The 55,654-nt window shown below is 47.7% G+C and overlaps 1 protein-coding gene across 1 annotated transcript; it reads left to right on the top strand.

Annotated features, from left to right (window-relative positions):
• Positions 1-30,545: 30,545 nt before the first annotated feature.
• ZNF541 (zinc finger protein 541) lies at positions 30,546-55,225 on the top strand. Its single transcript, XM_012761560.3, has 15 exons — positions 30,546-30,852; positions 34,545-34,788; positions 36,464-38,312; positions 41,147-41,205; positions 41,478-41,637; positions 41,926-42,099; positions 42,953-43,277; positions 49,866-49,929; positions 50,497-50,639; positions 50,977-51,080; positions 51,539-51,614; positions 52,166-52,254; positions 53,893-54,033; positions 54,231-54,412; positions 54,512-55,225. The coding sequence occupies exons 1-15, from the start codon at positions 30,546-30,548 to the stop codon at positions 54,678-54,680; spliced, it is 4,086 nt and encodes a 1,361-aa protein (XP_012617014.2). The 3' UTR covers positions 54,681-55,225.
• The last annotated feature ends 429 nt before the right edge of the window (positions 55,226-55,654 follow it).

Here is a 55,654-nt window from a genome sequence, read left to right as displayed (position 1 = left end):
GCAGGAGGATCGCTTGAGCCCAGGAGTTTGAGGTTGCTGTGAGCTAGGCTGACGCCACGGCACTCATTCTAGCCTGGGCAACAAAGCGAGACTCTGTCTCAAAAAAAAAAAGAAAAACTTAGCATGGTGGTGGTTGTTGATTGTCGAAGCAAGTACCACCTAATCCTCTTTTTAGTGCAATTGGCTGGCAGCCCCCTCTCCACCCATCCTGTCCAACTCACACAATCATCCAGATCCCTCCATGCGCAAACCCTAGGGGACAGGGAAAGCCCAGGGCTGGGAGTCAGGAGAGTTGACTCTGGCCCTGCTTTTGCCAGTGACTTGCTGTGTGACTTTGGGCAAGTCGCTTGACCTCTCTGGGCCTCGATTTCCCAATCTGCACACATGGAAAGGGTTGGGTCACATGAGGTCTCTAGTCCTTTGCTGTTCTAGCATTCTGTTCTATTTTCCTATATTGAGGTGAGTTTTCTCTGAGGGATTTGGGAGCTTCTGAGACATCGGGACATGCCTTCAGTGTAGGCGCTGACCCCCTCGGTGTCTGCGGCCCCATCGGAGCAAGCAGGACTACTAGAGGAGTGTCCTGCCCTGTGGCCACCAAGTCACAGCACATCGACCAAGAGCCAAGCCAGAACGCTCCCCGAGGCTTCCAGGATTCAGGGCACAAACACACCACACTGTCCCTGTCCCCCACAGTAACACCCAGCACAGCCACGCACGCCTCAGGGCCTTTGCCCAAGCAGTTCTGCCGGCCAGGACTGTTGGCCGTCCTCCCTCCCAGCTGTTTAATCATTAGCTTATGATCTGCACTTCACTCTTCAGCCAGGGCTTTCTTAAAAGTCTTCCCATTGTCTCTTTTTTTTCTGAGACAGAGTCTCACTCTGTCACCTGGGCTAGAGTGCTGTGGCGTCAGCCTAGCTCACAGCAACCTCAAACTCCTGGGCTCAAGCGATCCTCCTGCCTCAGCCTCCTGAGTAGCTGGGACTACAGGCATGCGCCACCATGCCCGGCTAATTTTTTCTATATATATATTAGTTGGCCAATTAATTTCTTTCTATTTCTAGTAGAGACAGGGTCTCGCTCTTGCTCAGGCTGGTTTCGAACTCCTGACTTTGAGTGATGCTCCCGCCTCGGCCTCCCAGAGTGCTAGGGTTACAAGCAGGTGTGAGCCACCTCGCCTGGCCCCCATTGTCTCTTTGTGGCCACCCAGGCAGATGGGTCATTGTCCCCAATCTGTAGAAATGGAGATTTGGAAGAAATTGACTGACTCACTCAGGGTGAGGCTGTGAAGCTAATGAGTTGGGAGCCAGGATTCAAATCTAGGCCTTGGGGTCCTGCCTCCTCCATTTACTAGCTTAGTCTCCCTGTGCCTAAGTCTGCTCATCTGGGAAATGGGAGTGATAGTGGTATCTGCCTCATAGGGGGCTTGCAAATATAAACTTCCCAAAGCAGCGCCTGGCATGGAGGAGGGGTGACGGTGAGGCTGCTACTGGTGAAGTCTGACTTCAGATCTCGGGTCCCTCCTTCCATGGCAAGCTCTGGGCTCTGGCACGAGGCTGGTCGTCCCTCACGCTGTAAGGCTGGTGAGCCCAGGTCCTACGTCGTGACTCGCCCATCCGGGTACCTCCCGTATGCCAGGCACTGTGTGTGCTACTTTCACAAACATGTTGCATGAATCCCTCTAATCATACAATTATAACTGTAGAACATAATCTGCAGAAGGAAGTTTAATTTAATGGATACATTTTACTTTAATTTTAATCAATACATTTAAATTAATATATCTTAATTTTAATCAACACATTTTAATTTAATTTTAATCACTAAGTTTTCATTTAATTAAAAAAAAATTTGGTAGGCTGGGCAAGGTGGCTCACGCTTGTAATCCTAGCACTCTGGGAGGCCCAGGTGGGAGGATCATTTGAGCTCAGGAGTTTGAGACCAGCCTGAGCAAGAGCGAGACCCCCGTCTCTACTATAAATAGAAAGAAATTAATTGGCCAACTAATATATATAGAAAAAATAAGCCGGGCATGGTGGTGCACGCCTGTAGTCCCAGCTACTCGGGAGGCTGAGGCAGGAGGATTGCTTGAGCCCAGGAGTTGGAGGTTGCTGTGAGCTAGGCTGACAGTATGGCACTCACTCTAGCCCAGGCAACAGAGTGAGACTTTGTCTCAAAAAAAAGAAAAATTTGCTTGTGCATGTGGAGTCAGCTAGAGGTGGGCCAGGCAGCCCTCTGATCTTGGTGGGACTCACTCCCATGGTGGCCGTCACTGGCTGTCGAGTGACCTAGGCTAGCCTAGGTGACCAGAGCAACTAGACTCTGCTCCACGTGTGTCTCTCTCATGCTCTAGGCCAGCCCGGGCATGTCCTGGTGGTGTCGGCAGGAACCCAGGAGTGAGTAAACCCAATTGCACAAGCCCCATTGAGGCGTCCGCTCGTGCCCCACGCGCTAACATCCCATTGGCCAAGGCAGGTCGTGTGGCTAAGCCCAGAGTCTGAGTGGGAGGCCACAGCAGAGTCATAAAGCAAAAGCTGTGGACGTAGGGCGGGCCGAAAAAAAGGGAGCCTTTTGCATTCTGCCACAGAAAGCTTTTGCTTTCCTGTTTGCCTACTTAGAACAATGGAGCAAACACGTGATCCTTGGAACGGCAGCAGCAGAGCAGGATAAGAAAAGCCACCACGACGATGTGGCTACGCTGCAGAACCCGCCCTGGCCGCTCTTAGCTGGGTGTTCTTTTTTATTTTTACTTTTTTTGAGACACAGTCTCACTCTGTCGCCCAGGCTAGCGTGAGTGTCGTGGCCTCAGCCTAGCTCACAGCAACCTCAAACTCCTGGGCTCAAGCGATCCCCCTGCCTCAGCCTCCTGAGTAACTGGGACTACAGGCATGCGCCACCATGCCCGGCTAATTTTTCTATTTTTCAGTAGAGCCGGGGTCTCATTCTTGCCCAGGCTGGTTTCGAACTCCTGACCTAGAGCAATCCACCTGCCTCAGCCTCCCAGAGTGCTAGGATTATAGGGGTGAGCCACCACGCCCGGCCCTGAGGGCTAGCTTCTAGATTCCGCTTTATAATCCCTCAGAAGGAATGAACCCAGCTGGCATCTTCATGGAGTTCTAACCTGCAGAACTGTGAGACAATAAATTTCTTTATTGTGAGAAAATAAAGTACCCAATTGTTGTAATTTGTTACGCCAGGCCTAGGAAAAGAATCCATGACTCTATGTGACTTTTGAAGCAAGGTCATAAAAAAGCATTATAGTTTCTGTTTTGCTCTCTTGGGACACTCACCTTTGGATCCCTGAGCTCCTGGGCAAGAAGTCACAGTGCCCCGAGGCTGCTGTGTTGGGAGCAAGCCCGGGCCATGCAGAAATGCCACCTGTTGGTGTCGTGGCCAACAGCTCCTGGCTGACAACCCGCATCAACCGCTGGATGCGGAGTGAAGGAGCCTTTGGGTGACCCCAGCACAGCCACCAGCTGACGACTGCCCGAGAGGCCCTGAGTCTAGCGAACCCCCAGATTTGTGACAACGTAAATGACTGTTATTGTTAAAGCCACCGTTTTCTGGCAGTTTGTTATGTAGCAGTAGATGCCCAGAGCGCTGGCCTGTGCCTGCTCAGCCTTCGAGTCTCAACTCGAGAGTCCCTGGCTAAACAAACCTTTCCTGACCCTCCAGGCCCGACCGCATTCCCATGCCATACTGTCTCACTGGCCCTCAACTTCCCCTCTGTGGCTCTTGTCATCACCCTCATCAGTCGCATGGTTAGTTGTTTAATGCCTGTCTCCCTGCTTTGGTCTGAACGTGTCCCCCCAAATTCACGTGCTGCAAACTGAATCCCCTGTGCGACTGGGTCAGAAGGTGGGGTCTTGGGGGAGGTGTTTAGGCCACAAGGGCTTCACCCTCATCGATGCCATTATAAAAGGGTTTGATGGTGGGACTTTATCCTTTTATGTCCTTCTGCCTTCTGCCACGTGGGACATAGCGTCTGTCCCCTTTAGAGGATACCAGGCTCGAGGGACCATCTTGGAAGCAGACAGCAGCTCTCATTAGACACCGAACCTGTTGGTGCCTTGATCTTGGACTTCCCTGCCTCTAGGACTATGAAAAATAAATTTCTGCTCCTTGTAAATTACCCACTCTTGGGTATTTTGTTGTAGTATCGCAAACAGACCAAGACCCTGTGGCCTATGTGGAAGGGGCCCGGCATACCAGTTATATATACCTCTAGGACCTGGTTCATTGGGTCCCAACGTATCTAAAACTGAGCTCGTGACGGTCCCCCACTATGTCATCTGCGCCCCATGTCCCACCAGGGTTCCCATCTCTGTGGAGGGCACCAACACTCATTCACTGGGTTGTTCTGCTCAAAAATCCTTTTTTTTTTTTTGAGACAGAGTCTTGCTTTGTTGCCCAGGCTAGAGTGAGTGCCATGGCGTCGGCCTAGCTCACAGCAACCTCAAACTCCTGGGCTCAAGCAATCCTCTTGCCTCAGCCTCCCAAGTGGCTGGAACTATAGGCATGCGCCACCATGCCCGGCTAATTTTTCCTATATATATTAGTTGGCCAATTAATTTTTTCCTATTTATAGTAGAGACGGGGTCTCGCTCTTGCTCAGGCTGATTTTGAACTCCTGACCTCAAGCAATCCGCCCACCTCGGCCTCCCAGAGTGCTAGGATTACAGGCGTGAGCCACCTCGCCCAGCCTGCTCAAAAATTCATGAATCATCTTTGACTCATCTCATTCTCTCTTCTCAGCAAAGCTTCTACCTTCAAAATCAAGTCTCCTTAACAAGATGAACACAATTACCACGACCACATGATCCAGCAATTCCGCTCCCGGGTGTATGCCCAAAAGAATGAATGCAGATATTCAAACAAAAACCTGTACAAGAATGTTCTTCGAGGCATTATTGATCGTAGGTAAAAGGTGAAAACAGCCCAGTTTTATTTATTTATTTTTTTTTTTTTATTTTTTTTTTTTTGAGACAGAGTCTCACTTTGTTGCCCAGGCTAGAGTGAGTGCCGTGGCGTCAGCCTAGCTCACAGCAACCTCAAACTCCTGGGCTCGAGTGATCCTTCTGCCTCAGCCTCCCAGGTAGCTGGGACTACAGGCATGCGCCACCATGCCCGGCTAATTTTTTATATATATATCAGTTGGCCAATTAATTTCTTTCTATTTATAGTAGAGACGGGGTCTCACTCTTGCTCAGGCTGGTTTTGAACTCCTGACCTTGAGCAATCCGCCCGCCTCGGCCTCCCAAGAGCTAGGATTACAGGCGTGAGCCACAGCGCCCGGCCGACAGCCCAGTTTTAAATAGGTGAGAGTAACATAGTCAGGTTCATGTTCACAGATAACAGGAGATGATGATCTTGGAAGAGTTTTTGGGGACAGGTACCATGTCTTGCTCATTTTTAAACTCTAGGTGCTAGCACAGTGCCTCGTGATCAGCGGACACTCAGTGTGTGATGGCTAAGTGAACAAAAGTCCAAAGAAGGATGCACAAGGCTACAAATGAATGAAAAGCCTAGAATCTTCACTTACCTGAACTCTTCTGAGGGCCGGGCATGTCACCTGCTGCCTTGGGAGTCTAGAATTCATCTGGTGCCACTACAGCTGTCCAGGATGCTGGAAAAGGAATGGCAGATTGAGTTGTAGGTGTGGATTCAAATTCTACTTCTGCAATTACTCATATTCATGAAGAGGGGAGAGAGCCTGATTTAGAAGACTGGAGACCTAGGTTCTCACTCCTACACAGCACACGTGATTAAATCAACTCGTCTGAGCTGTCCCCGCCCTGTATGTGCCAAAGCGAGGTTTGGTGGCAGCCCTGGCTCCTAGAAGACAACAACCTTTGAGCCCTTCCCCAAAGATGGGGAAAAAAAAATCGGAAAAGTGATTTGTACCCAGGAGCCAACACTGGTTCTTATTTTAAAAGCAGCTGGCATGGCGGCGGGGGGGGGGGGACGGAGTGTTGAGCAAGTGACACATGGAAGGGGGGCAACAGGGTTCTAAACTCCCAGTGTGCAGGGTCCCATTTCACACCTGCCTTTCTGGGTTCCCAGAGAAATTACTCCACCCCAGGTACGTATTGCATCTCTCCACTGTTCAAAAATCACAAGCATGCTGGTTCTCAATTTCCCTTCAAAGACACTTGGCACTGTCTGGGGACATTTAGTTTGTCACACTGAGGGGGAGGGGTGCAACTGGCATCTCGTGGGTAGAGCCCTGGGATGCTGCGAGACACGCCACCGTCAGTGCATAGGACAGTGCCCTACCACGGAGAACTATTTGGGCCCAAATGTCAATAGTGCCGACCTTGCTCTGGGGCGTCCCCATGACCTACTGAGCAAAGTCTAAAATATCCTCCCCCTAAAAAATCCTCCCCCACATTCTGTTAAAAGTGTCCTCTTTCCTAAAATGACATGAGCAGCAGTCCCTCTGTTGGGGCATTGTTGTGAGGATTGACATGACACACATGGCATGGGCATTTATTTTTTTATTTTATTTTATTTTATTTTTTTTTGAGACAGAGTGTCACTCTGTTGTCAGGCTAGAGTGAGTGCCGTGGCATCAGCCTAGCTCACAGCAACCTCAAACTCCTGGGCTCAAGCAATCCTTCTGCCTCAGCCTCCCGAGTAGCTGGGACTACAGGCATGCACCACCATGCCTGGCTAATTTTTTCTATATTAGTTGGCCAATTGATTCCTTTCTACTTATAGTAGAGACAGGGTCTCGCTCAGGCTGGTTTTGAACTCCTGACCTCGAGCAATCCGCCCACCTCGGCCTCCCAGAGTGCCAGACCAGCCAGGTGTGGTGGCTCACGCCTGTAATCCTAGCACTCTGGGAGGCCGAGGCGGGCAGATTGCTCAAGGTCAGGAGTTCGAAACCAGCCTGAGCAAGAGCGAGATCCCGTCTCTACTATTAATAGAAAGAAATTAATTGGCCAACAAATATATATAGGAAAAATTAGCTGGGCATGGTGGCACATGCCTATAGTTCCAGCCACTTGGGAGGCTGAGGCAGGAGGATCGCTTGAGCCCAGGAGTTTGAGGTTGCTGTGAGCTAGGCTGACGTCACGGCACTCACTATAGCCTGGGCACAAAGTGAAACGCTGTCTCAAAAATAAATAAATAAATAATCTGCAGTTCCCTTAACCCTCTCCCCTCTCCCACTGCCTGTGGAAGCTAAACTCCTCCTTTGGTGGTTAATCAAGGGCTGCTGCTACTGTTCATTGGACATTTGGGGCTGTGTCATTTGACAACATTGACTTACTCTGTTGCAGACTCTGCTAGAGGGCTAGGACACAAAGGTAAAAGGGTAGCTTAGCTTCTCAGCCGCACCGTGTGGTCAGATACTAAGGTACAAAGGATTCTGAATCCACTCATTCAATCAGCAAGTATTTACTGAACACCAACCTGGCCAGGAGAGACGATTTAAGTCAGTGGTCTAAAGCAGGCGTCCTCAAACTCTGGCCCTCGGGCCACACGCAGGTGTTTTTGCCCTTGTTTTTTTTACTTCAAAATAAGATCTGTGCAGTGTGCGTAGGAATTTGTTCATAGTTTTTTTTTAACTATAGTCCGGCCCTCCAACAATCTGAGGGACAGTGAACTGGCCACCTGTTTAAAAAGTTTGAGGACCCCTGGTCTAAAGAATGGGCTCGGCTAGGCGCGTGGCTCACGCCTGTAATCCTAGCTCTCTGGGAGGCCAAGGTGGGCGGATTGCTCGAGGTCAGGAGTTCGAAACCAGCCTGAGCAAGAGCAAGACCCCGTCTCTACTATAAATAGAAAGAAATTAATTGGCCAACTAATATATATAGAAAAAATTAGCCGGGCATGGTGGCGCATGCCTGTAGTCCCAGCTACTTGGGAGGCTGAGGCAGGAGGGTCACTTGAGCCCAGGAGTTTGAGGCTGTGGTGAGCTCTGATCACACCACTGCACTCTAGCCTGGGTGAGAGTGAGACCCTGTCTCAAAAACAAAAAAAAAAAGTATGTATTATTATCATAGATGATGTCTTACTAAGTGCCATGGGGGATGCAATGCCAAATGAGAACACACCAAACCTTCAAGGAGCACGTACTCTGGTAGGAGAAGCAAAAGAATTACAAAAATAACTCCAAATAGAAAATAGATCAGACTCTATAGGAACATGTAAGGGTAAATTAAAAATATAAGTAAATTTAATTTTAAAAAATAAAAATAAAAAAAGAAAATAAAATGTATGAAACATTTTATTTTTTTATTTTAATTTTTATTTTTTTTGAAACAGAGTCTCACTTTGTTGCGCAGGCTAGAGTGAGTGCCGTGGCATCAGCCTAGCTCACAGCAACCTCAAACTCCTGGGCTCAAGCAATCCTCCTGCCTCAGCCTCCCGAGTAGCTGGGACTACAGGCATGCGCCACCATGCCCGGCTAATTTTTTGTATATAGATTTTTAGTTGGTCAATTAATTTCTTTCTATTTTTAGTAGAGACAGGGTCTCACTCAGGCTGGTTTCGAACTCCTGACCTTGAGCAGTCCACCCGCCTCGGCCTCCCAGAGAGCTAGGATTACAGGCGTGAGCCTCGCGCCTAGCCGAGCTGAAACATATTTTATAACATTTAAAATTGTTAGAACGTTTACTCTAAATGTAAATACATACACAGGGACAGAGCGCTGTTACTCTCGCACACTGCCTCCCAATAGCCTTTTGTTCACAGCAGACAGTCAAAAGGCATTTGGTGAATGACTTGCGACGTGATAAAGCACAAGCGAAACAGAGCCGTAGGAGGGCCCAGTGTTTATCCAGTCAGAGATACTGTTCCGTTTCCTTCTTGCCTCCACATTCGCCACGGGTTACTGTTTGTTTACTGAGCCGGGGAAATGGTATTCCACTTCTGTCGGCTTGGCACGTTCATGGCCAAATATTAAGAAGCAGAACTGCTGGCTTTATTTTTCCCTTTTTTAATTCTTGGCATCGAAATTGCACAAGTCCTAATTTCCACTAAAAAACATCCAGACAATTATCTCCAGAAATCAGATTTCAGGGTGAGAGGACCAGCCAGTTTTTTTTTTGTTTGTTTGTTTTTTTGTTTTTTTTTTGAGACAGAGTCTCACTTTGTTGCTGGGGCTAGAGTGAGTGCCGTGGTGTCAGCCTAGCTCACAGCAACCTCAAACTCCTGGACTCAAGCGATCCTCCTGCCTCAGCCTCCCGAGTAGCTGGGACTACAGGCATGCGCCACCATGCCCAGCTAATTTTTTCTACATATATTAGTTGGCCGATTAATTTCTTTCTATTTATAGTAGAGACGGGGTCTCGCTCTTGCTCAGGCTGGTTTCGAACTCCTGAACTCGAGCAATCCACTGGCCTAGGCCTCCCAGAGTGCTAGGATTACAGGCGTGAGCCACAGTCATTTTTATTATATGAACAGTCACCCCGTTGAGTCAGTCACTCTACAAATGGGAACGTGTGCTGTGTTCAGAGCACAGTTTGGAGTCAGGAGGGAGACTCTTCTCCCTTCTCTTGAAAGAGTCTAACAGAGTACTCCAAAACTTGATTAGATTAGTGGGACAGGCATACTTCATTTGATCGGGCTTCACTTTATTATGCTTCGCAAATAATGCGTTTATTTTTACAAACTGAAGGTCTGTGGCAACCCTGTATCTAACAAGTCGATCGGTGTCATTTTTCCAATAGCACGTGCTCACTTCGTGTCTGTCATATTTTGGTAATTGTCGCAATATTTCAAGCTTCTTCGTTATTATTATATCTGTTATGGTGATCAGTGATCAGTGATTTTTTTTTTTTTTTTTTGAGACTGAGTCTCACTTTGTTGCCCAGGCTAGAGTGCCCTGGCGTCAGCCTAGCTCACAGTAACCTCAAACTCCTGGGCTCAAGCGATCCTCCTGCCTCAGCCTCCTGAGTAGCTGGGACTACAGGCATGTGCCACCATGCCTGGCTAATTTTTTCTGTATCTATTAGTTGGCCAATTAATTTCTTTCTATTTATAGTAGAAATGGGATCTGGCTCTTGCTCAGGCTGGTTTTGAACTCCTGACCTCAAGCAATCCTCCCGCCTCAGCCTCCCAGAGTGCTAGGATTACAGGCGTGAGCCACTGCGCCCGGCCAATCAGTGATCTTTGATGTTACTATTGTAATGTTTTGGGGCACCATGACACATGAAGACTTGTCTCTAAAGAAAAAACAATTTGCTCACCGACAATGTTCCTAGTCACCCAAGAGCTCTGATGGAGATGTACAAGGAAATTATAGTTAACACAGCACAACATCCATTCTGTAGCTTCAAGGAGTAGAGGTTTGTTTGTTTGTTTGTTTGTTTTGTTTTTTTGAGACAGGGTCTCACTTTGCCACCCATGCTGGAATGCAGTGATCACGGCTCACTGTAACCTCAACCCCCTGGGCTCAAGTGATCCTCTCACCTCGGCCTCCCAAAATGCTGGGATTACAGGCATGAGCTACCTCACCTGCCTTTAAGTGGTAATTCTGAATTTCAAGTTTTACTTAAGAAATACATCTCATAAGGCTGTAGCTACCATAGATAGTGATTCCTCTGATGGATCTGGGTAAAGTAAATTGAAAACCTTTTGGAAAGGATTCACCATTCTAGACACCATTAAGAACATTTCTGATTCATGGAGGAGGTCAAAATATCAACATTAACAGTAATTTGGAAGAAATTGATTCCAACCCTCATGGATGACTGTGAGGGGTTCAAGATTCCAGTAGAGGAAGTAACTGTATACATGGTAGAAATAGCAAGAAAATTAGAATTAGAAGTGGAGCCTGAAGATGTGACAATTGTTTCAATCTGATGATAAAAACTTAAACAAATGAGGCTTGCATGGTGGCTCACGCCTGTAATCCTAGCACTCTGGGAGGCCGAGGTGGGCGGATCTTTTGAGTGCAGGAGTTGGAGACCAACCTGAGCAAGAGTGAGACCCTGTCTCTACTAAAGAAATAGAAAGAAATTAGCTGGACAACTAAATATATATATATATATATATATATATGAAAAATTAGCCGGGCATGATGGCCTGAGTCTGTAGTCCCAGGTAACAGAGTGAGACTTTGTCTAAAAAAAACCCAAAAAAACCAAAAAAACTTAAACAAATGAGGAGTTACTTCTTATTGATGAACAAAGAAAGATCTCTTGAGATGGAATCCATTCCTGGTGAAGATGGCATGTGTAAAGTTCTTCCGGTGGCGAAAGAAGCAGAGAGAGAGAGTGGAGCCAAACAACGTGGTTTTATTGAGCGTTCCCTGGCAAGGTTCGAGGGTTCCATGAGAGGGGGAGTGGCCAAGAAGTGGCGCGTGTTTGAAAGGGGTGAAGGCTTTTATACTGTTTGGGGCGGGCTAGGAACTTTTGGCGGGAAGAGCTGGGGTTTTTCCACTGTGACCTTTGGCAGTCATTGAGAAATAGGAGGAGCTGGCAGTATTTGCGGAAACCAGGAACCGAAAACTTTCTTATCTGGGTGGATATCCAGGTGTTGTTGTTTTCAGGGGGGCCTGGCAGTTGTCCTTGTCAGGTCTGGTCTCCTGAGCCTTTTCTTTTTGATCTAGGGAGGGGAGGGAGGCCCGCCACCAGCCTTACACTATGAATATTGTTGAAATTATAACAAAAGATTTAGAATATGACATCAATTTACTTGATAAAGCAGAGGCAGGGGTTGAGATGATTGACTCCAAGTTTGAAAGTAGCTCTGCTGTGGGTAAAAAGCTATCAAAGAGCATCATATGGTACAGAGAAATGGTTTGTGAAAGGAAGAGTCAATCAATGTGGCAAACTTCATTATTGTCTTATTTTAGGAAATTGCCACAGTCATGCCAGCCTTTAGCAATCACCAACCTGATAGGTCAGCGTTCATGAACGTTGAGGCAAGGCCCCCTACCAGCAAAAAGATTATGACTCCTTGAAGACTCAGATGATTGTTAGCTTTTTTTTAAGCAATAAAGCATTTTTTTTTTTTTTTGAGACAGAGTCTCGCTTTGTTGCCCAGGCTAGAGTGAGTGCCGTAGCATCAGCCTAGCTCACAGCAACCTCAATCTCCTGGGCTCAAGCAATCCTCCTGCCTCAGCCTTCCAAGTAGCTGGGACTACAGGCATGCGCCACCATGCCTGGCTAATTTTTTTCTATATATATATTAGTTGGCCAATTAATTTCTTTCTATTTATAGTAGAGACGGGGTCTTGCTCAGGCTGGTTTTGAACTCGAGCAATCCGCCTGCCTCGGCCTCCCAGAGTGCTAGGATTACAGGCGTGAGCCACCTCGCCCGGCCAGCAATAAAGTATTTTTAAAATTAAGGTAGTACTTTTATTAGGCATAATGCTATTGTACAGTTGATAGACTACTGTACAGCGTAAATATAATTTTTATATGCACCAAGAAACCAAAAAATTCATGTGACTTTGCTCTATTGCATTGCTCAGGAACTGAACCCAAAATGTCTCCAAAGTATGCCTGTACAAAAACTAGTGACACTCAGTGTGGCCCTCAGTTCAGGAGCAGCCATATCACCTGAGACCTTGTTAGAAATGCAAATTCTCTGAATGTGTCCCATCAAGTGACACAGGACTGTACATTTGCAGAAACTACAGAAACATGGATAGATTATTACTATTAACCAAATTCTGATCTTTGTTGAGATTTCTGAGATTTCACTAGTTTTTCTACTAATGTCCTTTTTTTTTTTTTTTTCCTGTTCCAGGATCATTCAATGCAAGATCCAGAATTCAATCCAGGATTTTTTTTTTTTCAATGACAAACATTGCTGCTCTTGTGTATATCTCCTGGTGCACGTGATCAAGAATTTCTCTTAAGTCAACTCCTGGTTGTGGGATTTGCCCATGTGGCTGTACCCGTTTTACCCGTTACCAGGAATGAGTTCCTGGTATTGAAATTGTATGAGTTCCTCTTGCTTCGTGGAACAGAAAAAATTTAAAAATTTGACAAATTGGTGGGTGTCCCATAGTATCTGTGGTTTTAATTTGCATTCCCTGGTTATTGTGGTTAGCCCTTATTTCATGTTTCCGCTTGTACAAAGTGACTCTTCATATCTTTTATTCTTTTTGGGTTGTCACATTTATAGGCCTTTAAAATACATTCTGAATGTCATTTGTGTGTGTGTGTGTGTGTGTGTGTGTGTGTATTGCAACTAACTTCTGTCTTTGTCCATAAAGTGTTCATTGTTTATCAAAAGACAGAAAGATGCTAATTTATTTCTGGAGCTTACGTCTGTTTTTTAACTAAACTCACATCTATCCAGTGGCTAGGGTCCTTATTTCCTCTATCAAGGGATAGATCACATGGCTGAAACTAATTTTTAAAAATGGGTGCTAAATAAAGGAAGAATTTAGAATACCTAAATTATTAGTAGGTGTTTAATTCCTGCCTTAGCATGACCCACAAGCCCCTACAGGATCTGCCCTTAGTTTCTTCTTTCCTTGATTCACATGGTTCTAGCCACACTGGTCATTTTTACAGGGGTCCCACATTTCCTGCCTCAGGGCCTTTGAACATGCTGTTCCCTCTCTTCTTCCACCAGATATTTTGGTAGTCCCCTTTCCCATTTCCTTCAGGTCTCTGCTCAATATTAATCTCACCAGAGAGGCCTTTACTAACCTGTATAAAATAGCACCCTGTGATTCTATCCTCTTTCCTATATCTTTCTTCAAAGTATAACCACATTGTATTATAAATGTACGGGTGTCCCCCCAGTTCCCGAAGAGGTATGCTGTCCAGTACCAGAGATACATGTGCCTATGGAGCCCTGGAAATGTGGCTGGTTTGAATTGAGTTGTCGTGTGAATATAATATACTGTATACACCGGATTTTAAAGACTTAGCCCACAAAGTGTAAATATCTTTATCTATTAAAAACTTTTCTATTGATAACATGTTAGAATAATATTTTGGGTAAAATATATTATTAAAATTAATTCCACCTGTGCTTCTTTCCTTTTAAAAAAAAAAAAACACAGCTACCATGTTTCCCCCAAAATAAGACCTACCCATAAAATAAGCCCTAGCAGGAATTCTAAGCAGTTGCACAATATAAGCCCTACCCCGAAAATAAGACCTAGTGATGGGTGTGGCTACACAGGGCATCTGCACAACCCATGCATTTCTTCGAGGAGCGGTAAAGAACACGGGCAGCCCTTCTCATCTGCCCCATGAGAGCTCTATTGCTCAACATGAGAGATTGGATCCAATGGCTCTAAAGGAAATAGAGTCGAAAGAAATTCAGGATGGAATCCAGGGTTTGGAGAGTTATGATGATGTTCCAGAAGAAGACAACTTAACTATATTTGAATAAATGTAAATTGTTGTACTGTTCTTAAAAAAAATAACACATCCCCTGAAAATAAGCCCTAGAGTATCATCTTGAGGAAAAATAAATATAAGACCTTGTCTTATTTTCGGGGAAACATGGTACTAGAAAATGTAAAATGACATATGGGGCTGGTGTCTTGAAGCTTGCATTGTATTTCTGTTGAGCAATATTACTCTAAAACATTAACTCCAGGAAGGCAGGGACATTTGTGTGACCCAGACACTGTAGCTCAGCATCTAGAATATACTTGCTAAATGAAGCAAACCAAAAGTAGAACAGCAGCCCTCTTCTTTCCTGTTTTCCCCTTTAGAAATCAATTTTGTAGAAAACTTTGAGGTATAATTTACATAAAAGTCACCCATTTAAAATGTATAATTGCACACGCCTGTAGTCCCAGCTGCCTGGGAGGCTGAGGCAGGAGGATGGCTTGAGCCCAGGAGTTTGAGGTTGCTGTGAGCCCTGTCGACGGAGTGATTATAGACAATGAAATGTAGAATTCAACTATGTTTAGTCTGTTTGCTGAGTTGTGCAACCATCACCGAAGCCCATTTCTGTAACAGAATGTCTCCATCACCCCAAGACGCCCCATTTAGGTTAACAGTTAATGCGGGTTCCCACCCCCAGGCCAGCACGGATCTGCTCTCGGTCTCCGCAGACCCTCGGCGCTCCATCGCTAAGGCTTGAATTCCCTGGCGAATCCAAGCCGCTGCCCTTCCCGGTCCCATCCGTCCCTCAGCACGGAGCGGGGCCACAGGTCCGCGTGTGCCCAGACGAGGCGGGAGTGGCTGCCGTCCCGCCCACGGCTCTCAAGCCCCGCATCTCCCCGCCCCACGCGGGGCAGGGCGGGCCTCGGTGTCCCCCGCGCCCGCGACAGCCCACGCGGAAACACGCGGGGCGGCGTCCCAGGCGCCACGATGCTGCGGACGCGGCCCCAGTGCAGCCTGCGCGTCTCAGAGAGGCCCGCGGGGAGCCAGGGCGCTTCCGCGGCGTTCTGACACCGCCCTCCAGAAACAATGAGCGGAGCGGCGGGACCCTCGGCCTCCGGGTGCGGGTCGTGGGGGCCGGCCCCTCCCCCCGCTGCCCCTTTCCCCCCCGCAGCCGCAGCCCGGGCTCCGCCTTCACCCTCTCCCGCCCTCAACCGCCCTCCTCCCAAGATGGCGACCAACGGCCTCCTTTCCCGCCCGCGCAGGCCCCGCCCCTCGCGCGGCCCCGCCCCCCGGAGCGCCGCCGAGCATGCGCGGGCGGGCGGCACGCGCCGGGAGCCCGGGCGGCGCGAGGCCGGCGCGAGGGCGCTCGGAGCGGCGCGAGGCTGCCCGCGGCCACGTACGCGCGCCCGCGCCCCGAGCGAGCCGGGGGCTCCGGGGGCCGGCCGGGCTGCGCGTGCGCGCCAGGCGGGCTGGCGGCGCGGAGGAGGCAGGGGGGCGGCTGGGAGCCCCGCGAGGCGCGAGGCTCGAGGCCCGGCGCGCGAGCCCCCGGGGGCGGGTAAAACCCGGTTGCTGCTGCCCCTGCCCCCTTCCTTTCCTTCCTACCCCCTCTTTCCGGCCCCTTCCTCTTTTTTCAACCCCTCCCCCTTTTACAATCTCATTCGTTTCTATATTTCTTTTTTAGGGGGTCCATCTCCCTTTCGAGGGGCGCAGCAGGCGCGGCCGGCGCCCGGCTCCCTGCGTCACGCACGCACCTTCTGCACCCCAACTGCTCCGGGCCCCGCTGCAGCCCCGCAGCCCCTTCCTCCTTGGAGAAGTCTCTCCTCAGCGGCCCCTGGCCCGCTGCACCCCCTTCTCCTTCCCACCCCGCCCCCTCAGGCCCCAACTGCCCGGTCGCAGCCCCCCAGCTCGCGCCGCGGGCCCTACCCGACCTCCGACTTTCTGCATCTCGGCCTTGCATTCACCGTCCCCTTCCAGGCCCCTTCTGCTAAAAATCCCCCTTCCTCCTCAGTAGCTCCACTTTAGGGGACCTAGATCTGTCACATTTTAGGATCTTCCAGGAAAACCAGAAATCCCTACGATCTTCCTGGATTACGTCCCTCCCCCTCCTTTTAGGAACTTCTTCTAGCAAAAATTTACTATATTTTTTAACTCAGAATTTTTTCCTCCATTCGGTATCACTACTTTCCAGCACAAATTTTTTCTTCCCACCTAGAGTCCCACCTTTTGGAATATCTTTCCGCTTATAACAAACCAACTCAATCCTTCCAGTTTCTCTTTTGTTTAGCATTTATGTTTCCAATCCTCCACCCCAACTTTGCAACAAAAATCCGTTTTCATCACCAATTCCACCCGAATTAAGCTTTTCCCAGCGAAACCCTAGATCTAGGTCCCTTCCTGGGGTGGGGGAAATAATAAACGGAGAGGAAAAAATTTCCTCTTACCGAAACAACCTTTCTTCCCCATTAGATCTCCCGTTTAGTGTTGCTTTCTTCCTTTTTCCAAAAATTGTCCCTCTCCCTAATTTCACACCTGTGTGCATGTTTCTTTTGCTACCCAAGTTCTGACGGTACCTTCCTTCCCACCACCTGCTTTCAGGGCAAAAGAAATTGAAAGTGTCCTGAATTCACCACCCAGCGTTCCAGGAGGAAATATCCAATGGTGTGATTGTCACCTGAATCCCCTCCCTGTGGGGCCTAAACTGGGCTCTCCTGTTGCACGGAGAGTCACTCACTTGCTCTTCTCCTGGTGAGTTTCCTTCCTTTGCACTTATCCAGAGATGCCTGCTTTGTTAGGTGGATCCTTTTCTTTCTCAAAAGGGTTTCTGATCAATCCGGGAGTATCTGTACCAATGCTGAGACCGTACAGGTTGCCGCTTTGGGATGTCAGATAAAATGGTTATTTATTGTGCATGTTGACCTCTTTGGAGGAATGCAGACATGTATTAAGATTAATATATGTTTCATTGTTCATGTTCATTGCAAAAAAAGTTTTTCCTTCTCTAACTTAGGGTAGCAACTTGGATACTTACAGGGGATGCGCAGGTAAGGGACAGTAGTAGTAGAAATAGTGGCGATTGTGCGCCCCGTTTAAGTGCTGCCAGCCAGTGGAAATGGCCAAGTGGAAATGCATGTTTTCTGGCCACCAGTTTGGAATTTTGGGTTTAGGGTTTCCTTGTGTGTTAGAAACATATCCGCTTGGGCACGTGCATCTGCAGAGAGATTTTTTCTCTTCAGAGCAGCAGTTCTCAAACTTTTGCTTTTAAAACCCCTTTACACTAAAAAAATTATTGAGAAACCCGGAGAGTTTTTGTTGATGTGAACTATATCTACTGATATTTGCTGTATTAGAAGTTTAAAATGATGAATTTTTAAGATATTTATTAATTGATTTTAAAAGAGCAATAATAAACCAATTATATATGAACAAAATTGACTTTTATTAAAAACTGAGAAAAATTCAATGGGAAAAATGACATCAACTTCCATTTTTACAGTCATTTGAATTCTCATATCTGCTTCTGCATTCAGCCTCTTGAGATACCATGTCTTGTAGCCTCTGGAAAGCTTCACTAGAAAATGAAAAAGGCAGAATGTCTGGATATTATTATGAAAATAATAATGCAGACCTCCTAAAAGACTCTTGAGGACCCCAAGGTGTTTCCCCATCCACCTCGATGTGAAAATTGATATTCTGGATTTTAATGCTTATTTGCATTTTTTGCTAGGATCAGCTTTTGGGAGGGTAACAAACTTTGATGTCTCTTTTCCTATATAACTTTAGTTAAGTCTGTGTAAGGATTTTTCTTTGTAAATAGCCCCTTGATTCCTTCATGTGTTTTCTCTTTCCCACTGTAAGCTTTAAATCCACTCTATTAATGAGCAATTAGAGAAAATGAGTTAATTTTCTGGTTAAAATTATATATTGGTTACACTGCTATAGGAGTCTCTCTTTTTTTGAGACAGGGTACCCAGGCTAGAGTGCCATGGCGTCAGCCTAGCTCACAGCAACCTCCAATTCCCAGGGTGAAGCAATCTGTCTGCCTCAGCCTCCTGAGTAGCGGGGACCACAGGCATGTGCCACTATGCCCGGCTAATTTTTTCTATATACTTTTAATTGGCCGATTAATTTCTTTCTATTTTTAGTATAGACAGGGATCTCATTCTTGCTCAGGCTGGTCTTGAACTCCTGACCTTGAGCGATCCTCCGGCTTCAGCCTCCCAGGGTGCTAGGATTACAGGTGTGAGCCACTGTGCCCAGTCAAGAGTCTTTCTTTTTTTCTTTTTTTTTTTTTTGAGAGACAGAGCCTCACTTTGTTGCCCAGGCTAGAGTGAGTGCCGTGGCGTCAGCCTAGCTCACAGCAACCTCAAACTCCTGGGCTCAAGCAATCCTGCTGCTTTAGCCTCCCAAGTAGCTGGGACTTCAGGCATGCGCCACCATGCCCGGCTAATTTTTTTCTATATGTATTAGTTGGCCAACAAATTTCTTTCTATTTATAGTAGAGACGGGGGTCTCGCTCTTGCTCAAGTTGGTTTCGAACTCCTGACCTCGAGCAATCCACCCACCTCGGCCTCCCAGAGTGCTAGGATTACAGGTGTGAGCGCCCGGCCCGAGAGTCTTTCTTTTTTTTTTTTTTTTTTTTTTTTTTGAGACAGAGTCTCACTTTGTTGCCCAGGCTAGAGTGAGTGCCGTGGCGTCAGCCTGGCTCACAGCAACCTCAAACTCCTGGGCTCAGCGATCCTACTGCCTCAGCCTCCCAAGTAGCTGGGACTACAGGCATGCGCCACCATGCCCGGCTAATTTTTTGTATATATATTTTTAGTTGGTCAATTAGTTTCTTTCTATTTTTGGTAGAGACGGGGTCTCGCTCAGGCTGGTTTCGAACTCCTGACCTTGAGCGATCCGCCCGCCTCGGCCTCCCAAAGTGCTAGGATTACAGGCGTGAGCCACCGCGCCCGGCCTCCGAGAGTCTTTCTTGATTTTTTAACTTAAGAATGGTGCAGGTTGTAGGCCAGGAGTCTCAGCTCAAGTGTGTAATAATAGCAGAGAGGAGTGGTTAAGTGTAAGAGCTTTGAAATTAGACTACCCGGGGTTGATTCCTAACTCTGGTTTTGGGCAAGTTAGTTAACTTATCTGGCCTTTATTTACCTTGTCCATGAAATGGGGTTAATAATGTAGTATATGCCTCAAGGTGGTGGTGTGGGAATGAAATAAGATTATATAGGCTGGGCACAGTGGCTCATGTCTATAATCCTACCACTCTGGAAGGCCGAGGTGGGAGGATCGTTTGAGGTCAGGAGTTTGAGACCAGCCTCAGCAAGAGTGAGACCCTGTCTCTACTAAAAATAAAAAGAAGCCGGGCGCGGTGGCTCACGCCTGTAATCCTAGCTCTCTGGGAGGCTGAGGCGGGCGGATTGCTCAAGGTCAGGAGTTCAAAACCAGCCTGAGCAAGAGCGAGACCCCGTCTCTACTATAAATAGAAAGAAATTAATTGGCCAACTGATGTATATATAAAAAATTAGCCGGGCATGGTGGCGCATGCCTGTAGTCCCAGCTACTCGGGAGGCTGAGGCAGAAGGATCGTTCGAGCCCAGGAGTTTGAGGTTGCTGTGAGCTAGGCTGACGCCATGGCACTCACTCTAGCCTGGACAACAAAGCGAAACTCTGTCTCAAAAAAAAAAAAAAAAAAAAAAAAAAAAAAAAAAAAGAAATTAGCTGGGCAACTAAAATAGAAAAAAAAAATTAGCCGGGCATGGTGGTACACATCTGTAGTCCCAGCTACTCAGGAGGCTGAAGGCAGGAGGATTGCTTGAGCCCAGGAGTTTGAGGTTGCTATGAGCTAGGCTGACGCCACAGCACTGTAGCCAGTGCAACAGAGCAAGACTGTGTCTCAGAAAAAAAAAAAAAAGATGATATATAGATGATTACAGTAGCACCCAGCATATAATGAAGGCTCAATAAATGTTTGCTGCTATTATCGTTATTAATGTTGCAATGATGTTTATTATAAGGGCGAGGCAGGAAGGTAGATGAGGACTGGAAGAACTGGAGGCCACAGCCCTGTCCAGAGATGACATTTGTCCCTCAGCTCCATCCGATTGTTAACTGTCAGGAAATATCAAATTGAGTAATTTTCAAGAAAACCCAGAAATCCATACAGATAGACGAAATCTTCCCATTAAAAAAAAAAAAAAAACCGTTGGTGACTAATCCGATTTGTGTAAACACTGTGTAGGCCAAACAAAATGTGTCTGTAGTTTACAGTAATATTTGGAGTGGGAAGATAAGGGAAGAAATGGAATAGCTAGGCTGAAAGCTGCAAGTCTCGCCTGTTTCTCAGCTCCCAGCACCCTGACATTACTCAGACGTGATCCCCCGCTCCAGGGTAATGTGGACGCAGACAGGGAAACGGGAAAGGGGGTGCAGGGTAGGAGAGGCTGGCAGAACAACAGGTTGGAGCTTTTCAAAGAGGGAAAGAGATGGCACAATGGAATCTTGTCACTCATCAATGGAAAGGATGCTGACAGCCTTCTGTGGTCAGAGTTCTGTGCCAGGCAAGATGCTGTGAGAAGTGTAGGCACATAAGGCAGAGTCCCAGCTACCCTAGAGCTTGCAGTCTGGGGAAAATAGAAGAATCTGGAAGATAATTTTAACTTCCAAGGCCATGTAGGGTGTTAAGTGGATTGTCAGAGTTCAGGAAAGGAAGAAACAATCTCAAGCTTTGTTATGTTGGGAGTGTTCTCTGTTAGTGAAGGTAGCATTGAAGCCTGAGTTTGGAGGGTTTCGTTTGGTAGAGTTAAGGGGGTTTGGGCATAGGAAACCGCACAGGTTGGGGTCATAAACTCAGATGCCTCAAGGGGCCTGGCAGGCCATATGAATGAGGTGGGAGGGTAGGAGAGTGTGAGAAAATAGGGAGTGGTGGGGACTGTGGCAAACTGGAGAGTTGCTGCAGCCCTGTTTAGGGGTAGCTGCAACTTCTCAGATTCAGCCAATTGTTGCCTTGCAGAAATATAGACTTGGTATTGACAGATCCTCAGGTTTTTTTTTTTTTTCTTTCAGGTTTTAAAATAGAAGTTGAAAGAGCCTAGGCCGGGTGCTCATGCCTATAACCCTAGCACTTTGGGAGGCTGAGGTGGGAGGATTGCTTGAGGCTAGGAGTTCGAGACCAGCCTAAGCACATGTGAGACCCTGTCTCTACAAAAAAAGTAGAAAAATTAGCTAGACTTAGTAGTGCATGCCTGTGGTCCCAGCTACTCAGGAGGCTCCAGGCATTTGAGGTTGTAGTGAGCTATGATGATGCCACTTTACTCGAGCTCTGGGTGACAGAATAAGACCTTGTCTTTAAAAAAAAAAAAAAAAAAAATTGGAAACCCTGACCTTAATGAGAAATCTCTAGATCTGCATTGTCCAGTGTGGTAGCCATTAGTCACTTGTAGTTATTTAAATTTAAATTTCATTAAAATTAAATAAAGAGTTTAATTCCTCAGTGGCATTAGCTGGATTTCTAAGTGCTCAAGAGCAATATGTGGCTAGTGACTATAATATTAGACAGTACAGATTTAGAACATTGCTATCAACATAAGAAGTTCTTTTGGACAATGCTGCTCTGTTTTTCAACCTGATTACTAATCGAAAAATTTAAATGTACTGCAGCCTAAATAAAATATCTTTGTAGGGGTTGGGTGAGATGGCTCATGCTTGTAATACTAGCACTCAGGGAGGCCAAGGCAGAAGGATCACTTGAGGCCAGGAGTTCAAGACCAGCCTGAGTAAGAGCAAGACCACATCTCTACTAAAAAATAAAAACATTAGCCATTCATGCTGGTGAGCACCTGTATTCCCAGCTACTCGGGAGGCTGAGGCAGGAGGATCGCTTGAGCCCAGGAGGTTGATGTTGCTGTGAGCTAGGCTGACACCACAACAGTCCAGCCCAGGTGACAGAGTGAGACTCCAACTCAAAAAAAAAAAAAAAAAAAAATGGAGAAAATATCTTTATAGACCAAGTGGCATTCAGATTGTTCCTGTCCTTCCTCTCTCTCCTCCAAACCATACTACAGTAAATATTTACCTATTGTGGACTTATTTCTGCAGTCTAGAACCATATAGTAGGTTACTTTCCCAAAAGATTATAGCATTTCATGGGACAATCCCTTTATATCCCTACCCCCAATAGTCATGGAGTCATAGGCCTTTTCTTGGTTTTATTTTATTTTTCAGGGACAGAGTCTCACCATGTTGCCCAGGCTGGAGTCTAATGGCTATTCACAGGCACAATCATCATGCACTGTAGCCTTGAACTCCTGGGCTTAAGCAGTCCTCCCACCTCAGCCTCCTGAGTAGCTGAGACCATAGGCACACGCCACTGTGCCTGGCTGGTGGGCCTTTTATAAAAGAAAAAAATTAAAACTGCTTCAGATGCCCGGTGTTAATAACTTAAATTGTTTTTTAAACTATTAAACAAGGCATAAATGATGATAAAACAACATAAGTTCCTAAAACTTACAGCTCTAGTGCAGCTATAAAGCCAAAATCAATTTGCAAATTAAATACAAACAAAGCACCCAAACCAATGTAACTCAACTTACAAACATTAATTTAATGAGAGGGATGCTATTTCCTGAAGCTTAACTGTTCCTTGAAACAATTCCTTTGCTGACTGCCACAATGGGCCGTTTTGGGTTTAGCGGGCCTTAATGCCTTGATTCTCCCCACCCTTTTCTCAATTTGAACTGCAGCAAAACCTCCATTTGTACCAGGAAGTCAGTTGGCCTCTAGTTGAGCCCAAAGACATTATGAGCCAAATCCACCTCTATCCTCTTCTCATGAGCCTTTAGCAATTAAAATAGTCGTTTTTGGTGTGAGTACAATTATAAACACACCCAGGCATTGAAACCTCGTGGTAGTACTCAGTTATAAGGTGGTCATATGATCCAGATATATTGCTTTTTTTATTTTAGGTTATTCTTAAAGTATAAACACAGAATCATAAAACTCTTGGAAAGAGTATTTTATTTATTTTAAAGACAGTCTCTCTGTCTCTCTCTCTCTCTCTCTCTCTCTCTTTCTCTCTGCCACCCAAGCTGGAGTGCAGTGGCCCAATCTATGATCACAGCTTACTGCAGCCTTGAACTCCTAGGTTCAAGCAATCCTCCCACCTTAGCCTCCTGAGTAACTGGAACTAAATGCCCACACCACCACACCCGGCTAATTTAAAAATTTTTAGTAGAGTCAGGGTCTTACTATGTTGTCCAGGCTAGTCTTGAACTCCTGGCCTGAAGTCATCCTGCTACCTCACCCTCCCAAAGCGCTGGGGTTATAGGCATGAGCCCACCGTGCCCAGCCTGGAAAGAGTATTTGAACCCTTGGGAATGTGTACCATGTTGCAGAGGGCCACAAACCCTGCCTCATAGGGACTAGCAGGGAGCTTTGTACATAGAAGGTGCTAAAACTCTTACTGAATTGAATTGATTTGTTGACAGAACAAGAGCAAGTTCAATATCATCTGAGGGAGTTTTTGCTTTACTATCTGGAAAAGGATGTAAATATCAAAGCATGGCCTTTGGACTTTTGGCTTTCCTGTCTGAGGTAACCAGACCAGTTTGTTCTGTGAACTATGGGAGCATGTTGGAAAGCAGGTGATTTGGCCTGCAGGGAATCTAGACATTCTCTCTTGCCCCCACTCCAGCACCTTATGTGTTTTCAAGTTTAATTGGAGCAGTGCAGTGTACAGTTTAGTTAATAGAGAATCAGTACTGTGTCGTGGGTAAGACCACTAGTGCTAAAGTTAAAATATTGGGGTTCGGCTGGTGTGGTGGCTCACGCCTGTAATTGTGGCACTCTGGGAGGCCCATGCAGGAGGATCGCTCGAGGTCAGGAGTTCAAGAACAGCCTGAGCAAGAGTGAGACCCCCTCTCTACTAAAAATAGAAAAAAATTAATTGGCCAACTAAAAATATATAGAAAAAAAATTAGCCGGGCATGGTGCTGCATGCCTGTAGTCCCAGCTACTCGGGAGGCTGAGGCAGAAGGATCGCTTGAGCCCAAGAGTTTGAGGTTGTTGTGAGCTAGGCTGACGCCACAGCGCTCTAGCCAGGGCAACAGAGTTGAGACTCTGTCTAAAAAAATATATATATATATCGGGTTTAAGATCTGGTTCAACTACCTGTTAGGTATGTGACTTTGGACAAATCAGTCTCTCTTCCTTATCTGTATAATGGAAATAATAACAGAACCTACCTTCAGGTTGTTGTGAGGAATAAGTTAATGCATAACAATGGAGAAAGTGCTTAATAAATATTATTTTTATTAGCTTGTTTTGATTATTGGGAGTTGAAGGAGGAGATGGGTTCTTTCCTCCATGGAGTACTGAAAACAGTTTGCAGCAGCACTGTAGAAGAAATTTTGGAATTGGCGGAGAAATTCATTTTGCAGAACCACACTGCCTTCTCTGCTGTTTGGAAACCCCCAAAGCCTCAAGAATCCTGAGGCATCTCAAGTCTCATTTGTTGGCCAAACCTGAACTCGTATGTTGCCCTTTACAATCTTTATTTCATTTACTCTTGAGTAGTCATAGGTGTTGATGCAGAAATAATGATTGGGTTACCAGGTAGTGCCCTGGACCCCACTGGGGTTTAGTTATTATAAAATATAGTATATGCACTGATCTGCCTTTCTAAAGCCCCCAGAATTCTGATATTCTGAAACGCAGTTGGGTCCCAGCATTATGGACCTGTGTTCAGCTTTTGATTTGTGCTGCCTCAGTAGGCTACGTACACCCAGACATGCAGGCACACACATAACGTGAAATGCGGGCACTGTGGGTGCAGCTCTTCTATTGTATACCAACATGAAAAGTTTTCAAAACATAGAAACTAATGGCTTAGAAATGTAGGCCCACACTTCAGTTATTCCAGGAGATACTAGATTGGTTATCAGTGAGTCATCAAGCATTTATTAAACCTCTAGATGAGAGCAGGATTATTCATAGTAGACCCCAAATGGAAACAACAGAAGTGTTTATCAACAGGTGAAAAGGTAAGTATAATGTGGTATATCCAGACAGTGGAGCGTTATGCAGCCATAGAAAGAAATGAAGCCTTATGCCTGTAATCCTAGCACTCTGGGAGGCCGAGGCGGGCAGATTGCTTGAGGTCAGGAGTTCGAAATCAGTCTGAGCAAGAGCGAGACCCCGTCTCTACTATAAATAGGAAGAAATTAATTGGCCAACTAATAAATATAGAAAAAATTAGCCGGGCATGGTGGCGCATGCCTGTAGTCCCAGCTACTCGGAAGGCTGAGGCAGGAGGATTGCCTGAGCCCAGGAGTTTGAGGTTGCTGTGAGCTAGGCTGACGGCACGGCACTCACTTTAGCCTGGGCAACAAAGTGAGATTCTATCTCAAAAAACAAAAAAGAAAGAAAGAAAGAAATGAAGCACTGACACAAGCTATAACGTGGACCAACCCTGAAAACGCTATGCTTAGTGAAAGAAAAATGTCACATATCATGTGATTCCATTTGTATGAAATGCAGGGCCCTCCAAATGGGCCATAACTTTTTGTTGAAAAACTGAACATTTTTTTTTTTTCTGATACAGAGTCTCACTCCATTGCCCTGGCTAGAGTGCCGTGGTGTCAGCCTAGCTCACAGCAACCTCAAACTCCTGGGCTCAAGTGGTCCTTCTGCCTCAGCCTCCTCCCAAGTAGCTTGGGACTACAGGCATGCGCCACCATGCCCGGCCAATTTTTTCTGTATATATAGTTGTCCAGCTAATTTCTTTCTATTTATAGTAGAGACAGAGTCTCGCTCTTGCTCAGGTTGGTCTTGAGCTCCTGAGCTGAAATGATCCACCCACTTCGGCTTCCCAAGTGCTAGGATTACAGGCGTGAGCCACCATGCCTGGCCAAAAACTGGACATTTTAGGCCTGGCGTGGTGGCTCATGCCTGTAATCCTAGCACTCTGGGAGGCTGAGGTGGGCGGATTGCTCGAGGTCAGGAGTTCGAAACCAGCCTGAGCAAGAGCGAGACCCCGTCTCTACTATAAATAGAAAGAAATTAATTGGCCAACTAATATATATAGACAAAAAAATTAGCCAGGCATGGTGGTGCATGCTTGTAGTCCCAGCTACTCGGGAGGCTGAGGCAGCAGGATCGCTTGAGCCCAGGAGTTTGGGGTTGCTGTGAGCTAGGCTGACGCCACGGCACTCACTCTAGCCTGGGCAACAAAGCAAGACTCTGTCTCAAAAAAAAAAAAAAAAACTGGACTTTTTCTTTTCAATGTTATGATATGGTATCTCTGGCAATCAGATTCTTTTCCCGATCCCCGCCCTCAGGGTTAGTTGGTACTGCTCATTGTGGGTTGTAATTGTTTAGTGGCTCTTCTGAACTATTTTTGCAAAGACTATTCTTTGTTGGTCTGGTCAGGGAAGTCTGTTCTGTTAGTTTAGTGGTGATCTAGTGTCTTAACCCAGTTTTCTTTAAACTGGAGCGAAAAATAAACAACTATCAGTCTTTGCAGCCGGACATGCCTTCGGCCCTCAGTGTGCGGCTCTGCCTTTGCCTTCACTCTCTGCTGGCATGGAGTCAGCCAGAGGGGAGAGCCTAGAGCCTTCTGCAGTCTTCTCTGAGCATGAGCCCACGCTGAGCATACAGCCTTTTGAATTCCCATCAGTATACAGAAGCTCTTTTTTAAAGTAACTAAGGTCCATAGTTTATATTAGAGCTCACTTTTCCTATTTTGTAGTTTTGTGGGCATTGACTCATGTGTGGATGTCATGTATCCACCAAGAGGGTATCACAGAGTAGTGTCGCCCTCCTATGCTGCACCTGTTCATTGCCCTGCTGATCTCTTTACTGTCTCTGTCATTTTGACTTTTCCAGAATGCCATATACTTGACGTCACAAAGTATGTAGCCTTTTCAGACTGGCTTCTTTCACTTAGTGGTACTGTGCATTTAAAGTTCCTCCGTGTCTTTCTGTGGCTTGATAGCATATTGCTTTTTATTGCTGAATAACATTCCATTGCCTGGATGTCCCAGTTTGTTTATCCATTTGCCTATGGAGGGACATCTTGGTTACTTCCGGTTGAGGGCAGTCCTGGATAAAGCTGCCGTAAACATTTGTGTGGGCCTGAGTTTTCAGCTCAGTTGAGGAGATGTCTAGGAGTGCCATTGCTGAATCGCATGAGATTATATTTAGCTTTGTAAGAAACTGCCAGTGTGGAAGTTTTTCAAAGACCTTATTCCCCAAAGCATTGGACTCCCCCCTTTCCTCCCTGGCTTTTGGCATTTAAATTGTTTGCCCCAATTAATATCCCTTGCCCCAGGCTGCAGGGGTCTGTAATGTTTGCAGTGCATATCCTCCCCGTAGCCATTCTCCACCCCAAGAGAGTTCCATGTTAGGCACAATAAAGGCAAGACCTTTGTGTTAGGTTCAGGGAGCCACCACAGGCCAGACAGACAGACATCCGCCGCTCTTTGAGAACGAGATCCTCTGTCTTCCCTCAAGCACCAAGAACCCATACCGGAAAGGTGGGCTGCTACCTTCAAGACCACTGCTGAGCCCGGCAGTGGGGACGGGACAACGGGAAATTAAAATGCCACAAAGCTCTCCTGGGTTTCAGTCACCCTTTTTTTTTTTTGATACAGAGTCTTGCTCTGTTGCCCAGGCTAGAGTGTCATGGCATCAGCCTAGCTCACTGCAACCTCGAACTCCTGGGCTCAAGCAATCCTCCTGTCTCAGCCTCCCAAGTAGCTGGGACTATAGGCATGCGCTGCCATGCCCGGCTAATTTTATATATATATATATATAGTTGTCCAGCTAATTTCTTTCTATTTTTAGTTAGAGACGGGGGTCTTGCTCTTGCTCAGGCTGGTCTTGAACTCCTTACCTTGAGCGATCCTCTTGCCTCGGCCTCCCAGAGTGCTAGGATTACAAGCGTGAGCCACCTCGCCCGGCCTTACACTTTTCTTCGTCTGTTGATGATACATTCTCTTCTAGCCTTGCTTCTGTTGGTAAGTGTGCCATAGTCTAATTGTCATTCCCCTGTAGACTGTCCTTTAGGGTTTCAGGTTTTAGGGTTTGCTGTTTGTCTTTAGTTTTCTATGGTTCTCCTACTGTGTGTCAAGGAGTGAATTCTTTCTTATTTATCTGCTCTGGCCTTGAAATCCTTGGTCATTATTAACCATATATCTTGAGGAATCATACCTTTTGTCTGGATTCACGTGTTTCAGTAGTTCTTGAAATTTCGCTACCATTATCTTTTTAAGATGCTATCTCTCCAGTATTCTTTCATTTCCTTTGGGAGCCCTATCGGATATGTGTTAGACTTTTTCGTCTGCTTCTCCATTCGTATTTTCTCACTTCTCGTTCATTTTTCCTTTTTTTTTATCTCTCTGTAGTAAATTCTGTGGGGATTTCCTCAGATTTTCGTACCCATTCACTGTTTCTCTCTTCAGCATTGTTTAATCTGCTGTTTAACCCTTCCAGTGAGTTTTTAATTTAAATGTCTTTTATTTCTAGAAGTTCCATTTGCTTCTTTTTGAAAATGTTCTTTTCCCATGGTCACCTATTTTTTATATTATTACTATGTTCAGTTTTGTCATCTCTCATTGTCCTAGTTTTTTTCTAGTTCTTGGGGTGCTTTTCTAAGCTGTGTGCAGAGTTTTTCTTTTAATTTGTTTAGTTTTCCTGTGGGTGGTTCAGCTCTTCAAGGGTCCCAGGTCTCCATGTCCTGTGAGGTCAAGACCCTGTTTCCTTTTCCCATGTGACTATTATAACTCTAGGTCCCAGCCTCCAGGGGAGTGGTTCTCTCATAGAAATGTAATATGAGCCATATATAATTTAAAATTTTCTGGAAGCCACATTAAAAAATAAGAAGCAGGGCCGGGCGCGGTGGCTCACGCCTGTAATCCTAGCACTCTGGGAGGCCGAGGCGGGCGGATTGCTCAAGGTCAGGAGTTCAAAACCAGCCTGAGCGAGACCCCGTCTCTACCATAAAAATAGAAAGAAATTAATTGGCCAACTAATATATATAATATAAAAATCAGCCGGGCATGGTGGCTCGTGCCTGTAGTCCCAGCTACTCGGGAGGCTGAGGCAGGAAGATTGCTTGAGCCCAGGAGTTTGAGGTTGCTGTGAGCTAGGCTGACGCCATGGCACTCACTCTAGCCTAGGCAAGAAAGCGAGACTCTGTCTCAAAAAAAAGCAGATTAAATTAATTTTAATAACATATTTAACCCATTATATCTAAAATATTATAATTCCAACATTTAATCTATTAAAAAACTTGTTAAATGTTTTTTTTTTTTGTACTGAGTCTTCTAAATCCAGGTTGTATTTACACTCACAGCATGTCTCAGTCTGGGCCAGTCACATTTCAAGTGCTTCATAGCCACGTGGGACTGGTGGCCCATGTGGGACAGCACAGCTCTAGGCCTTGTTTCCGGTCTGAGTTTCCCCTTGGGCTGCCCTGAGCTTAAACTTCTGGCTTTGAGTTTTCTCACTGTTGCTGGCATTTGGGGTTTTACCTGTCTTTCGAGCTTGGCTGTGCCTTAAAAATGATCTTTTGTCACGTTCTTATGTGTTTATAGTTGAGAAAAAGGTTGATTCAGTCAACCATGTTGCTGGAAATCCTTCCATTTATTCTTTAGGACAACCTTATAATGGAGGTACTCTTATGCCCACTTTTTTTTTTTTTTTGAGACAGAGTCTCACTTTGTTGTCCAGGCTAGAGTGAGTGCCGTGGCATCAGCCTAGCTCACAGCAACCTCAAACTCTTGGGCTCAAGCAATCCTTCTGCCTCAGCCTCCTGAGGAGCTGGGACTAGTCATGTGTCACCATGCCTGGCTAATTTTTTCTGTATATATATTATTTGGCCAATTAATTTCTTTCTATTTATAGTAGAGACAGGGTCTTGCTCTTGCTCAGGCTGGTTTAGAACTCCTGACCTCGAGCAATCTGCCCACCTTGGCCTCCCAGAGTGCTAGGATTATAGGCGTGAGCCACCGCGCCCGGCCTATGCCCACTTTATAGGTAAGGAAAGTGGGACTTGTGGAGCTTTAGTCACTTGCCCAAGGTCACAGGGCTAATAAGTGACAGAGCACAGTCCCCACAGATAAAGATCTGTTTGAACTGGAAGCCCATGTTCTACCTACCCTGCCATGTTGCCACCTCGTAACTTTGATTCCTCCTTCATTTTCAGGAATTAGCTGCCATTGAGGGCACTGTCCTCCCTGTCTCCTTACACGTCTTTGCTTGTCCGGAGAGTAGCTCTTGGCCAAGACCTGGCAGTGGAGAGCCATGGACCAATACAGCCTTGGGGACGAGGGTGCCCTGCCATCAGAAATGCACCTCCCTTCGTTTTCGGAGAGCCAAGGGCTCAACTGCAGCGACACCCTCAACCGGGATCTGGGTCCCAACACACGAGACCTGCTCTATGCTGGCCTGAGTGGTTTGGACCTGGACCCCAGCCTCCCAACGCCCGACATGCCCAGCGAGGCACTAGAGGACAACTTAGACACCCTGTCCCTGTACTCGGGGAAGGACAGTGATTCCATGAAACTGCTGGAGGAGTACGCAGATTCGGAATCTCAGACTTCCTTGCAAGGTGAGGCAGTCCACTGGGGGTGAAGGGCCTGGCAGGAAGTTGGACAGTTCCTGTGGCCAGCTAGGGATTGATTCTGCCTGGATTGGTTAAGAAAATTTTTCTCCTCTACAGGTTACTTAGGGAATAGCCACTTTTTTCCTACCTGGGGATTGTTCCCTACTTCCTAATAAAGGAAATAGAACACTAATTTTAGGGAACAACGTTGAGAAACTTAGATGTTTTGGGATATCCTAATCTTCTGTTGTATGTGGCTAGACCTTAGTGTTTATGGGAGACTTTCCTACCCATTGCCACATCTCAGAGACTCTCTGCACTTTACCAGAATGAGCTGAGCTGGCTCCTGTCCATTCTGATCCTTGGTTGTCTAACCTTCCTAGGCCTCAGTGTCTGTTTCTGGAAAGTGGAGGGGACAATAATATCCCCTCTGTATCTCCCCAGAGTAACAGTAGTAAGAAGCAAAAGAAAAAGCGATCCTAAAAGCACTTAGAGCTTAAAGCCCTGAACAGATATTAGTTGTTTTTTTTTTAAAAAAATTAATATCATTATATTTTATTTTAGATAGGCCCTTGATTCAATTCTAAGTCTTTCTCTTCAGCAGTGGATGAGAGAAGGGAGAACTTTATTTAATTATTCTGAAATAATTAAATAACTTTAAATACTTTGGTTAAATCTCCTTTCGGTTTGCCTTTAGGCTTCCATTGGAAGATAAATTTGGTTTTTGTTTTTAACCCTCTTTCATGGATTCTAGAATAAGTTGCTTAGATGGATTGACTGAACTAGGGCTTTTTGATGTTTATATTCACACCACATGCGTGGAAGGCCACATCTAACATGGCCCCATGATGTAGGCATTAGTGTTAATTGGGATAAACAGCTCAAGAAGCCTTGTGAAGAACATTCTAGAATGAAAAACTTCTGAGGGCCCCCTACTCCACAGAAGATGTAGTAGACAAGGCATAAGCCTTGTCGTTGTGTTAGAAGGACACCTAGGTCTGAAATCCTAGAAACATTAGACATCATTACAGGATATCTGCAGCGTTGCAGGCCTGGGGGTATCATAATTAGGATTGTCAACTTGGGCCACAGAAATTACCTGAAAAATGCTGATGGTGTGAATATTTGTGCATTTTTGCTGGGCAGAGAAACTGTAGCTTTCATAGATTTACATAGAGATCTGTCCCCCAGAATATTATAGTCATTAATCTACTTAAACTTTTCCTAGTTTATTTTAAACTTTATTTTTTTTCTTCACCTTATAGGAAAAAAGGAATCCACTCAACATTAAATTTCAACTCTTTACCCTTCTCTAACTTAAATTCATGTCTATATAATGTGTAATATAAATGCATATGGTTATATTAATTTTTTAAATTAATAAAGTAATATATGTTTATTAAAGAAAATTTAGAAAATAAAGAGAAGTAATAAGAAAGAAAAATCTCTACCCTGGCTCCCACATGTAAATATTTAAACTCATGGTTGAAGTTGCTCAGGCATAGATAGCCTTACAGAGATAATATTAAGTATATAATTCTATTTGAAGGTTTTAAGACAGTGTATTTGCTTTCATATATGAAGATAGGCCTTCATATTGAAGGTCATTATCATAGCTATTCCACTGGATTCCATATTCTTTTTTTTTTTAAGACACAGATCTCACTATGTTGCCCAGTCTGGAGTGCAGTTACTAGTCTTACTGTAGCCTTGAACTCCTGGGCTCAAGCGATCTTCCCCATCTCAGCCTCCCAAGTAGCTGGGACTATAGGCATGCGCCACCACTCTTCCCAAGACCATATTTTTTTTTTTTTTTTTTATCTTTTCTCTTTTTCTCTTTTTTTTCCTCCTGCTTAAAGTGTTTAAGGTTCCAAGACCATATTCTTGCTTGTTAGACTGTTAAAGTGTTTCTGTGAATGCTTTTTACATATAGGATTTTCTTTTGGATTCGTTTTTGAACATTTTCATCAAAGTATGTTTACTCAGAGAGAGCAAGTGAACAACTTCAGAGCCTTATAATGTTGCTGTCTGCATCAAGCAGCTTCCTAGGCTGGTGACTCTGTCCATGTTTTTCAGTGTCCTTGCCAATTATTAAAAAAAAAAAATTGTTTTCTAGTGTAACAGTTAGTTTAATAAGCATTTTAAAGTAACTTAGCATCTTTAGCCTTCAAGGCTGACTTTGGTAAAAATAAGAAAAAAAATATATATATATATCTATATATAAGGTAACTTAGCAAGGCTAAGGACCGTAATTACCCTGAGGGAATCCAATATTTTCTTGGTTAAACCTGTTGGAATAATTTGATTAGTCATTATAGTAATTTCTCATAGGAAGAAGATGAAGGCCAAGTAAGTTAAGTGACAAATGGCCCAAGGCTCCCAGTCCAGTTTGCTTTCTGTCGCATCTGTCAAATGCATCTCGTGAGCCACAGAGAATTCGTTAGGGGTGGGGAACCTGCGGCCTTAAGGCGAGATGTGGCCTTCTAGGTCCCTAAGTGCTGCCTTTTGACTGAATCCAAATTTTACAGAAGAAATCCTTTTATTAAAAGGGGTGCAACAGAGAAGAATGAAGCTTGTCTTTCCCCCTTTGGTGCTTATAAAAGAACATTCTTGAAATCAGAAGGCCGCAGGTCCCCCACTTCATCTAACATATAGTTACTGAGTACCAGCTGGTGCCAGAGCGGCCCCCAGAGCCAGGAAGACAGCTATGAACAAGCAGAGTCCTTGCACATGTGGCCCTTGTTTCTGGTGGTTTAAAATCGGCTTCTCTTTACTCTTCATTCCCCAAACTTAGCTCTGTCCCTTGGAGCAGGACAGAAGCAATCCGACCCCTCCTCCACATGGTGGCCCTTCAGATATTTAAAGACACCCTCCCTCTCCCAAGTGACTATACTCAGTTCCTTCATCTGAGATATGATTTATAAAAATACTTTCTACGATTTTACCCAAGGGACACAGAAAATGTAGAAAATTCAGACACAGAAAACAAGGAAAATAAAACCAACCCATAATCCTACCAGTCAACCCGATTCCCTTGGTCTGTTTTCTATCGAAATTTATTTTTCTTTTTTAACAACTAGGATAACTCCGTTTTGCAAAAGGCTGCGTTTTGTCACTTAGTAGTATGACATGAACATCCTTTCATGTCATTAGATATTTTTCTACAGTTTTATTTGAAATGCTTACGCCATAGACCATTTAAACCATGATGCAGTCACCTACGTGCCCTCTTATCAAATATTAGGTTGTTTCTAACATTTTACAAGGAAAAGCAACATGACAGTTAATGCTCTTGCAGCCAGATCTTTGTACAAAGCTACATTTATTTCCTTATGTTAAAAATCCGGGTGTGTGCAAGGGTTTATACTTTTCCAAGGTTTCGGATAATTTATTTCTAGGTTGCTGTCCTAAGAGTACTGGGGTCGTAAGCTCTGCCAGTCTCCCTCACACCGTCCTAGAAGTGCTTCGGTCTGCCGCCGTCCCTGTGCATGTGGCAGAGTCTGGGTGCTGTCCCCAGGGTGTGGTCTGACAGGGCCCCTGCTCCCAAACCATGCTTTCTCTGCACGTAAAGCTGCTGGCGTTGGAGTATTCGGGCCCCTCTCCCAAGGCCACCATGGTTCTAAGAGTTTTAGAGTGCTTTAGCTGTGCTCTCCGATTTCCCCAGCCGTTTGTAACCTGTGCTTTCTCCCTCTGTTTAGACCTGGGGCTAGGTGCACTTAAGGTGCCTAAAGAGGTGGAGGAAGGAGGCAGGGCCACCTCTGGGAGTGCCAGGAAAGGAAAGCGGCAGCACAGTTCCCCTCAAAACCCACTTCTGGACTGCAGCCTGTGTGGGAAGGTGTTCAGCAGCGCCAGTTCTCTTAGCAAGCACTACCTGACGCACAGCCAGGAAAGGAAACACGTCTGCAAAATCTGCAGCAAGGCCTTTAAGCGTCAGGACCACCTGTATGTAGGAGTCTGGTCAGGAAAATGTCTGTTCAGGGGCCGGTGGGTGTGGGCGCGTCCCCGGGTCTCGTCCTGCTCTCCCGGACCCAGCTGTCTCGTCCTCTGTCCAGTGTCTCCACCTCCCTGTCCCCTGGCTGTGTATAACCTGTGTCCAGACGCAGAGTCCGTTCTTCTCGCACTGCCAGAGCGCTGGGAGCCCCAAATTCACCCCCGTCGGGAGGTAGCTGCTTGGGTTTGCAGACCGAGCCCTTGGGATTTAAAACACTCATGGCTCCCTCCCGAGGCACTTGTGTCACGGAGGAAGTTGGGCTGACTGTGCAGAGCAATGTCCTGAGTCCCTGGGAGTTGAGTGGGGAGAACGGATCTGCGTTCCGTGGGGAATATATGTCGGGCTGACACGGGGCATAAAAGGCGGGACGCCTGTTTCTAGAACATGGCAGTGGAGCTTCAACCCTTGGTTTTCTTTTTTAACTCCTTTTGTTTATAAACTCCTGATTTTTTTTTTTTATATAAACTCTTGGTTTTAAGATGAAAGCCCAGTTTAAGAGTTAGGAGCAAAATTGCAGAATTTCCCTTGTCCCTTTTTTTTAGACAGGGATGTCACAGTGTTGCCCAGGCTAGACTCCAACTCGTGGCTCAAGCGATCTTCCCACCTCACCTCCTGAGTAGCTGGGACTACAGTAGCCACATACCATAGCACCTGCAAAATAGCCCTTATTCTTACTGTCCCACCCCTACCTCAGGGCCCAGGGAAAGGAAGTGATTTGCTCCTGTCACAAGTTGGTAACAGCTGGGGCTAGAGCTTAGGTCTCCTGATTCCTTCCCTGTTGCTTCTCTCAGCTGGAGGCCAGCTGTGAACCTTTGGGGGAACCTTTAATATTCGTTGGATTTATCCCATGGGCCACATTTATGAGCACTGTCCAGAGCAGGCCTTTGGGAAGCCAGAGCCGATTTGCTCATTTGTTTATGTTTATAATGTGTTAGTGTAGATGTGGGTGTGATAGAAATATAATACATATGTATATGCATGTGTGTTTGCAGAAATTGTAGGCACGTTTGGCTCTAGGGAGTTGGGCAGCTGTAAATGGGTTTCTCTGCTGTGGGGGGTTCCAGATAGCTGTCCTCAGAGGAAGCCTCCTAAAAGCCATGGGCTCCTTGCTAAGGGAGGGTAATCCCCAAGTTAGCATCTCCCCAAGTCTGTTCTGCAGAACCCTGCTTCTCAGGAATGCTGGAAGGAGCTATTTGGAAAAAAAGGAACAGTTTGGGCAAATAGGTTTGAGAGACACTGAAAATTAAACAGGTTTCTCTCTGTGTGGCTTCTAAATTTGCTACTGTGCCTTGTGAATCTCCAAGAAGTGAATAGTGTTTTTTTTTAAAACCCCAAGTCCTGAGGGAGCAACTCTGGAGGACTGCTGTTCCCCGAACCCACTTTGGGGAAGTCTGATCTGGCTTCAGTGGATTTTTTTTTTCAGATACGGGGTTTGCTTAAGGGCAAGGGAGAGGAGCTCCCCTCCCAGATTGCTTTGACAGAGCAGGGGTTGCTTGGTAGGCTTTCCTTGTGGGGTTTCTCAATTGTGGTGCATCTGCACCGCTGACCCTCGGGTTCCCTGGGGCCCTGCAGTGGAAGGCCCATCTGGGGCGCCCCCTGACCCCCCGTTCCTGTGTCTGGCTCCAGGACCGGGCACATGCTCACCCACCAGAAGACCAAGCCCTTCGTGTGCATCGAGCAGGGCTGCAGCAAGAGCTACTGCGACTACCGCTCTCTGCGCCGGCACTACGAGGTCCAGCACGGCCTGTGCATCCTGAAGGAAGCCCCCCCTGAAGAGGAGGCCTGTGGGGACTCCCCCCATGCCCACGAGACGGCCAGCCAGCCACCTCCCAGTAGCCTGCGGTCCCTGGTGCCCCCGGAAGCCAGGTCCCCGGGCTCCCTCCTGCCCAACCGAGACCTCCTGCGCTGCATCGTGAGCAGCATTGTCCACCAGAAGATCCCTTCTCCCGGCCCGGCCCCCGCCGGGTCCTCGGACAGCGAAGGGAGGAACGCAGCCTGCCCCTGCCCCACCCCAGCCGGGTCTTCCTCCTGCACCCCAGCTGGCACCCCGGCACCCCCAGGAGCCCTGGGCACTGAGGTTCCCGAGGAGCCTTGCCTCCCGCAGGAGCCAGCGGCCGACGCGTTCACGGCCATCCACCCAAGGGCGGCGGAGAACGGCGCCCCCGACCCTCCAGAGCCAGAGCCCCCGCTGCTGCAGCTCCCGTCCACCATGGAGGGCTGGCCCGAGGGCGGCTCGCTGCCTGCCTGCCTGCCTCTCTTCCGAGGCCAGGCAGTCCCGGCCAGTTCCCAGCCATCGAGCCACAACTTCCAGTGGCTCCGGAACCTGCCGGGCTGCCCCAAGAGCAAAGGCAACAACGTGTTTGTTGTCCACAAGCCCCCTGTGCCATCGCGCGAGGGCTCCGAATCTGGCCCGGGGCCCAGCAGCACCTCCCCGTCGGGGGAGCCCTCGTCCAGCTCGGGCAGCAGCCTGGAGGATGTGCTGCCCTTCCCCCCCGCGCTCCTGAAGGCACCCGGGGAGGCCTCGGGCGACCCCAGGTGTGCCAGTGGGGAAGACGATCCCTGGGCTTCCAAGAAGAGGTTTGACTGCGACTCCTTCTCATGGCAGAGCCCTGGGGAGCCTGGCCTCCAGGATGTCCAGAAACCGGGGGAGCTCCCGTCGGATGCCACCCCGCTCTTCCGGCAGCTGTTCCTGAAGTCACAGGAGTCGCTGGTGAGCCATGAGCAGATGCAAGTGTTCCAGATGATCACCAAGTCCCAGCGGATCTTCTCCCACACCCAGGTGGCGGCGGCCTCCTCCCAGCTCCCCGTGCCCGAGGGCAAGCAGGCTGCCCTGAAGCCGCTGCAGGGGCCGTGGCCACAGCAGCCCGCACCACTGGCCCCCGCTGCCGACTCTGTCCACGCGGGCCCTGGAAACCTGGAGCCAGAGGGATCCCCAGCCCGCAGGAGAAAAGCCACGCCCACGGCTCCCAGAGAGGCCTCCCCGGGCAGCACAAGACGAGACTCAAAGGCAGGACTGAAAGTCGCCACTGCTCTGCCGTCCCTCACAGGGCCATCTCTGGACCCCTCCGGGAATCCAGACATCTCTTCTGTGGCCAAGCAGCTGCGATCCTCAAAAGGCACCTTGGACCTGGGGGACATCTTCCCTGCCACCGGCTCGCGGCAGACCCCGCTAGGTGGGGATGAGCCCGGAGCACAGCTGCCTGGGAAGCAGCCTCAGGCCGAGAACGGCGCGACTTCAGGGGCCACCAAAGGTGAGAAGGGCCCAGGCTGCTCCCGGGGCGGAGGCTGCAGGCTCTTCTCGGGGAACCCCAGAGCCCAGCGATTCTCAGGCTTCCGGAAGGAGAAGGTGAAGATGGATTTGTGCTGTGCAGCTTCCCCCAGCCAGGTAGCCATGGCCTCCTTCTCGTCGGCCGGGCCTCCCTCGGATCCCCCCCGCGACCCCAAGTCCAAGCTGACAATATTCAACAGAATCCAGGTACCGAGCCCTCTTCCGTCTGGCCTGCCCGTAGCCAGGCGAAAGTTCCATTTGGTGTTCGCATCAGCGTTTGTTAGTTGTCCATGCATTTATTTCCTTTCAATGAATCCTTAGATGTAGTTTTATAGAGGAAGAAATTAAGGTGCAGAGAGATTGTGGTTTCTCCTACAAAAACCAAAACCCACCAGATTAGAATGAGGACACTGCAGAGTTGTCCAAAACACTCTGTGTCATTTTGTTGTCTCACCAAGCCGTGTCTGCTTTCTTTTGCTTCTCGTTACCTTTTGGATTTGCCTCCTTAAATTCTTCAGAGGATATAAAAGTAGATACCCTGCTTTCCTTAAATGTTCCTGCATGAAGTGGCCGTGTATTTGCTGATTGTCACTCATGGTTTCCACCAGTACAAGTGGGCACGTGCTGTGTCCCCCACCCTGCTCAGCACAGTCATGAGCAGTGGCTTGTTCCTTCATCATCCTGCCCTAAGGTCCTGGTCTGAAGAGGTTAGCCACCTCTCCTACCACAGCTATCTCTTTTTTTAAAAAAAAATAAACCAAAACAGCTTTATCATTCATATGCCATGTACTTCACCTCTTTAAGGTATACAACTCAGTAGTTTTTTAGGTTTTTTTTTTTTTTTTTTTTTGAGACAGTGTCACTTGTCCAGGCTAGAGTGAGTGCCGTGGCATCAGCCTAGCTCACAGCAACCTCAAACTCCTGGGCTCAAGCAATCCTCCTGCCTCAGCCTCCCAAGTAGGTGGGACTACAGGCATGCACCATCATGCCCGGCTAATTTTTTCTATATATATTAATTGGCCGATTAATTTCTTTCTATTTATAGTAGAGACAAGGTCTTACTCTTGCTCAGGCTGGTTTGGAACTCCTGACCTCAAGCAATCCGCCTGCCTCGGCCTCCCAGAGTGCTAGGATTACAGGCGTGAGCCATCATGCCCAGCCTACTTTTTTTTTTTAAGACAGAGTCTCACTTTGTTGCCCAGGTTAGAGTGAGTGCTGTGGCGTCAGCCTAGCTCACAGCAACCTCAAACTCCTGGGCTCAAGCGATCCTCCTGCCTCAGCCTCCCAAGGAGCTGGGACTACAGGCATGTGCCACCATGCCCGGCTAATTTTTTCTATATATATTAGTTAGCCAATTAATTTCTTTCTATTTATAGTAGAGACGGGGTCTCCCTCTCGCTCAGGCTGGTTTAGAACTCCTGACCTCGAGCAATCCGCCCGGCTCAGCCTCCCAGAGTGCTAGGATTACAGGCGTGAGCCACCGCGCCCGGCCAGTATATTCACAAGATTGTGCGCCCATCAGCAGTATTTGCCAGAACAGTTTCATCACCCCAGAAAGGAACCTCACATCTCTTCGTTGTCACCGCCAGTCTCTATTCTCCTGCCCCTGGCAACTGTGACTCCACCTTCTGTCTATGGATTTGCCTGTTCTGGACATTTCATGTAGTGGAGTCCTACAATAGGTGGCCTTTTGTGTCTGGCTTCTTTCACTTGGCGTGGTGTTTTCAGGGTCCACCCATGTTGTGGCGTGTGTCAGTGCTTTGTTCCTTCTTACGGCTGAGGAACATTCTACTGGATGGATGCACTAGATTTCATTTGTCTGTTCATCAGCGGATAAACACTTAGGTTGTTTCCACTTTGGGGCTATTGTGAATAGTGCTATCATGACTTGTTACCCAGGTACTAATTTTTGTGTGGCTGTATGGCCTTGGGTAGGTACCTCGAGTGGAATTACCAGGTCGTGTGGCAACTCCTACGTTTAACATTTGAGGAACTGCCAGACTGTTCTATGAAGCAGCTGTACCATTGTACATTCCCACCACAGTTGACGAGGGCTTCGATTTCTACACATCGTCACCAACACTTGCTTTTGTCCATTTTTTTTTTCTAGAGATGATGTCTCACTATGTTGCCCAGGCTGGACTTCAACTCCTGGCCTCAAGCGATCCTCCTGCCTCAGTCTCCCAAGTAGCAGGGACTATAGGCGCACGTGGCTCACTTTTTTATTATTATTATAACCATCCTAGGGGGTGTGAAGTGGTATCCTGTTGTGGTTTTGATGTGTTTCCCTGATGGCCTTTCTGTGTGCTTTCTGGCCATTTGTATATATTCTTAGAAGAAATGTCTATTCAGATCCTTTGCCCATTTAAAAAATTGAGTTACCATCTTTTCATTATTGAGTTTCAGGGTTTGCTTATATATTCTGGATACAAGCACCTTTTCAGATACACGATTTGCAAATATTCTGTCCTATATTGTGGGCTGTCTTTCATTTTATTGTGTTGTTTGCAGGGCAAACGTTTTTAATTTTAATGAAGTCCAATTTGTTTGTTTTGTCTTTTGTTTTGCTTTGGTGTCACATCTATGAAACTATTGCCTAATCCAAGATCTTGAAGATTTACTCCAGTGTTTTCTTTGTTTTTGAGACAGAGTCTCACTTTGTTGCCCAGGCTAGAGTGAGTGCCATGGCATCAGCCTAGCTCACAGCAACCTCAAACTCCTGGGCTCAAGCAATCTTCCTGCCTCAGCCTTCCGAGTAGCTGGGACTACAGGCATGCGCCACCATGCCCGGCTAATTTTTTCTAATATGATTAGTTGGCCAATTAATTTCTTTCTATTTATAGTAGAGATGGGGTCTCGCTCTTGCTCAGGCTGGTTTCGAACTCCTGATCTTGAGTGATCTTCCCACCTCAGCCTCCCAGAGTGCTAGGATTACAAGCGTGAGCCACCGCGCCCAGCCCTCTTCTGAGAGTCTTGTAGCTTTAGCTCTCCCATCCCTTGTCATTTCTGATGTGTTGGCTCAGATGTATTTTCATCTTCAGGGTGGAAACATCTACAGGCTCCCCCATCCGATGAAGGAAGAGAACACGGCAGGTGGATGGTAAGTTAAGAAGCCCCTTCTGCCCTGCCTGGGGGTCCTCTGTGGCTTTCACCTGCTGGCCCTAGGTGAGTGAGCTGGGAGTCCTCAACCGAGGGGGGATGCGTCAGCCCACGAAGAATTAGAGTAGAGCCTCCATTTTATAGGGTTTGTCAAGGGTCGACGGGGGATTGGAGTTGAAAACAAAAAAGAGAAAAACAAAAACAAAAACAAATCAGTGACCAGGGACAGAGTCCCAATCTCCCATTCTTGCCTCCTGCCATGTCTACCCGCAGTAACCAGCAAAACGGGGGCCCCACAGACCGGACAGAGCCAAGGAGCACTTACGTCTGCAAGAATTGCAGCCAGATGTTTTACACCGAGAAAGGGCTGAGCAGCCACATGTGTTTTCACAGCGACCAGTGGCCGTCGCCTCGAGGGAAGCAGGAGCCGCAGGTGAAGGGGCATGAGCAGTAGCTTCCGAGGTTTCAGGGTCCCGCCTGCGGGGAGTAGACGACTGGGTGTCGCTTATCTCAGGAGGGAGACGTCATCCTGGACAGGGGCCCGGAGCCAGGGCTCTGCCGCTCTCCCGGGGCAGCCGTGGCTTTGCAGCTCTGTCCTCACCCCCAGCCTCACTGCCAGGAAGTTTGCGACAGCTGTCCTCACGGTCACCACTGTCTTCTGGTGCACCTCCTCTTTCCCCCAACCATTTCTCTTAAAGAGCCGTCTGTTCTCCGTGTTTAGGGGTTTGGCACGGAGTTTTGCAAGCCACCGAGACAGGGGCTGAGGACAGAAGGGGATGGACAGAGTCCCCCAGGAACCAAGAAGCCCATGGACATCACGGCCGCAGCCCCTTTGGTGATCCCTGTGTCGGTCCCTGTGGCTCCAGCGAACCGACACGCAGGGAGCACGGCCAGGGTGGGTGCTTGCCTTTCTGCCTTCTCACTGCCACTAGAAAGCCCAACCCCAACAGCACAGGAAACCCTGGCTCCAGAACACGGTTGCACGTTCATGCGGTCATTCAGCGCTTGCTGAGCCAGGGCCTGTGCTGGGTGGTGCTGGGCACACGGCAGTGACTCTGACAGTCAAGCCCTGCCTCCCAGGGCTCCCAGTCCATTGGAGGAGACAGACCTGTCCCCAGACAGTGATGACCTGGGTGGACAGGGCTGGGGGAAGGAGAGGGAGCTGGGAAGTTCTGAGGGGGCTCCTGACCCAGCCTGAAGAAGTCAGGGAGGGCTTCCTGGAGGAGGGGGTGTGGGAGCTAGGGGCTAGAGGGTGAGGCTGGAAGAGAGGAGGGGAGAAGCTTGTCTGTTCAGCCTGTACTGGACGCCCCACCTGGAGAAGCTCATGCTGGACTCAGGGACAGGGTGTTTGGACCACAAGGTCCCCTGAGTCAGTGACTGGATCCCATTTTTGGTCTCTTGGGGGCTGTTTTCATCTGAGTGGAATAAGTTTTTGTTTTGTCACAGTCATCCTCTATCTCTGTGAGCACCCACTCTTCTTAACGATTGAAGCTGTCCTCACACGTTTCCAGAATCCTCTGAGCCAGGGGCTCTCCTGGGGGAAGGGTGCATGAGAAGGCTGCAGCCTCAGAACATGCCGGGCCTAGTCTCTCAGGCTGCCCCGGCCTGGTGGCCCCTGCTGAGGGCCGTGGGTGTGGCCCTCTGTCTCCATGGCCAGTCCCTTTCCCACTCTCCTGTCATCCTGCAGACTGAGGGGTGCGGTAGGTGGCCTCCGGTGAACATCTGCGGCTCTGAACTCTCTTCCCCAGGGACAGGAGAGAGACGGGGAGGAGAGAGACAGCAAGGAGAGCAGCCAGCACAGAAAGCGCAAGAAGCGCCCCCAGCCCAAGGCGCTGTTCATGCCGCCCCCACCGTCCACCTGTGGGGAGCTGGGCCCGGGACGATGCCACCAGAGCTGCCTGCGGTCTCCAGTGTTCCTGGTGGACTGCCTCCTGAAGGGCCTCTTCCAGTGCTCCCCCTACACGCCGCCACCCATGCTCAGCCCCATCCGCGAGGGCTCGGGGCTGTACTTCAACACTCTCTGTTCCACCTCGGCCCAGGCCGGCCCCGACCAGCTCATCAGCTCCATGCTTGGTGAGTGAGGCCGTGGACACAGCCACCCTCCCCAATGCCATTTGGCCCAGCAGCTGTCTCCTGCCGCTGGGTGTGCCTGGTCCCAGGGTCCCCTTGCTGTTCAGAAGCACCCAGGACCAATCTGAGACCAGCAGCCTCCTAAGTGCTTAGGATTTTACGGCCAGAAAGAAAACATGGAGGCCATCTAGCCTGACCACTCTGTTGCCTGCCTGTTTGTGTCATTTTCTTACAGCTTTGTTGAGCTATAGTTCAGCTGCTATACAGATCACCCATTTGGAGTACGCAGTATTTTTTAGGATATTCACAAGGTTGTGCACCCATCATACAATCGAATTGTAGAGCATTTTCATCCTCCCCAGAAGCAGCCTGTACTCATTGGAAGTGACACCCCTCTCACAGCCCCACAGGCCCTGTCCCCCCTCAACCCCAGGCACCCCTCATCTGCTTTCTGTCTCTGTGGATTCGCCTGTTCTGCACTTTGCTTGTAAGTGGGATCATACAGTATGTGACCTTTCGCGTCTAGCTTATTTCACTTAGTGTCACGTTTTCAGGGTTCATCCACGCTGTGGCACGTACCAGTGCTGCGTTCCCTCTGAGGGCTGAATGAGACGCCACTGTACGGATAGGTCACACTTTCTTTTATCTGGTCATCAGCTGACGGACACTGTGGTTGCTCCCACTTTTGGCTGTCACGAATAATGCTGCTGTGAAGATTCATGTGCAAGTGTTTGTGTGGAAGTATATTCTCATTTCTCTTGGGTAGATACCTAAGAGCGAAATGCTCGGTCATATGGTAACTCCATATTTAACTGTTTTAGGATCTGCCAGACTGTTTTCCAGAATGGCTGTGCCATTTTCAATTCCCACCAGCAGTATATGAGATTCTAATTTCTCCATATCCTTGCCAACACTTACTGTTGTGTGTCTTTTTATTATAACAATCCCAGTAGATAGAAAGTAGTATCTAATTACAGTTTTTTTTTTAATTATTTTTTTTTATTTTGGTATATTATGGGGGTACAGATTTTAAGGTTTCAATAAATGCCCATTTCCCCCCCTCCCCTAATTACAGTTTTTTTTTTTTTTCTAGATGCTCCGTGTCTTCATTAATTACAGTTTTGATTTGTGTCTCTGTGATACAGTAAAATAAATATTTGGTTTTTTTTTTTTTTTGAAACAGAGTCTCACTTTGTTGCCCAGGCTAGAGTGAGTGCCATGGCATCAGCCTAGCTCACAGCAACCTCAATCTCCTGGGCTCAACCAATCCTCCTGCCTCAGCCTCCCAAGTAGCTGGGACTACAGGCATGCACCACCATGCCCGGCTAATCTTTTTTTTCCTATATATATTTTAGTTGGCCAATTAATTTCTTTCTATTTATAGTAGAGACGGGGGTCTTGCTCTTGCTCAGGCTGGTTTTGAATTCCTGACCTTGAGCAATCCTCCCACCTCAGCCTCCCAGAGTGCTAGGAATATTTGGTCTTTGACTTATTTCCTGGCATACAACTCCTAAAATGCTTAGAATGGCCAAAGGGATGTCTTTTGTATGCTAATGATTACTAATGGTGGATCCCTTAGGTAGCTTCAGGCTGGGGACTAGTTACTGGGGAGACCCAGGTGGGATGAGAGGGTTGAGACTTTCAGCTCTACCCCACAACCTCTGGGAAGGGGATGGCCGGTTAACTTCATTACCAGTGGCCAATGATCTAGTCAATCGTGCCTACATAATGAGCCTTCATTAAGAACCCAGAAGGGCGGGGCTTGGAGAGCTTCCAGATAGCTGAACTCCTGGAGGTTCCTGGAGCGTGGCTCGCCACATGCCTTGCCCTAGGTACCTCTTCTTTCTTTATGACATCCTTTATAATAAACCCGTTAAGCGTAAGTAGTTGTTTCCTTAAGTTCTGTGAGCTGCTCTAGCCAATTAATTGAACGTGAAGAGGGGTGGGGGCCCTCGTTTATGGTCAGAAGCACAGGCAACCTAACTTGGGGCTTGTGAGCAGCATGGGAGGTGGGGACCCTGCAGGCGTGGGGACTGAGCACCCCAGCTGTGGGATCTGACCCCACCTCCATCCGGGCAGATGGTGCCAGAACTGAATTAGAGGATACCTAGCCGGTGTCTGCTGCAGAATCGATTGCTTGCTTGATGTGCTGGGGGAAAAAACCCACATATTTGGTCACGGAAGTGTTCTGTGTTGATTGTGGTGTGAAAGCAGAGGAAAAAAGTTTGAGTTTTTTTCCTCTCAGTTTCCCTGATGGCTAACGATGTTGCACATTCTCTATGTGTCTCTTGGCCATTTGTATTTCTTCAGAGAAGAAATATCTATTCAGATCCTTTGCCCATTTTTTAGTTGAGTTTACTCTCTTTTTCTTGTTGAGTTTTAGGAATTTCTTATATATTCTGGTTGCAAGGTCCTCGTGAGATACACAATTTCAAACAGATGGGCTTTCATTTCATTTTCTTTATGGAATTGTTTGAAAGACAAAAGTTTTTAATTTTTTTTTTTTTTTTTTGAGACAGAGTCTCGCTTTGTTGCCCAGGCTAGAGTGAGTGCCGTGGCGTCAGCCTAGCTCACAGCAACCTCAACCTCCTGGGCTCAAGCGATCCTCCTGCCTCAGCCTCCCGAGTAGCTGGGACTACAGGCATGCGCCACCATGCCCGGCTAATTTTATATATATATTAGTTGGCCAATTAATTTCTTTCTATTTATAGTAGAGACGGGGTCTCGCTCTTGCTCAGGCTGGTTTCGAACTCCTGACCTCGAGCAATCCGCCCGCCTCAGCCTCCCAGAGTGCTAGGATTACAGGCGAAAAGTTTTTAATTTTGATGAAGTCCAATTATTTTTTCTCTTTTCACTTGTGCTCTTGGTGATATATGTAAGGGTTTGCCTGACCCAAGGTCATTAAGAGTCACTCCTGTGTTCTCTTGTAAGAGTTTTATAATTTTGACTCTTATATTTAGGTCTTTAATCAATTTTAAGATAACTTTGGTATATTGTGTGAGGTAGGGTCCAAATTCATTCTTTTGCATGTGGATATCCAGTTGTTCCAGCACCATATTTTGAAAGCACTGTTCCTGTTGAATTGTCTCACCGCCCTTGTTGAAAATCAGTTTGACGCTAAACGTATGGGTGTATTTCCGGACTTTCAATTCTATTCCACTGATCTGTGTGTTTACCCTTATGCCAGTATTATACTGTTTCCATTATTGTAGCTTTGTGGTACGTTTTGAAATAGGGAAGTGTGAGTTCTCCATCTTTGTTCTTGTTTTTCAAGATTATTTTAGCTGTTCGGAGTCCCTTGCATTTCCGTGCAATTTTAAGATCACTAAGGATTTTGATAGCTATTGTATTGAATCTGTAGATCAATTAGGGGAGTGTTGCCATTCTAACAACTGTACGCCATTCCATCCATGAACTTGGGACATCTTTCCATTTATTTAGACCTTGTTTAATTTCTTTTCAATAATCTTTTGTAGTTTTTTAGCATCTCTTTTCCCTTCTGTTCCTCCTTTCGTATTTTCTTTTGCATTTAGTGAATATTTTCTAGTGTAATATTTTAATTTCTTTTATTTCTTTCTCTCTTTTTTTTTTGAGACAGAGTCTCACTTTGTTGCCCGGGCTAGAGTGCCGTGGCATCAGCCTAGCTCACAGCAACCTCAAACTCCTGGGCTCAAGCGATCCTCCTGCCTCAGCCTCCCGAGTAGCTGGGACTACAGGCAGCGCCACCATGCCCGGCTAATTTTTTCCATATATTTTTAGTTGGCCAATTCATTTCTTTCTAATTTTTTAGTAGAAATGGGGGTCTCACTCTTGCTCAGGCTGGTTTCGAACTCCTGACCTCGAGCAATCCGCCCGCCTCGGCCTCCCAGAGAGCTAGGATTACAGGCGTGAGCCACCGCGCCCGGCCCTATATTCACCTTCTTATTTACTATTTCTAGATCTCTTCATTTATTCCTGTGGATTTGAGTTACACTCAGATGTTACTTCTTTACTCCAGTACAGCGTTGTTCCTTTGTGTTGTTATTGTCACGTAATTACATTTCTATATGTTACAGACCCACGACACATACTGTTTTATGCAGTTGCTCTTTAAGTTAATTATGAAAAGAGAAGACATGTACAATTATACTCTCTTTTGTAATTACCTACATAATTACCTTTGCCAGGACTCTTATTTTTTTGTGTGGATTCAGGTTACTCTCTGATGTCACTTGTTTTTAGCCTGAAGAACTGTCTTTAGTATTTTTTAAAATAATAGATCTAATGAGATATAATTCACATACCATACAATTAGTTCCTTTAAAGTATATAATTTAGTGGGTTTCAGTTTATGTAGAGAACTGTGCAATGTGTCATCACAGTTAGTTTTTGGACATTGTCATCATCCTGTAAAGAAATGGCATTCTTATGAGCAGTCACTTCTTTCCTGCCTTCCCTGCCCAGCACTAGGCAATCACTAATCTAATTTTTGTCTCTATAGATTTGGCTATTCTGGACATTTCATAGGTGGAATCATATAAAATGTGGTTCTTTGTATTAGGCTTCTTTTACTCAGTGCTATATCTCCAAGTTTCTTCCATTTTGCAGTATGCATTAGTGTTTTATTTCTTTCTCTATGAGTGAATAATATTCCATTGATAATATTTCTTATAAGGCAGGTTTGCTAACAACACATTTTTGCCAATCTTTTTAACCTAGGTTTTTTTTTTTAAAGGTTTGCATGTTTATTTATCATTAAAATTTACATTACTCCAACAGATCAGCCCCATTGCTATGTTCTAAATCCTAGCCATTCAGTTCTCAGAAATAAACCCAAGCATTTACAGTAACTTGATCAGTACAGAAGTAAAGCTTTTGTAGCTGTTAAAGGGATTTAGTTAACAGGGTGCTTATTTTTAATAAAATGCTGTGTCAGTCAGAAGGACACATGCTTGGCTGGGTCAGGTGTCTCACACCTGTAATCTCAGTACTCTGGGAGACTGAGGCAGGAGGACTGCTTGAGGCCAGGAGTTCGAGACCAGCCTGAGCAAGAGCAGGACCCCTTCTCTACAAAAATAGCGAAATTAGCTGGGCATGCTAACGCATGCCCATAGTCCCAGCTACTAAGGAGGCTGAGGCAGGAGGATAGCTTTGAGCCCAGGAATTTGAGGTTGTAGTGAGCTATGGTGATGCCACTGCATTGTAGTCTCTAGTCTGGGCTACAGAGTGAGATGCTATCTCAAAAAAAAAAAAAAAAAAAAATTCCCCACCATCCCTCCACCCACCTTTAAAACAAAAACACAGAAGAGCTATTTGCAACAGAGGGAAAATACGCTCTTGGTCTACTGGCCTTGCAAAAAGACTGGCTCATTTCCATGTGGATGAGAATGCGGAAGTGCTTGGCCAGAGTCCAATACTGGCTACTCCAGGTGAGAGGCTGGCAGAGATAGGACAGAAGAGCCGGGGGTTGCCTGGGAATTTTTTTGTTTTGCCTTCATTTTAAAAAATTAATTTGCTGGATACAAGATTCTTGGTTGGAAATTTTTGAAAAAACTTTTTAGCACTTTGAATATGTCATCTCACTGCCTTTTGACTATCATTGTCTCTGATGAGAAGTCAGCTATTAGTCTTATTGGGGTTCCCTTGTATGTGATGAGTGTTTTCTCCTCATTTTGCTTTTGAGATTTTATCATTATCTTTGTCTTTCAATATTTTGCCTGGATGTAGAGCTTTTTATGTATATCCTACTTGGAGTTCATAGAGCTTCTTTGATACTGTCATCAAATTGGGAGGTTTTTGGCTATGATTTCTTTAAATTTTTTTTGTCCCTTTATCCTCTTCTTCTGGCACTCCCATTATAAGTAGTTGTCACACTTCATGGTGTCCCACATTTCTGAAGCTCTCTTCGTTTTTCTTAATTCTTTTTCTGTTCTTCGGATTCCATAATCTCTACTGATCTATCTTTAAGTTCACTGAGTATTTTCTTCTGCCGACTCAAACCTTTTGAGCCCCATTTTTATTATTTTATTTTTTAACCCCAGAATTTTTTTTTATGTAATTTCTATCTCTTAATGACATTTCTCTGTGATGAGAAATTACTATTATACCTTCCTTCAACTCCTTATGCTTGGGAGCTGAGGGGAGAGGCAACCCCCATCTGGGCTACACCTACCTGGAGGAGAGCCCTTGGGGTAGAGCTGCCATTGTCCAGAGCTGGGAGCTGGAGTAAGGACACCAGTTATGGTTCAGATGCCACAGAGTTTTGTTGTTGTTACCGCTATTTAGTTGATTTTCTTGAATGAATATTTCTCCAAATGCTGTATGCCCGTAGGACAATTCCCAGAGACTTGAGCTTCTTCTTTTTATATATCCGTACACTTTCCATCAGTTAATTTCTTGTTTGCTGAGTTTCTCCATTTACCTTTTGGAAAGTCCTCTCCCCTCCCATGGGACCTTAAAGAGCCCGTGTCCTACTGTGTCCACAAAGGCAGGCAGAGGGGGCCCTGTGGGTCACTTCAGTCTGTTTTCTTGGAAGGCAGCTATGCTAACCACTATACCACCAATGCTGCAGTCAGTCTGTTTTCTTGATGCTTTTCCCTGTGTGTTTTCTAGATCAAGTGGATGGCTCTTTTGGCATCTGCGTGGTGAAAGACGACACCAAGATCAGCATTGAACCGTAAGTCAGAGCAGACTTAGACCCTGAGTCCCCACAAAGGAGGGTGCTGCTTCTCCCCCTGGGGGCTCCGGCGTCAGTTCTCCCCAAGGGCTGTGTCTTCACGGGGCGGCCGGGTTAGCTGCAGAGGCTCCTTAGGAGAGAAGCAGTGGGTTTCTCTGGATAGATGTGGGATGACCCCCCACTATTCACTCTGTTCACACATACACGGTCAGGCAATTGGGGTTCCAGGTAGAACTGCTGATGACACAGGGCAGGACTCGGGGGCACCTGGGGGACAGGCTGGCTGGCTGTGGTGTGGACACAGAAGCATGCCAGGTGTTGGCATGCACCTCCCCTGCCTCAACCCCAAGAGAAGCACCCAAGGCCAGAAATGTGGCACTGACGGAAAACAGGAAGGGAGGAGGCGTCCCTGGAGAGGCTGCTGAAATGCCCGTGTGTGCCTGCTGGGGTGGCGGGTCCCCAGCTCCCCCCGGAGGCGGCAGAGGATTCCCACAGGGCATCCCTGTCTCATTTCCCATCTCAGTCACACGTGTGTCGCCCACGTCTGTGTGTGTGGCCTTATTTCAGACACATCAACATAGGAAGCCGGTTTCAGGCCGAGATCCCGGAGCTGCAGGAGAGATCGCTGGCCGGCATCGATGAGCATGTCGCCTCTCTGGTCTGGAAGCCGTGGGGAGATGTGATGACCAACCCGGAGACACAGGACAGAGGTGGCTGAGGCTTTGGAGTCAAATTCCTAGGGTCCCTTCTTCCCCCTCCATCTCCAAGGAGTTTCTCCTCCCGGTTCTCACCTGTCCCTGGGCGGGGGTGGGGAGCTGGCCGCCGCCGAGAAGTGCAGCTCCCAGCCAGCCCTGCTCTCGCCGTGGCCGGTGAGGCTGTCCAGAGCAGGTGCCAGGGCGGGTTTCTGCTCGCCCTCCTCGCCCTTCCCTTTCCCAGCCTGCCCTCTGTCGAGACGAGGAGTGAATGAGGAGGAGCCCCCTCGCGCTGTCTGGGAAGGCTTCCTCCTCGGCACCTGCTGACTCCCTTGTGTCTCTTCCTGACACGCAGTGACCGAGCTCTGCAACGTGGCGTGCTCGAGCGTGATGCCGGGCGGGGGCACCAACCTGGAGCTGGCGCTGCACTGCCTGCACGAGGCCCGGGGCGACGTTCAGGTGAGGAGGGCAAGGACCGCGGCCTGGGGGAGGGCCGAGAGAACCTCCCTGCTCATGGGGGTCCCGGTGTACGTGATGAGCCTTCTGTTTGGGGATTCACAGCTCATGATCACGGCCATGGAGAAAATAAATGGGGCGGCAGGCAAGGCTAGCGTTCCCCGGAACAGACGAAGGAGCTTGTGCCGAAATAAATCCACGCAGCTCCCTGCACTGAGACAGTCCTTCTCTGGAAAAAATGCCATCCGCTGCATTCAGTGGTTTGCTTAGGGACATAGCCGATGTGCCTACAAGCAGTTCGCAGGCTGGTGGCTGGTCCAGGGCTACTTTGAACAGCCCTGGGAGAGGGGTGACTTTAGGGACAGCTGTAAGCGTTTTTGAAATGAATGGAAGACTGAAGGTGGCCCTCCACCCTCCCCATCCCAGCCTGCGCGAGTAGCCCGCACCCCTTCCTGTTCCAGGTTGCCCTGGAGACTCTCCTCCTCAAAGGACCCCAGAAGCCGCGCACTCACCCGCTCGCCGACTATCGCTACACAGGTGATGGGAGGAAGGCTGCGGGTGGTTTGGGCTTGAGACCCGTGAACCAGTCAGAGCCTTTGCCTGCCTTTCTAGAAAGGCCTGTCCTCCCTGGGGTGACTTAGTAGGCACTACTTGCTGCTAGTGGGATCCGCTTTCGCCCTTTTCCAGTGGTTTCCTTATGGGCTCGGCCCAGCCAAGAGAGGATACTCCTGGCCAGGGAGAGGGGAAGGTGGGCTGAGCTTCACTGTTGAGCCAACCAGCCCTGGGGGCAGGCTGCCTGGGGCCCCCACCTGCCCTTAACAAGCGATCGAAGCCTCAGTGGTCACATCTGTAAAGTGAGGATAATGGTCTCTCCCCTCCAGGGGTTTTTGAGGATTGTATGAAATTGATACATCATAATTGGTGCTCAGTAATGGCAACTTTAAAAGGGAGGGTGGTCTGCACTTCAGCCGTGGCTGTGGTCCCAGAAGGAGAAGTGTCCTTCCCGCTATTGGCCTGTTCTTTTTGCTTTTTTGCTTTTTGTTTTTTTATTGAGAGTGACAACAGTATATTGGCTTGTTCTTCAACAGGTTCAGACATCTGGACTCCCCTGGAGAAGAGGCTCTTTAAGAAGGCGTTCTGTGCCCACAAGAAGGACTTTTTCTTGATACACAAGACGGTAAGGTGAACGAGGCCTGGTGCAGTGACCTCCCCTCACAAAGCTGGGACAAGTAGAGCTGAAGGGCCACTGGGGGTGCAAGGGCCTCACCCCTCGCCTGCCTGTGGTGACACTCCACTCACACTATAAGCAGTTTATAATGTCAAAAGGCCGTGCTTGTGAGCAGCTACAAACAGTGCAGAAATGCACTCCCTGCTCAGAACAAAGTCTTCAGCACCCTTGCCCACAGTCCTGCTTCTGATCAGTGACCTCTTTTAACTATTTGTCCAAGCACTCAGAGGCATTTGTCTCTCTGTACAAGTTTTTGGGTTTTTTCAGACAGCATCTCACTCTGTTGCCAGGGCTAGAGTGCCGTGGCGTTGTCATAGCTCACTGCAACCTCCTACTCATGGGCTCAAGTGATCCTCCTGCCTCAGCCTCTCTAGTAGCTGGGACTACAGGTGCACACCACCATGCCCGGCTAATTTTCTACTTTTAGTAGAGACAAGGTCTCACTCTTGCTCAGGCTGCTCTTGAACTCCTGGCCTCAAGCAGTCCTCCCACCTCGGCCTCCCAAAGTGCTAGGATTACAGGTGTGAGCCACCAGGCCCCCGCCTAGGCTGTGCTGTTTTGACTCCTAGTGTGTGAATTATACACAAAACTGAGAAAACTTTGTGCAAAGAACATATTTTCTGGAGAGAGATCCATAGCCAACTTAATTTCCTGGGAAATTTTCTTTCTAGAGTAATTAAACTTTTCCATTTTGTTTTTATGGAAGTTGTTTTTTTTTTTTTTGAGACAGAGTCTCGCTTTGTTGCCCAGGCTAGAGTGAGTGCCGTGGTGTCAGCCTAGCTCACAGCAACCTCAAACTCCTGACTCAAGCAATCCTCCTGCCTCAGCCTCCCAAGTAGCTGGGACTACAGGCATTCGCCACCATGCCCGGCTAATTTTTTGTATATATTAGTTGGCCAATTAATTTCTTTCTATTTATAGTAGAGACGGGGTCTCACTGTTGCTCAGGCTGGTTTTGAACTCCTGACCTTGAGCAATCCGCCCGCCTCGGCCTCCCAGAGAGCTAGGATTACAGGCGTGAGCCACCGCACCCGGCCGGAAGTTGTTTTTAAATGAGATCCCTTCTTAGTGGTGCGAGCGAATGATGCCTCAGGTTCAGACTGTGTACTCCAAACCTCCCTCTTGTCTGGAGTGGGCCACTTTTCCCGTCAGGACTCTAGAGGCTCTGCGTGGTGGTAGGGCTGGGTGCTATCTGCCGAATGCATGAGGGCATTCGGGTTTAATCAGTCCCAGCTGATAAACACACGGCTATTAGCTGACGTCGCAGGGAGCATCCTCGTGTGTGTGTGTGTGTGTGTGTGTGTGTGTGTGTGTGTGTGTGTGTTTTCCAGCACGTCTTCCTATAGGGAAGAATTCCTGGGCTGGGATTACTGCTCAGCGAGCACCAGACTTAGATGCTGGTGGCTACTGCATGGCTTCACTTTGAACTCCTCATCCCTGGAAGGACTTCGTGGTGAAGGGGCATGCCCAGCCAAAGGAAGAGGCATATGGGAAGGGCTTTCCAAAAGTGGCAGCTGGCCCAGTGGGAGGGTCACACTCGCCCGGCCTGCGTGCTGCCCACAGCCTGCGTCTGTTCTCTTGCACTAGATCCAGACAAAGACGGTAGCCCAGTGTGTTGAGTATTATTACATCTGGAAGAAGATGATCAAGTTTGACTGCAGCCGAGCCCCAGGGCTAGAAAAGAGGGTCAAGAGAGAGCCAGATGAGGTGGAAAGGACGGAAGAGAAGGTAGAGGATCGGGGGTGTGTCTGGGGTTTCTATCTGATCTGGACACCCACTGCCCATCTGCGTCGGAGGGCTGGGTCAGAGGGTGGGGGGCTCCTACGGGGAAGGTTTCCCTATAGAAGACACGGTGCCCTTGGATCTCTGTCTCCCTGAGGATGGGGAAGGCTAACACCCTTCCATTGCTGTTGCACCGTCTGCAGGTCACTTACAGCCCTCGGGAGAGACCCAGCCACCGTCCCACTCCCGAGTTGAAGATAAAGACCAAGAATTACAGGAGGGAGTCCATCCTCAACTCCAGCCCAAATGCGGGTCCCAAGCGGACACCCGAGCCGCCAGGCAGCGTGGAGAGTCAGGGCGTTTTTCCATGCAGAGAGTGTGAGAGGTATGCGGCTCTTCCCTCGCCCCAGCCTCAGCCCCAAGACCCCTTCCTGGGGCGCCCCTCCTCCCCCCTGCTCTGACCCCGTGTCTTCTGGCTCCTCAGGGTGTTCGACAAGATCAAGAGTCGAAATGCCCACATGAAGCGGCACCGCCTGCAGGACCACGTGGAGCCCATCGTCAGGGTGAAGTGGCCGGCGAAGCCCTTCCAGCTGAAGGAGGAGGAGGAGGAGGAGGAGGAGCTAGGGGCAGACATCGGGCCCCTGCAGTGGTGACTCCAGCAGGCAGCAAATCTGGATGGGGCCTCCAGCCCTGTCACTCCTCCCTCGGCCTCTCCAGGGGGTTTGGGGCACCGCTCTGCCTCCCCCACCCTCCCTGTCCCCCACTGGCCAGCCTGGCGAGCAGACGCGGCGGGACTCTGGCCACAGACGGGCAGGAGAGGCAGAGTCATCAGGCGAGTCTGAAAGCCCTTCGGGTGGTGCCCGAGGTTCCATTTTGTTAGGTTAATAGTCTCTCCCTGTCTTTCAATTCCACTTCTAGAGCAGGGAGGCTCGGGAGGGAAACAGTTAGGTCTGGGTAGCTCTTAAATCTTAGCCTCGGTTGTGGGGTTTGGTTACATTTGTTAGATAAGGCCAAGATGTAGAGAATCAGTGGGAAAACACCTCGAGATCTCCAACATGTTGGGGCCCCCTCCCCGGGACAGGGGTCGGTCTTTCTGCATTCTGGATTCAGTCCCTCGTCGTGCAGTGACTTGTACATTGTTAGGTGTGTTTTTTGTACGTGTCTACTTGTAAATCTTATTAAATTGGATTCTTGAGCAGCTGTCTTCTGACTTCCCTGCTTCTTGATCCAGCCAAAGGCTTTTGAGCCCCAGCCACTTGCTAGGGCCAGGCGGTGAACAAGCCTGTCCCCACCCTGGCGAGCTGGGTCCTCGTGGAGAAGGTGGGCATAGTAACCTGTACATGCATTTAGCAAATGTCCCTTAAGCACAGTCAGGGTAGGTTTAACAGGGTGCTTTGTGGTTCCAGTGGCCCAGCATTAAAATCAAGACCCCTGGTGGCAGCTAGCATCAGTATGAAGGCTTGCAGCAGAGGCAAAAATAACCTCTCCAATATCCAAACCTGCAGACGGAGTAGGGAAGAGAACATGGCCCTCCCTTCCTTGTGTCTCTTTTAAGAGGATAGTGTCACAGCCCCCAGCAGACCATGGCGTAGGGCTCATCAGCCAGGACGGTAGCCTGTGCTTGTTT

The sequence above is a fragment of the Microcebus murinus genome, chromosome 16, assembly GCF_040939455.1.
Source record: "Microcebus murinus isolate Inina chromosome 16, M.murinus_Inina_mat1.0, whole genome shotgun sequence".
Classification (NCBI taxonomy): Eukaryota; Metazoa; Chordata; class Mammalia; order Primates; family Cheirogaleidae; genus Microcebus; species Microcebus murinus.
This window is presented reverse-complemented; position numbering and strand designations above follow the sequence as displayed.

Bases quoted from the DNA above. Each gene is read 5' to 3' on its own strand.
- ZNF541 (XM_012761560.3), top strand. From the start codon at position 30,546: ATGGACCAATACAGCCTTGGGGACGAGGGTGCCCTGCCATCAGAAATG. The intron at 38,313-41,146 runs GTACCGAGCCCT...TTTCATCTTCAG, and splicing joins CAATATTCAACAGAATCCAG to GGTGGAAACATCTACAGGCT. The intron at 41,638-41,925 runs GTGAAGGGGCAT...CTCCGTGTTTAG, and splicing joins GAGGGAAGCAGGAGCCGCAG to GGGTTTGGCACGGAGTTTTG.